Below are 59645 nucleotides of genomic sequence, written 5' to 3'. Positions count from 1 at the left end.
TTATTATTATTATTATTATTATTATTATTAGTACTACTACTACTATTATTATTAGTATTATTATTGCTTCTATTATTATTGTTGTTGTTTATAATTATTGTTTATAATTGTTGTTTATAATTTGTACAATTAACCTCCCTGTGGTTCGACCCCGGTCTTGCCGGGTTATTTATTACTTCGACACTCCTGCACTTGGGAGAAGACATCAATCTTTTAGTCGTGTCAAGTTTTTGGCGCCGTTGCCGGGGAGGTAAGTTCTTGTATAAATTATAGTATTTATTTTATTTTCTCTTTTCACTTTTCTTGTATATAACTTTGTTTCTTTTCTTTTGTTTCTTTTTATTTTGTTTTCTTCCTCCTTCTTTTGCTTTCTTGTTCTTCTTTTTATTTTATTCCTACACGTGCATGAGAGTGTGGTCACGTACATCAAGTGGTAGACTTTGTAGGGTATCCTCATCATTTTCAGAAAATATGGCCGAAGAAGATAATCAATCACTTCATAATGAGAATAATGAGAATAACCGTGCTAGAACACTTAGAGACCACATGAATCCCACAAGAACAAGTGCACCATCATGCATAGTTTTTCCTCCCGATGCATCTCATTTTAATTTTAAACCAGGTATTATTCAACTTTTACCTTCTTTTCATGGTTTGGAATTGGAAAATCCATACTTGCATTTAAGGGAATTTGAGGAGGTCTGCAACACATATAATAATTTAAATTGTAGCATGAACACCATCAGATTAAAGCTTTTTCCTTTTTCATTAAAAGATAAAGCTAAAACATGGCTACAAAATTTAAGACCAGGATCCATTCGTGCTTGGGATGAAATGCAACAACAGTTTTTAAAGAAGTTTTTTCCATCTCATAGAACAAACTCTTTCAAAAGACAAATCACTACTTTCACTCAAAAACCAGGAGAAACATTTTACCAATGTTGGGATAGGTATCGAGACTTGCTTAGTACTTGCCCTCATCATGGTTTTGAAACATGGAGATTGGTTTCACATTTCTATGAAGGGTTAACACCTAAAGATAGGCAAATGGTTGAATTGATGTGCAATGGAACTTTTGAAGATAAAGACCCTGATGAAGCAATGGAGTACTTAGACTTGTTAGCTGAAAATGCTCAAAATTGGGACACCGCGGGTACTTATGAGGCACCGAGTAAAACTCAACCTCATACATCTAATGGAGGTATGTACAACTTTAGGGAAGATCATGACCTTCAAGCCAAGTTTGCATCTTTAGCTAGAAAAGTCGAGGCACTAGAATTGAAAAAGAGTGGTCAATTAAAATCTGTTTAAAACATTGTGTGTCAAATCTGTGAAACAAATGAACACTCAACCAACGATTGTCCAACCTTGCCTTCTTTTAAGGAATGTCTCCATGAACAAGCCCATGCTTTAAACAATTTTCAAAGGGCCAACCATAACCCATACTCACAAACATACAACCTGGTTGGTGAAATCACACAAGGTTCAAGAATTGGTTTGTGAATAATGCTTGACCGCTTTTTATGATCGGCTTGTTTTAACTCGCAAGTGCACGAGTGTGCGATGTAGCAATTAACTCGGTAAGATCGAGGTCATATCCACAGAGAGCTAGATCTGGAAATTAAGCTAAGTAACAAAAAAAAAACTCAAGAGAAATTAAATTAACAATAACTTGGTTGAAAATAATTGATGGATTTGTTTTCAAAGATAAAAAAAATGTAAATAGATTTTAAATGACAAGAAAAGTAAGTCTTGGTCCAAATCAATTTTAATAGTGATGTATTGGTGATTTCTTCAACATATATAAAATAACTCAACCTAATCTCAACGATGGTGATATTAGATCAGAAGATATTACAATGAAGATTAGAAAGATGAAGATTGATTATTGCTTAAGAATGAACAAGTACTTTCATATTAAGTAAGACATTGAATCAAGCAATCTCTATACCAAAACTAAAGTTTGTGCATAAAAATTCAAGATTATAACATTACCTAAATGATTTCTAAAATTTCTTTACAATAATAAATCATTCATGAAGAAAATAAGAAGATAAACATTAAGATTCATTCATATCCTAAAGAACTCACCTCAATCACCATTATCCTTGATTTGGATCCAAGAAAGAGTTTAGCCAACCATGATTATATATAAGAACACTTCAATTAACATGAAAGAACTTGAATCCAACTGAAAAAATAAGTTTTACAAACTAAAGAACCGAAATCTATAAAGAAGAACACAATACAATTTCAGAAAAAATTCGGACACAAATCTGACTCTAACTTTGGACAGCAATTCGACCCTCTTAGAAGCTTTTTTTGGAGAAGTCTATTAGAGACATATTTATAGGCAATTATGTCACCTTTCCAGATCATTAAAGAACAGCTCATTTGGACACCTGAGTCAAAAGTTATGGGCAAAACACCGAAAGGTGTTCTGAAAAATCAAATCAAGACAGCTTTACAACTACTTTGGTGCACGTTTTTCTTCCTCATTTATGAGGTGTCTCCTTCTTCTTTTTGACCCAAAATAATGTTAAAATATCCCCTCCAGCTTTCCATCCATGTGCTTGCCTTCTTGGATCAATGGATTGCCCAAAATAAATCAATTGTTATTTGTTGTGTGGACATGTAAGATCATGGATTGTGTTTGGGTTGATTTGGGGTTGATTTAGGGCTGATTTGGGGCTGATTTTAGGCTGAATTTGAGCATCAAATAAGTATACAAATGTACTTATTATTTGGGCTAAGATTGACATTGAAACCTTGAGTGTTTAATGGTTGAAGTTTGCACACAACATAAGACAAGTTTGGGCTTGAAATAAATCATATGATATTCTTTTCTAGAATTGGAATAGAATTGATTTTTGGGACAAATTTGGAGCACTTATTTGAACCAAGATTTGCTTCAATCTTCAACTAAATGTCTCTTCAATTCTTTGTTCTGAATTCCGACGTTGAATTTTGTGAATTAATTCATTTAAGCTCCAAAAACCTATCGAAACATTAAAACAAACTTCATTACTAAAAAACACATCAATTATTATAAAAACAACCAACTAAAAACAATAAATACATATGTAAAATAAGAGACTTAATGACACTTTTGATGCACAATCAAATAACCTTACCATTACGAAGAGTGGTGACTGATTTGACTTGATCCATGTGTTGATTTCCAAGACTACTTGCATTTACATTGTATTGCCCCTTGGGATTTTGTTGTGGTTGAGATGGAAACTTACCTTTCTCTTGAAAACTAAGAGCAGATGTGAATTTTACAAGAGTATCTTTAAAATTTGTTATGCTTTGAGCAAGTTGAGTGTTGATTGTCTCTTGCTTTTCAATGAATGCATACAAAGTTTCCTCAAAATTTCTTGTAGGAGGTGGAGCATAAGGAGGTGCATATCCATGGGAATTTTGGAAATTATGGTGTGCTTGAAACTGTGGTGGTGAAGTTTATGCATTGTCACTCTTCCAACTGAAATTTAGGTGATTTCTCCAACCAAGATTGTATGTTTGCAAATATGGGTTATGATTGGGCCTTTCAAAACTGTTTAAAGCATGGGCTTGTTCATGGAGACATTCCTTAAAAGAAGGCAAGGTTGGACAGTTATTGGTTGAGTGTTCATTTGTTTCACATATTTGACACACAATGTTTTCAACAAATTTTAATTGACCACTCTTTTTCAATTCTAGTGCCTCGACTTTTCTAGCTAAAGATGTAAACTTGGCTTGGAGGTCATGATCTCTTCCTTAAGGTTGTATATACCTCCACTAGATGTATGAGGTTGAGTTTTACTCGGTGCCTCATAAGTACCCGCGGTGTCCTAATTTTGAGCATTTTCAGCTAACAAGTCTAAGTACTCCATTGCTTCATCAGGGTCTTTATCTTCAAAAGTTCCATTGCACATCAATTCAACCATTTATCTATCTCTAGGTGTTAACCCTTCATAGAAATGTGAAACCAATCTCCATGTTTCAAAACCATGATGAAGGCAAGTACTAAACAAGTCTTGATACCTATCCCAACATTGGTAAAATATTTCTCCTGGTTTTTGAGTGAAAGTGGTGATTTGTCTTTTGAAAGAGTTTGTTCTATGAGATGGGAAAAACTTCTTTAAAAACTATTGTTGCATTTCATCCCAAGCACGAATGGATCCTGGTCTCAAATTTTGTAGCCATGTTTTAGCTTTATCTTTTAATAAAAGAGGAAAAAGCTTTAATCTGATAGTGTTCATGCTACAATTTGAATCATTATATGTGTTACAAACCTCCTCAAATTCCCTTAAATGCAAGTATGGATTTTCCAATTCTAAGCCATGAAAAGAAGGTAAAAGTTGAATAACACCTGGTTTAAAATTAAAATGAGATGCATCAGGAGGAAAAACTATGCATGATGGTGCACTTGTTCTTGTGGGATTCATGTGGTCTCTAAGTGTTCTAGCACGGTTATTCTCATTATTCTCATTATGAAGTGATTGATTATCTTCTTCGGCTATATTTTCTGAAAATGATGAGGATACCCTACAAAGTCTACCACTTAATGTACGTGACCACACTCTCATGTATGTGTAGGAATAGAATAAAAAGAAAACGAAAACAAAAGAAGAAGAAACAAGAGAAAAGAAACAAAGTTATATACAAGAAAAGTGAAAAGAGAAAATAAAATAAATACTATAATTTATACAAAAACTTACCTCCCCGGCAACGACGCCAAAAACTTGACACGACTAAAAGATTAATGTCTTCTCCCAAGTGTAAGAATGTCGAAGTAATAAATAACCCGGCAAGACCGGGGTCAAACCACAGGGAGGTTAATTGTATAAATTATAGATGACAATAATAACAATAACAACAACAACAACAACAATAATAAAAATAACAATAACAATAACAATAAATTATAAATAACAACAATAGTAACAATAACAACAACAATAATAATAGTAACAATAATAATAATAATAATAACAACAATAATAAAGAAAAAGAAAAAGAAAAAGAAAAATTGATGAGAGCTTTGAAATGGAAAATTAATGTAAGGATTAAACAACAAACAATGTCAAGGTTAGAGGATCCACTAATAGTATGTCAAACAAATATAGTATAAACTCTTATTATTCAATTGGAAACCACACACAAAAGAGGTTCCAATCAGATTATAGATTGTTAACATGATTACATTAGTCATCTTATTCAATTAATGCTAATACTTGTAAATTTCGTCAAGCATTCATGATTATAACTTATGTTAACAACAAATCAAGTTCCTTTCATAGCTCAGGTGTCGGTTATACCATACATTATGGGCTATGAAAGTGCCAAGCATTTGTTGTACCAAGTGTTATACAACATAAATCAAGATTAATCATTTAACAAGCAAAGTATTAAAGAGTAAACAAGATAACAAATATAAAACATGTTAGTATCAAAAATTAAAGTCCATATTAAGTTTACATTATACTTATTCTTACACCATTAGTGTAACCTTTTCACCTTGACATAACTAACTTAGCTAGACATAATGAAAGAAAGCAAAATAGATAAACAAAATAAGAACATAAAAGTTAACTAAGTAAAGGAAAGGAAATGAAAGGCATAAACTTAATATTAATGAAAACAAAGCATAAAAAATACAAAGAGAGAAAGGAAGAGCATGATCTTGATCTGAACACCAAGATGCCTAAATGCATGGCAAATGCCTCCTTTTATAGGCCAAAATTGGGAACTATTAATTTGATGACTAATTGATAAGTGGGTGGCCAACTTTTGACTTGGTGACAATCCTTATCTTCTCTTGTCTGCCCAAAACGTCATTGATAACGTCAAAACTGGAGCCAGTTGCAAACATGAAAGTTGTAGGCAATTGTCTCAGCTTTCTTGTGTAAAAAATTCAGCTCATTTGGACTTCTAGAACTCCAGATATGGCCAAAATACCGAACAGTGCTCGGGCTGGAAGACAGATTCGGGCTTCTTTGTTGTTTCTACAATTTGGACTTGATAATGGCCTTTTTAGATCTTGGGCTCCATATGAAAGTTGTAGGCCTATGTCTTACCTTTCCATCCATATAAATTGGACCTAAATCTGAGATATATAGCTCTAGATATGACCCAATTACCGAACAGTGTTCCGGTTTGGATTGCACCGACATCTCTTCTCTAAGTTTGACCATCTCTTTATCCATGCAATTTAAGTTCTTCAAGTCATCAATCAATCCTTTCATTTATGTGATAGACCTGCATTAAAAATAGACATTTACCACAAATTAAAGGTATCTTATATTATTAGATACATTATTATAAAACATATTTTAGTTAAGGAGTTATTGATACTTCAAGTGCAAAATGATGATATAAAACCATGATAAAAATGCACTTTTAAGTACTAATCACACCCCCCAACCAGCTTATTACTAGTCCCTAGTAATCAAAGCGTAAAATAGAAAAACAATTTGCAAATTCCACAAAGCAAGGTATTCATCATTTAACTTCCATTAATCTATCCAGATAAACAAACTCTCATTAAATTTATATATCTGCTCAATACCTCTTAACAAGATATTTCTAACCTTGACATTTGTTGTTATCATTATTTAATCCTTACATTAATCTTTCATCTCAAAACTCTCATTAACTTCTTCTTGTTCTTCTTCTTTACTATTACTATTATTATTATTATTATTACTACTACTACTTGTTCCTATTATTGTTGTTATTGTTGTTGTTATATTATTATTATCTATAATTTATACAATTAACCTCCCCGTAGTTCAACCCCGGTCTTGCCGGGTTATCTATTACTTCAACGCTCCTGCACTTGGGAGAAGATATTAATTTTTTAGTCGTGTCACCTAAAATCTCTAAAGATTAGTTAAGATTCCTAGTAACCATAATATAAGGTGGCACTTCCTTATCCAACCAAACACCTCTTAACCTATCCAAGAAGGGTCGTCAAGATGCAATACTCTCGCAAAGGGTACAACACTCTTTTTGACCAAAAAAATTTTAAAAACAAGTCAATGGATTTTTTCCCCCTTGTTTTATATCATGTTAACTAAGTCACAGTTCAACCCAGATTTTTGACTAGGTTAGGTCAAATCAATCTTTTTTCTATTTTTTAAAACTGAAACTCTTTTAGGTATGGATCAACCAAGTTCTGTCTATTATCTACTGAATATAAAATAAAATAAAATAAATTGTCATGTTCAATCCAAAATACACCAAATACAAGATAAGATTGTTATTTGTCCAATCATTTTTATATTTAGTTGTATTTAATCCCAAACATTAACAAAATCCCATATCCACTGTCCAGCATACCAAACATTAACAAAATCCCATATCCATTGTCCAGCATACCACTAATTTCCTCGTTTTTGTCTACTTTCCGACACATAGATGGCCTGAGATGGCCCACTATACCGATAGTGAACAACACTGGCCATCCGATTCGGGTAACATGTGAAAAAGTTCTCAGGAGTAGTTGGGCATCAAAAGAAAATGATCATTGCCAACTATTAAGCATCCAAGGTCGACCACCTAACCACGCACTTTTTTGAACCACACACCCACTATAAACACAAGTGTGTTTGTGATAGTCTATGCACTTACACATATCCAAAACTCAAATGCGATCCATGCGGCTCAATTTGTTTTTGGTGGGGAGCTTGCTAACTCAACATAACCCTTTTGGTTAGCATTTTGTCGTGCACATTTGAACTTCCAAGGAGTGGATTTTCTATTATGAACTTGCTGATGGTGAATCCAGTAGAACACACAAATGATTGGAATAGCAATTAAAACTACTAATCATATTAATAGCTATACTAATAATTTCCCTTCGTAAGTAATGGAAATGTTTCCCTTCGTAATAATTTAGGGATCGGTCCTCTCCCCTCCCTGGTTTTACAAGCTAACCGCAGTTGTCATCTTTATTCATTCATTCCTTCATTTTCTTTTCTTTTTCCCTTTTTCACGGAACCCATGGCCATCAAAGTCACTCTCACAATTTGCTAGTAGTTGGTGAATGCGAAATGATTGCTTCAAGCACTTGGAAATGTCTCACAGTTTCAGCTTTCATCAAGAGAACCAATATACAATGTGATACAGTTACGAACCGCTGTAACGAACATGAAGTCCCACCACTTGACACAGAGGTCCTCTCCATCATGCAAGGATCAGCTCTTGTAATTGTTTTCAGTAGCTAATGTCAAGAGCTTCTTTAGTGTTCAATCAAAACAAAAATCTACAGAAAAAACCTATCCAGGTAAACTTTAACCAACTTGAACATCATATGTTTGACAGCAATTTTATGGTGCCTACACTGATGGAGAATGCAAAAGCAGTGTTTGCTCAACCTTCTTCCCAGTCTATATCATCATCGTCATCCTCTCCAGAAGCAGGAGCTTCAGCATTTAAGTCATTAACCTTAAAACCTTCACTTGTGTTGCCTGCAGTATTGTAGACAACAAGTAATGAACTGGGAGAAGAGTTCAAACAGAAGAAGAAAAACTTCAACAACCTACGAGGTTAAAAGTTTTCTGCACTCCCAAGCCACCAAATTTGGTTTGGCTCAGTCTCTGCAATTTTAGTTTTAGTCCAGGTGATGTATAAAAACACAAGAGAACCCTGAATTAATTTGATTAATCAATATTCAAAGTGTGACTTGAATGTCTTTAATGTTATCGGGAAACTAATTAAACCTAAATATATTCCTAAAACAAGTGCCTCCAAAATCTTTCACTGGCTGCCCCACCTCACCCGTTACAACATTTACAAAGCCAAGCCAGAATGGTTTCATAATAAATGAAACAAGGTTATACCCTAAATATGGAAGTACATATCTTCTTAGAAGGATACAAAATGGGAAGCTCCTAATCTATCTCCATATGTGCCTAATGCATCTTAAACATATGCATGCATCATGTGTTTTAATGCCAATTAAACAGGGAATCATATTTCCTACTGCAGCTCAATAGCATAAAGTTGGAAATAGGTTATGTGAATTTGCAGTAATCTGTCCCTATAGCCTGGAGTTGATACAATATACATTGGTCTTTGGAAATGAAAGGTCAGATGCTTTGGAGATGCAGGCTTTGGAAATGAAAGGTCAGATGCTTTGGAGATGCAGGGCTTCCACGATAATATGATTGGTATTGCTTTCACAGCTTTTTAAAGTGTGTTTAGGATCAAGTTTTGAGCCAAAAGGCAGGTCTGGAATCCCAAAATGGATATTTGATTCTCTTTTTAACTATGTTTTGAAATCCCAAAAACTCAAAACATATGGTCTTGGAGAAGCAACAATCTGCTGCCTTTTTTAAAACCATGGTTTTGAAAACTCAAATCCCAACATGCACACTTAATGTGCAGCGTTTTCAGTGAGCATGCAAAACAATTGGAGTTCACTTTTATATAAGCTGAGATTTGTTTTTCTTTTTCCTCGAGGAGGATGTCTTAACTTCCATCCGTACTCGTTCTTTTTAGTCTCTAAATAGTATTGTTCGTCTATTAACTAAAGAAAAACAAATAACAATTTTCACCAATGTAAAGCACAACAAATGCAGGGCAGGATGCCACTTTTTGCATAGGATGCACTGACATGCCTCCTAGTAGCTAGTAGGATTGGAGAGGATCCCATTCCATTGATAAATAAGACATACCTCCAATTGGAGCCTCTTCCCATTCAACATCATCATCTGGCTCATCATCCTCCTCGCGTTTGGATTTCATGCCCACTTGACGATCAGAAGATGATTTGGAAAAACCATTGGAGATGGATGTCTGTAACAATTCCTGTTGTTTCTTAGCAGATTCTTCTGCTTCTCGTTGTTTCTGAAGTAGAGCAGCATAATAAGCTTTAACATACTCATCCTGTCATTTGAAAAGAAGAAGTCAAGTCAAAAGATAAAAAAGTGAGGTTAAAAGAGGAAGCAAAGCCATGTATAACAAATCAGAACATGCAAATATAATATCACGCAGGAGACCTTTATCTTGTCATCATTCCCAATAGAAATCTTTTTGTCATCAGAGGACTCTGCTGCTGCAAAACTGTCATCCATCTTAGACCCCTGCTTGACCTCTCCACGTTGCTCTTTTGTAAGGTTCATTCCCTGCTTGATCATCCATGGTGGTAAAACTTTCAGACCAGTACTTGCAGTTTCAGATTTGAGATCCTCCTTGCCTTCAACACCAGAAAAGGAAACTTCAACCTGTCAAAGTTTAGCAATATATAGCTTGTGAATAATTTTGTTAAAGAACCATCTCAACTCAATAACTTAAGCTTTTAGATGAGACCCTAAGCTATGATGTATATTATTCTCTAGCACACCCCTCAAGTGAAAAAGCCGTTTAGCTTGAAACTTGCACAAGTTCACATTACCTTGTGCTTAATTTTTATCAAATAAATGGGGATGGTGAAATTCGAACTCGTTGCCGCTTGGTCATCAAGGCTCTAATACCATGTCAAATAACTATCTCAACCTAACAGTTTTAAGATTTTAGGTGAGGCCCTAAGATATGATTTATATTATTCTCTAATAAATTTAATCCAATATCAAAGCAAATGTTGATGTTAGAAACTTTTACATGTCCAGTGTTTGTAACAAAGACCCAACAAATTTCAATGATTAGCCATAGCATGGTAAATAGAAAAGTTTCTATGTAACCAGAAGACTGAAAAAAGAAAAAAAAAACTCCTAAAAAAAGGTAAGGTTAAAAAGAACTGAATCACCAAACAAGGAAAAAAAAGACCCTGTCATAAAGAAAATTCAAAGAATGTTCATTACATCTGACACAGCCATTGGATACAGTTTTGAGGTTTTTTTTTTTATGACTTAACCCTCCCTTTTGTAGAGCTGTCCTTTTCCTTTATCACACACAAAGACAAGCACACATGATATATAGAACATTGGTTCCATGATCCTTTTACTAACCATTTGAAATGGGCCATTAATGTCAATCCAAGCAATTATTTATGAAAGAGAAACATGCAACAGTTTGCCCTTGCCCTCAATGTTTCCTAGTATCATCAGCATTGATTTCCCACTGTAAAAAGAGAGTATGAAATGCTCTGAAAGAGTCATTTTGACCTAAATATATCTATTTGGTGGGATTAATTAATCAGTCAACTCAAAATAGCACTTTAAACAGCCACGCAGTTGGGACAGCAGTTTATAACACATTATGCGTCCCTGTACTAAGAAGGCATCATTCAAATAGAGCATCATCACTGGTGCTATCAACTTTGCCAATGACATGCCCATGATATAACTGAACAAAATGGGCACTACTGACAAAAATGGTTCCATTTTATCTCGCCAAATTTATAAAGTAAAACAGCCTGTCTGCAGTATGCCTTTCTCAAACCTGGTCATGTCGCATTTGGCATCTATTTGATGAATTAAATTCAATTCAGTGCTGCATGTCAAATGTGCTAGTCAAAATAACACCTGTAATTGATGTTTTAATGACTGATCATAGCCAAGTGTGGGTGAACTTCACCCAAAAAAAAAAGCACTACCAACCTTTCAATTGGGAAAGTTACCATTGAGATATTATACATGCCATTTCAACTAGCACATTTGATTTCAAAGTTCTAGATTGCCTTAAAGAATCACATCACAAGCCAGACAGTTCAAAGGAGTGATTTCATCATATCCATACCACTTTCAAAAGCTTCAACTCATTTCCCATATGTATGAAGGTTTAAGTGGTGGCAAAGTGAAGGTAGTTTTTACATTACACGCCTCTCATGGATTATATCAACAATACCAGACGTTACTGTACAAGGCACATATCTTTTTTTCTCAAAAACCACCTAAACTCATTAAATAAAGATCAACAAACCCAAAAATAATACTAAAAGTTCACACTCAATTATTGTCATGAACATCACACAATAGGTCAAAACACCTAATCTGGTTTGTTAGGTAACATCCAGGTGAGGATGATAAGGCCAAACACTTATCAAATAAATTTAGCGTGCAAGATTATGTTAGTTGCCTTAAGAACTTGCAGTAAAGTCGACAAGTTGGAAAAAATGATTCCTCCAATCTCACACTAGAGCCAAAGCTTGAACTAAACTACTGTTGATGGACTGAAGGTTTGACAAGTGAAGTTATGACTCACTAAAAGACAAAAAACACTGATCTCTTTTCTTGAAAGAGTGACTGAGAGAAACAGTAAGGTCTGCGTAGGTGGCAAAGTACCATCCACATTCAAGAGATCAGTGAATGATAGACAGAGTGCTTGAGAGAGTTATGATTTTGATCAACTCTTTCAAATATGACCCTAATTTCTAGCCTTAAAACTTGTCATGCTACCACCACCAAGGCTTGAACTAACCTATCTTAGATCAAATGTAGTTTTCACATGTAAAGCTATGGCTTAACAGAAGGAAGCACCCAACTCCGTCATGGCCTGGAAGGCAGTGAATTGGTTTAATTCAAAATGCTTATTGCCTAACACCCCATTCATCTTCTAGCCTAAATTTCATCTATTTGGCGAATTAAATTAAGTGATGGCTTACTAAAAGGCACAATGTTAAATCCAAAGTACAGAAGTACCTTCGCTTATGCTAAACCATTTGTGTCCATTAACTTCATGCAAAAAGCTAACCCTAGAAAATTACGGATGGCAATAATTTATGATCTCTGAAAGGTGTAGCGCTGCTTGGGTACACCAGAGGCATTAAAGCTCCCTGGTAGAAGTATCATCTCTATGAAAATAACTTCTACATAAATTTTAGTGTAGGAAACCATATAAAAAGTCCTTATAGTTTAGAAAAAATCACTGCATGAGTGACAGCAGATATTTTCTGCATCAAACTACAAACAGAAAGAGCGATTGTAGGAGGGACCGCAAAAGTGTTACCTTTGTCTCTCCCAGAAATGGCATTGGTGTTGCACCATACCCTTGAGAAGATCTGGAGGGATCATTGGAACTAGAATCACCATTTGCAGCACGCCCAGCAGCACCTGCATGAATTTGCCATTCTTGAAGACTCCCAAATTCAGGGACAGGTAAATCTTTCACCCTGCTAAGTTGAGCCATTAATGGCTTAAGTTGTACCTAGCCATTTCAATTTGTCCAGTCATTGAGAAAATGAACCTATAAATTATACAGAAGCCGTGATGAGAGCAAGAGTTCACATATCACATGACATTAAGAGTTGGAATGATGTAGCATCCAACAAAACATCCTTAAAATATGCAAATCAAAGATCTCAGAAGCTGTGCACAATTCCAGATTTAGAATCTACCAGCATTTTCTTATGTGCATATGAGAACAAAATAGTCAACTAGTTTTTCTCACAACAATGACACCACATCATGTCACAAGCATGATTAAGAATGTAGTAGAAGTCCATCCTTGTATTTGTTTTTTTTTTTTATTGCATGCAATAAGCACATCAAACATGTTATCAAGATGCAACCCAGTTAATCAACCAAGATGAGACATTGTGAATGTACCGAACATTAAATACCAATTTTGCTTATCTAAATGTAACACAAAAGGAATATAAAAGAGAAGACTACCTTCAGGAAAGAAAACCAAAAGGAAAAGGGGATGGTAAGTCTGAAAAGGAAGATTAGGTTTCAAAAATGCCCAGGTTTTATGATTCAAAAACATTCATAATGCCTAGGAAAAACATCAAAAGTCAAATCCTCATTGCTATGACATTATGAAATTTTTTTAGTTATAAGTAAAAGGATTTGGATCTCCATATGCTCTATATTCATGGAGAAATCCAGGAGTAAAAAAGATAATCAAAAACCAGAAAAGAGTAATAAAGGAACAAAGATATGGCCACTTGCTCAACTTCATAGCATAGAACCTGCATCACTAATACAGAAACAAAGATATGGCATAGCTAATAAAATAACTCCAACCATAACAAAGAGTAATAAAGGATATATTTTTGTTATTCAATGACAACCTTCTGCCAAGAACCTCTTCTATAACTCTATAACAAGCTTTCATTAATAATAAGTAGCATTTAAAAAGGAAAAGATTGCTAGCATCCTGAACAAACAAAGATAATAGAAATGAATAGCTACCTCCATTTTCTGAAGCATGTCTTTTAATTTTTCACGCCTCCGCCTCCTAGCATTGTCATCTCCATCTCCACCTTCTTGGGCAGCTAACTTGTCACTCTCAGCTACAAGTTCCCCATCACAGTTCTCACAGTGGAAGTACTCATCAACTAGAGACATCAAGCGCAGAGCATCCAAAGCATTGTATCTGGTTATATAACATCAAACGAAAAAAAAAAAACCTCATATGTACAGATAGAGACAAATCCTTTCTCAAAATAAAACAGATAGAAATGAGAACCAAAAAAAAAAACACCAATAAATACCTTCTTCCACAGTTGGGGCATATGTACTCTTGAACAGTGTTCTTGTCTTCCAACTCATCCTTCAGCTTTTTCCTCATGCGGTGCAGTCTGTACCTAACAACATCATATATCTGGAATCCAAAATTTGCAAAGACGTCAGCTCAACATTTGGTAAAATAATACAGTGAAAAAGCTGATCAAATGAAGGTTCCTATATTGAGTGTGCATGCACACACAGAAAGGGAGAGGGAGAGGGAGAGGGAGAGAACCTGTGCATAATCTAGACAGCAATAAGAGTGAGTGTGCATCTTGATCTTGTCATCTCCCTCCTTGGTTCTATGCCCATCAGTAGTGTTAGCTACCGCAGCATTATGCATCTTTGCAGCCTTAGCCGTCTGTGACAAACCAAAAGACTAACAATAATGCAGGAGGAAAGATATCCTTAATGAATCAAATGATGGCATCTTAGACTGTGAATAAGAAGCACAAATTTCCACCAAGATTGTTCACTGTTATTAAATGGCACAATAATCTGGACTGTGAGCAAAGGTCTAGATTATTGGAAGAGGAAACTAGGAAGTTCAACAATTGGAAACTCTAAACACAAAAAAAGCCTCTCATGCGAGAGATAACAAATGTATCCCTAGGCCCTACAAATCCTCTCTTCTCTTCTTTTTCCTTAGCTCAAGCACTGTGTATATGAGGATAACGACCACAAAGGGAAAATAAGGCTGAAATCTAAAACAATTAAATAAGAAAAAACAAGAAAAGAGCAAAGCTGTACTTCCTTATTAGCAAATATTACTTCAATAAACATGGTTCGGGAATGGATTCTGTGGCGAGAAAAAAGAAAGAGAAATAAAATGCTTCAGTGGCACATCAAAATACAAACTTTAATTCCAGATTTCCAACAATTAATGACTTTTTTTATCCTGCAGTCTATCTACCAAACTAAATCGATGCAAACAAAGTAAAACATCAACCTCTTTCCTATGATCCCGGGTCACGAGTTTTTCTTCCTCGAAAAACCGCAGAGTCCGACGAAGTTGCTTCGAGTGTAATTTCAACTCCTTGGCCAAATCTTCTTCCCTTACCCATTGTCGTCTGTGATCCAATATATATCACAATCACAACTAACCACATTAAAATACACTAAAACCTGAAGTCAATCCCCAAACTACTATCTACACAAATAACCTTATAAATCACATATTAATTAATTACAAAAAAAACGTTTACAAAAATTTAAGGAAAAAAAGTGTTACTTCTACTTCTAAAAGTTAAACTGGTTAGTAAAATGAAAATAAGTATGCTCAGAATCAATTACAAGAGAAAGCGAGAGAAGCTGCACCTAGTGAGAGCGTCAAGCACTACCACAGCGATGCCCCTATTATCACTCCGTCCCGTTTTGGGTTGATTATCTCCTTTTGTTGTTATATCATCATAAAATGCTCGAGCCGCAAGCTTCACAAGCCTGTTTTGATTTGTTTTGTTTTTTTGACAAACAAAATTGAAATTGGAAAGGAAAACAGTTAATAATTAAGTCTAGTTATGTACTAATTAAGTTTTATTGAATCAATGAGTTGGTTACCTATTGAAAGGCTCGATACTCATGTTGACGAATTTTAGGGTTTCATAAGTTCAATGATTTGATTTTCAAGTGCTACTGTTTTTGGAAGTGAAAGTTGCTTATAGACGAAGAGAGAAAGGCAGTAGTGGTGGCAATTTGAGAGGAATAGTAGAGATTGATCGTAGAAATGGGATGCAGGGCTGGAAAGGACTGATTTCTGTCCTGTTTTTACTCTTTTCACTTCTGTATGTGTTTCGTTTATTTCTATAAATGCGGTCGTACCTCGGGGGCTTTCTTCGAATTTATTAAGTAGTTTTGACCCGAGCTCTGCCATGGTTCGAATAAAAAAAATAATAAAAATAAATTATGTTTATTAAACGCAGCGAAAAAAGAAAGATATTAACTTGTGTTAAGCATTTAATTGAACCCGTGTTATTTAACCAAAAATAAAAAATTTAAAAATATTTTTAAATTTTAATTATGATAAAATTAAAATATATATAAAAATTAAAAAAATATTAATTATAAGACAAAAAATCTAAATTCTCTCATTTAACCTATTAAATCCACGAATTAAGTTATAAAATCAAAATAACTTAACATAAAAAACAAAGTAAAAAAAGTCATGAAACCCAATTAAAAAAACAATATCAAATTATGAGATAAAAAATAATATCAACCTCTGCTAGCATATAAAGCTCATGTCCCGATTCACTTGATCGGAAGCATTAAACATAAACAAATCACAAAAATCGATTCTCGATAAATTAAATATTAAAAATTAAAATTAAAAAAATTACACAAAAACATCCAAAAGAAAAAAATTAAAACCTAAAACAACAGTATCAATCAAGCCAGGTTGACTATCAAACCCGCAGACTAGATAATTAGTACTTAAAAGGGCATTTTTATCAATGTTGTGTATCATTATTTTGCACTTGAAATATTAATAACTCCTTAACTAAAACATATTTTATAATAACAAGTCTGATAATATAAGATATCTTAATTTATGGTAAATATTTAAAGCATGAGCTTGTCCATAAAGACATTCCTTAAAAGAAAGTAAGGTTGGATAGTCTTTGGTTGAGTATTCATTGGTTTCACAGATTTGACACACAATATTTTGAACAGATTTTTAATTGACCACTCCTTTTCAATTCTAAAGCCTCGACTTTTCTAGCTAAAGATGCAAACTTGGCTTGAAAGTCATGATCTTCTCTAAGGTTATACATACCTCTATTAGATATATAAGGTTGGGTTTTACTCGACGCCTCATAAGTACCTACGGTGTCACAATTTTAAGCATTTTCAGCTAACAAGTCTAAGTACTTCATTGTCTCATTAGGGTTTTTATCTTCAAAAGTTTCATAACGCATCAATTCAACCATTTGTCTATCTTTAGGTGTTATTAACCTTTCATAAAAATATGAAACCAATCTTCATGTTTCAAAACTATGATGAGGGCAAATATTAAGCAAGTCTCGATACCTATCCTAATATTGGTAAAATATTTCTCTTGGTTTTTGAGTGAAAGTGGTGATTTGTCTTTTGAAAGAGTTTATTCTATGAGAAGGGAAAAACTTCTTTAAAAAATGTTGTTGCACTCTTTAAAAACTGCTGTTGCATTTCATTCAAAAACTTCTTTAAAAACTGTTGTTGCATTTCATTCCAAGCACGAATGGATCCAGGTCTCGAATTTTATAGCCATATTGTAGCTTTATCTTTTAATAAAAAAGGAAAAAGCTTTAATTTGATGGTGTTCATGCTACAATTTGAGTCATTATAGGTGTTACAAACCTCCTCAAATTCCCTTAAATGCAAGTATGGATTTTCTAAATCTAAGCCATGAAAAGAACGTAAAAGTTGAATAATGTCTCGCTTAAAATTAAAATGAGATGTAGTAGGAGGAAAAATTATGCATGATGTTGCACTTGTTCTTGTGGGATTCATGTAGTCTCTAAGTGTTCTAATACGATTATTCTCATTATTATCATTATGAAATAATTGATTATCTTCTTCGGCTATATTTTTTAAAAATGATGAGGATACCCTATAAAGTCTACCATTTAATGTACGTGATCATACTCTCATTTATGTGTATGAGTAAAATAAAAAGAAAAAGAAAACAAAAGAAGGAGAAACCAAACAAAAGAAACAAAGTTATATACAAGAAAGATGAAAAGAAAAAATAAAATAAATTTTATAATTTGTGCCAGAACTTACCTCACTAACAACTACACCAAAAACTTGACATGACCAAAAGATTGATATTTTTTCTCAAGTATAAGAGTATCGAAGTAATAAATAACCCAACAAAACCGGGGTCGAACCACAAGGAGGTTAATTGTATAAATTATAAACAACAATAATACAAAAACAACAAATCCATAATAATAACAACAATAATACTAAATAATAATAATAATAATAATAATAATAATAATAATAAAGAAGAAGAAGAAGATAGGAGCTTTAAGATGGATAATCAATGTAAGGATTAAATAATGATAAGAATAAATGTCAAGGTTTCCATTTGACTTAAAAAAGAGATGTTGGTGCAGTCCAAATCAGAACACTATTCGGTAATTGGGTCATATCTGGAGCTGTAGATCTCATATTTAGGTCTACTTTATATAGATTGAAAGTTAAGACATAGGACTACAACTTTTATATGGAGCCTAAGATTTAAAAAGGTCATTTTCATACCCAAATTGAAACAACAACAAAGAAGTCCGAATATGTCCTACAACCCACGCACTATTCAGTGCTTGGCCTATATTTGGAGCTCTAGAAGTTCAAATGACCTCCATTTTTCTTTTCTTGAAAGCTGAGACAATTTCCTATAATTTTTTTTTTATTTGTTATCTTGTTCACTTTTTAATACTTTGCTTGTTAAATGACTAATTTTGATTTATGTTGTATAACACTTGGTACAACAAATGCTTGGCACTTTCATAGCCCATAATGTATGGTATAACCGACACCTGAGCTATGAAAGGAACTTGATTTGTTGTTAACATAAGTTATAATCATGAATGCCTAGCAAGATTTACAAGTATTAGCATTAATAAAAAAAGATGACTAATGTAATCATGTTAACAATTTATAATCTGATTGGAATCTCCTTTGTGTGTGGTTTTCAATTGAATAATAAGAGTTTATACTATACTTGTTTGATATACCATTAGTGGATCCTCTAACCTTGACATTTATTGTTATTATTGTTTAATCATTACCTTAATCTTTCATCTCAAAGTTCTCATCAACTTTTTCTTTTTTATTACTACTAGTATTATTATTATTGTTGTTGTTGTTGTGTTATTGTTATCTATAATTTATACAATTAACCTCCCTATGGTTTGACCCCGATTTTGCTGGGTTATTTATTACTTTGACGCTCCTGCAATTGAGAGAAGATATCAATTTTTTAGTCGTGTCACACCTCTAACATTGATATATGTTGTACCATCAAGAAAAGGCTTGTCTAAATGCGTATAGAGGGAAGATAATGTTCTGACACTGGAGGAAGCCGTATATGTCATTAAAGAGTGATGACTTCCACCACATATGCCAACTTATTTCTCTCTAATTATCTACCCCAGTCCTTATTTTGTTTTTTTTTTTCAAATTTGGTCCATCGGGCTTAATTATTTTAGCCTAATACAACTGCATGTTAAAGTTTTTCCTTAACACCATACCATCCCCATTTCTAAGCAACCATAAAACATTGTTAAGTTAAGTCCCAAATAAACTAAATTTAAAATGATTAAATTGAAAAAAAAATTAAACCAAAAGAAATTTAGGGCTAATCTTTTACTTGATCAAGTAATTCTATCCTTGATTATTTTAATGATAGCTGAATATTTGCCTATTGTTCAAACTTGGTCTTCATAGATCCAATTATTTAAAATCAACAAAATTTTTTTAATTAGTTGAAATCGAGTATCAATTAAGCATAATTGTTTTTACTTTTACCCTTAGATTATATAATCTAGGCATCCAAAACAAATAGCCAAGTCAAATTGCAAATAAATGCAACTACAAAGGAACAAATAGGAAAAAAATTAAGGGATCCAAATAAAGAAAATCAAAGGACTAAAGTGAAAAAAAATATTGTGGATTACTATTGTAATTCATAGTAATATGAGTGTGGGTGAACAAGACTCTCCTCATATTATCAGTTTTTTCTTAATATAACGGGATCTCTATTTTTAAATAGCCAAAAAACATTATTAAGTTTAATTCAAAACAAACTAAATTTAAAAGGATTAAACTAAAAAACAATTGAGTGATAAAAAAATTAGGACTAATCTTTAACCTAACTATGCAATTCAATCCATGATTATTTAAAGAAAAAATGGCTAAATATTTGCCTATTGTTCAAATTTGGTCCCTGAACCTCCTATTATTCCAAATCATTAAGATTTCATTTAATTTATTTACACCACACATAAACTAAGTAATTTCTTTTTCTTTTCTAACACCTAAGATCCCATAATTTATAATGTAGGCATCCAAAATGAATAGTCAAGTAAAATTTAAAATAAATACAACTTCAAAGAAATAAATTGAAAAGAAAATTATTGATTACTATTGCAATCCATAACAACATTGATTTGTAAATAAAACTTTTCCCACATCTTTCAGTTTTTTCTTAACTAGATAGGTGGCTCGCACAAAGCTGAAGGCTAGGGCTAATTTTCCTTGCTTAAAAAAATGATGTTCAAGTGAAACCAATATTTTTAAAGAAGTAAAAAAAATATGAGACTGTGTTATTAACTTGATTGGGTTCAACAAACTTGACTAATTTAATAATATGATTAAAAAACATTGAAAGCAAATAAATCAAACAATTTTTTGGTAATAATTAAATAAAAAAAAATGAGCTGCCAATATCATATTTGGAAGGAGAAGAAAGAAAAGTTCATTTAAGACTCATTGTCACTCTAGTATAAACACCGAATTATCAATAGAAAAAGCTCATTGAGATCATTCTAACTTCAATACAAAAGATTGCACACACCAAGAAAGGGCAAATGCATCGTCAAAGCTAAAAAAATGTCATGAAATGAAAATCTCATGATTATTTTTAATCAATTAATTTAATTTTCAAAAATATTTTTAAAAATCTAAATTTAACAAAGAACTACAAATAAAAAAACTTAAGATAGCTAGAGTTATTTCTAGAATCAATTATAAATTATATAAAAAACAAATAAAAAAAATTAAAGGAGCCTAATTTGGAATTGGATAATTACTAAAGGATGAAACTAAAAGAATTTGAGCTTAAAAAAGGTGGAAAAAATAAGAAAATAAATACTACACCCAAATTAAATGAAGAAGCTCAATTCCTAATCCATATATATATATATATATATATATATATGAATTTATGTATGTATGTATTAATTAAAAAAAACTCAAAGTTAAAAAAAAGCAATCAAAATATTAATGATCAAATCTAATAAAAAACTAAAAGGGGTGAAATCATGAAAAAAAATAATTTATAAAATTATCTAAAATAAAATAAATAGTAATCAAGATAATAAAAACCAAATCTAACATATAAAGAAATTGAATAAAGAAGAAATTGAATTCAGTTTTATAAATTATTTTAAATAAAATAAATAATACTCAAAACATCAATAGCCAAATATGAAGGAAAAAAATTGAAGTGCTGTTTTGAAAATCTAGAGGGTCAAGCATAAAAATCAAGAAGGATAGAGAAACTAAAAGGGAAAAAAGACTGTAAGCAGTAAATAAAAAGTTTGTTGGCTACACATTTTGCCTAACAATAGAGGAGTCGCCAAGGTGATTTAAACACCACTGTAGAAAGCAACATTTGGGCTTCAAACAAAGCCTTACACATCAATTGTATTTTATTTAATAATATTTTATATTTATTAAAATACTAAATTTTTCCTTAAACAACTTGATTATAACAAAAAAAAATAAAAAAAAAAGTATATAAAAAAGTAGATGGTTACTTGTTAAAGAAATTTTTATTTTAAAGATCATTGAGTCATTTCATTATTTTAATAAAAGTGAAAACCCAAAAAAGCCATTCTTGTTTTAAGGGTAATTTAGTTATTTTTTAAAAATATGAAAAAAATAAAATGCCCTTAATTAATATGATATTGACAAATAGACCTTAACTAATAGACCATAATACTCATAATAGCAAGTCTAATAATTTTGTTTGAGAATGACAAAATAACTATTTCATTGTTTCAATCCATACTATTTTGTATCTTGGTCTATAATTAAAGATTGAGCCTAATAAATTTTTATTGATTATCTCATGAATGGTGGTTATCTAAATGCTCAATTTTTAGCTCCTTCTATCGTGAAACAATATCATTTAAATGACTTTCGTGTAGGAGAATAAAAAAACAGAAACATTAATCATTGTTGCATTATATAATATAAAGAGCTTTTAGGATGCTAAACTAGATATTTGATTCAAGATTTGTCATGGGGTGGATAAATTTTTTACATGAAAAAAAATATACAAGCTTTTTAAATGTGTTTTTTAACTAAAAATTTAATAATCATAAATCAAAAGGCCTTATACATATATTTAAATAAATAAATTGAGAACTATATTTTTTAATAAATGTAAAAGAAAAATATTAACACATTTATTCAATTTGTCTTGTTGCGAGTCAAATATACTTTTTCTAATATAAAAGAATGAATTAGTACATGTAATTAATGCATTTTTTGACATCAAGCAAGAAATATAAATGTGAATAAAAATATCAATGTTTACATATAATAAATAAAACAAGAATTATATGTATAAATAAAGACATATAGAATGTCAAGTTAATTTTTAATATAATTGAAAGAAAATGTTGCTAGTGCATTTTACTATATCACGATTGTCTTGATCGAGAAATGTAAATGTAAATAGCAGCATTGGGCCTAGATGGATACCCAATTATTGGGTTCTTTTGCCAAGCAGGTCTTGCTATCTAGTAGTGTTGAGCTTATATAGATATATAGCTGTTGGATTTTTCTGCCAAGACCCTAATTTATTAGGTCTAACAATATTACTAAATCCAATGATAGCGGGTCTAGTGACCAACAGACCCTAGCAACGGTGGGCCTAACTAAAGCACGACCCACTAAAGGTAGGCCCTACTTCTTATAATAACCATGGTTGTCATGAAAATATATTTATTGACTTGTTATATTTTTCATACTATCAAAATACATTAAAAAAATCTACATAAATATTTTTTATAAAAAAATAAAAATATTTAATTCGCGGCATTGTGATGATCACATAGCTAGTAACTAGATAAATCTCTTTGGTTTAACAAGAATGGCTAGAAAACAAAAACACATAAAGAAAACTAACCTAAAGAGAAATGAGATTGCTTATGTATATAGTTTGGTTTTAAAATTGTTGTTGTTGTTGTTCATGTTTCTCTTTTATATCTCTCGATTGTTCACCTCCTTTCAATTTTCATCAAATAAATTATGTTAAAACAACATTAATGAAAAGGAAAAAAAAAAGAACAACGTAAAGAAAGAAATGCATATAAGACAAGCAAAGCCATATAAAATTAAAAACAAAGGAGAGCAATTAACCAAGCACACAAAATCAATTTATGCAATAATAGATGTATCCTGAATCGAATTTATATGTTTATGATCATACAAAGTCAAGATAATTAAGATACCAAAATATTATCTTTATTTACTAATTATTCTTTTTCTTTTTTTTTTTATCCGAGCGAGACAATATAGAATATAACAACATGGGTTATGGATTTACCTACAGGAAAATTCCTTAAAGAGGGACCAATTAAATTTAAAAGAAATTAAGAAAAAGGCATGCTTACTTGGAGACAATGGAAGAATCAGGGGAATCAATAGCCAACAATAAAGGCTTAGAATAAGAAACAAACGTTTGAACTTATGGGGAGTGGTTACTACTTTTAGGTAGGTTATAACTTTATATTTGATTTTTTTTTAATTAGTATGTGTATTCAGGTCGGTTTGTATGTACCTTGATGAATTTCATAGGCCCTGAAGTTAATAACCATATTAATTAGTACTTAAAAGTGTATTTTTATCAAGGTCTTGTATCATCATTTTGCGCTTGAAGTATCAATAACTTCCTAACTAAAACATGTTTTATAATAACAAGTCTGATATCATAAGATACCTTTAATTAATGATAAATGTTCATCCTAAATGCAGGTCTATCACATAAATAAAAGGATTGATTGATGAGTTGAAGTACTGAAATTGAAGGGATAAAGAGAGGGTGAAGCTTAAAAAAGATATGTTAATTTAGTTCAAAGTGGTACACTATTCGATAATTGAATTATAACTGGAGCTGTAAAACTTGGATATAGGTCTGCTTTATATGAATGGAAAGCTAAGATATAGGCCTAAAACTTTCATGCGGAAGGCAAGACTCAATTCTATAGTTTGAAAGTCCAAATCTTAGCAACAACATATAAGTTTAAATTTATCCTACAGCCCAAACACTATTCAATATTTAGCTCATATCTTAAGTTCTAGAAGTCCTCCATTTTTTTTAAAAAAAGAGCTGAGACAATTTCCTAGAACTTTTATGAGTAGGGTTAATTCAGATTCTGAAGTTATGAATGATGTTTTATTTAGACAAAAAGATAAGGATTGTCACCAAGTCAAGATATAGTCACCCACTCAATAATTAGTCATCAAATCAATAGCTCCCCATTTTAGCTTATAAAAAGAGACATTTGCCATGCATTTATGCATCTTGATTTCCAAATCAAGATCATACTCTTGTTTTCTCTTTTTCTCTTTTTGTAATATTTAAGTTTTGCTTTCATTAATATCTTATTTATGCCTTTTAGTTTTTATTTAGTTAATTTTATCTTATTTATGTTCTTATCTTATTTATTTATATTTCTCTCTTTCATTATATTTAGCTAAATTTATTATATCAAGGTGAAAAAGTTACATTAATGGTGTAACAATAAGTATAATATAAACTTAACATGGACTTTAATGTTTGATACTAACATGATTTGTGTTTTTCATCTCGTTCGCTCTTAATACTTTATTTGTTAAATGGTTAATCTAGATTTATGTTGTATAATATTTGGTATAATAAATATTTAGCATTTTCATAATCCAACCGTATGGTGCAACCAACACTTATGCTATGGAATGAACTTGATTTGTTGTTAACATAAGTTATAATCATGAATGCTTGATGATATTTACAAATATTAGCATTATATAAATAAGATAATTAATATAATCAAGTTAACCATTATAATCCGATTAGGACCTTCTTTGTGTGTGGTTTCTAGTTAAGTAATAAAAAGAGTTTATATTGTACATATTTGAAATATCATTAGTAGATCCTCTAATTTTGAAATTTGTTTTTATCATTGTTAAATCTTCACGTTAAATTTACCATCTCAAAGTTTTCATTAACTTCTTCTTCTTTATTATTATTGTTGTTATTGTTTATAATTTATATAATTAACCTTCTTGTGGTTCGACCTTCGTTTTACTAGGTTATTTATTATTTCAACACTCCTGCACATGAGAGAAAATACCAATCTTTTGATAGTGTCACATGTAAGTCTTTAATGATCTTAAAATTAGTAAAACTTAAACTGATAATTTTTAGATAACAAATCTAAAACCTGACCAGCTGAACTACACCTTTTATGGTCAAGCTCTGATTTTATTTTTAAAAAATCAAGAGATAAAATGATTGAGAGAAAAATTGTGGGGGATATGAGTTTAATTTATCCTTTGGGGTGAGAAGAAAGTTTACTATTTATATCTTTTTTTCAACTCGATTTAATCTTGTTTAAATTGGTATGATCAGATTTTTAAAAATTGAAACTAAACTTGATTTTTTTGTTTTAAATTGATTAATTTAATTTTTTATTTGATTTTTAAAATTGTTTTATTTAATTGTTTCGAAATATAATACAAAAAAGATATTTTCACGTAGAACTAATATAATTATAAAATATTGTCAATTGTTTTTACTATAATAGTGGCAAAATTATAATTTTTTATTTTTTTATAAAACAAGTTTTTCTTATTTTTTTATTAAATTTGACATTTTTATTATTTTACATTAGATTTATTTATTATTATTTATTTTTTCTTATCTTTATTTTTTGTAATTTTTTCTTTTCTTTCTTTGCATTTTTAGTCAAAAAAATTAATTTATATTTTTTACACTTTGAATATTTATCACTTTTCACTTAGCATATTTATATTTTTTTTGTTTTTATATTTATTCTTTTGTAATTTATTTTTTTCCTTTACATTTTTGTTTTGGAAAATCATTATACAATAAAAAAATAATGTTTTATTATAGTAATTGTAAAATTATTTTATTTTTTTACTATGTTAAAAATTAATTTGAAATTTTACATATTTTTATTAATATATATAATTTTTATTATATTTTATTATATATAAGCATTAATATTAATATTAATGATTTTTTTTTACTTGATGTTAAAAAATATTCTAATAACATTTACACATTAATTTTTTTAGTTAAACAAAAATTATTTGACTTATAATAAAGTAAGTGGAATAAATATTTTAATATCTTGTTTTTTATATTTAATAATATTAATGATTTTTGATATATTTAATTAAATGTATCTATAGAACTTATGATTATAATTAAAGTTAAAAGAATTAAATTTAAAAGGCTTGTATATTTGTTTTTCAAAAAATAATTATCCAATATAAATTAAATAACTAGTTAATAACGAACCTAATAAAAATATTTAATTGATAGATTTTCACAAACACAGGTGCAAACCATAAAGTAAAAAATTAATACAATGAATAATGAATAAAAAAGAAAAAGAAAAGGTAAAGGCATATCAAAATGCTACTACACCTTGCTGGAAATATTATTTTATAAAAATTTAATTTAATTTAATTGTAAAATTTTAAATTATTTTAACATATTAAATATTATTTTAATATATTTTCAAATAATTATTTATTTTAAAAAACTTATTAACATAGCAAATGCTACGAAAAAACTACATGCACCGTTAAATAATCCTTTCCTCACATGTACGATCCAGATCGAACAGTCAAACATAGGGCCTATCGTCTCCAACGCTGACTGCAATACCAGAGATTTACCCCCATACCTCCTCCTGTATAAATAAAGCCAAGCCACCTCCTCTGTCTTAGAAATCCAGCGGGCTAGCTCACGTAAGCCATGGCTAAGCCTCGTAAGCCGAAAAACGAAGACGCAAAGCCTGAGAACTCCGGTGCCGTAGTTCGTCACCAGAAACTCTGCCTCTCTATCGACATCGACAAGCACCAAATCTACGGGTCCGTTTCCTTTTTCCTTTTTGTTTTATTAATAAATGATTCTGTTTTGGTATTTTTTATTCTTTTTCAGTTCCTGATTATTTAAAATTTATAGAAAATTTCAATTTTAGGGTTTATACTAGATTAACTTTTTTTTTTAAATGAGCTAATGATTTCCTGCAAACATTTTTTTGTGTGTAGTTACACTGAGTTGGAAATTGCGGTGCCGGATATAGGAATTGTAGGGTTACATGCGGAGAATTTAGGAATAGAGAGTGTATTTGTTGATGGTGAAGCTACTGAGTATGAATATTATCCACATCAACAACAAAATGTGGATGGTGAAAAGAGATGGAACTCAGTTACGAGCCCTAGCTCGGCTGCCGATGCTGCTGGCGCTGTGTATTTATCGGCTTTGGAGAGAGAACGTGTTCCTAATTTGCTAATTAATTGTTGTAAAGCTTTTAGGGTTTCAAATGAAGTGCAAGAGATTGTGAATTTGGAGAATGGAGTGCCATTTTCTGGTGAACCTAAGCAGGTTCCTGTGGTTAATCTATTCAAATCAAATGCATCTTGTTTGAATATTTTGATTTTTTTCTATTTTTTTTGGAAATTTAGATTGGATATTTTGATTTTTTTTTTCTGGTTTTTTTAGGAAATTTAGATTGGATTTTAGCTTAATTATAAGTAGATGCTGTTGCATGGAGTGGCAGAGTGCTTTTGTATGTGTGTGTGTTTTTTGATTTGAGAAATTTACTAACTATGACTACACAAGAAGAGTAATGTTGTTGGAATTGAATTTTAATGTCAAATTTTGTGCAGAAAAAAATGGAATTAAAATGTGGGGAATTTTGGGAACTTCTTTGCTGTGAATTATTATGGCTGGTTGGTGATTAGAGAACAAATGTCCTTGTGCTTGCAATTGTTTTAGTGTTGATGATGATTCCTTAGCAAATATGTAGAGAGAGTGGATAGTTCTTTTATTCTAGCTTCCTTTTGTTTGTTTCTTCCCGATGTTGATGTTTGCTCTTACTTTAAGAACATTTTGCCGGTTACTTAATGAGATGTCTTTTTTATAAAAAAAGATAAAATGATGGCATGTGACTACTTTTGATTGATTGTTAAATAATGTAAGTGAAGCTAAATATCAAGCCTTTTGCATAAGTTTCACATGTATGCATCAGTTTGAATTCTTAGGAATACAAAGAGCTATGAAGGAGCATAAGTTGAAAATCTCTATACCCATGATATATATAATATAAAAATTCTTCAAAAGGAGGATTAAGGATTTTTCCTTTAAGTAAATAGAGCATTAGCACATAAAAGAATTCATTATCTTCTACTTTGGCTATAAAAATGCTTTAATTCTTTTTCTTCATTTTTTTTAAATTATACTCATTGGTTCTCCAATCTACATTATAAGTTGTTTTCATTGTAAGCTTCTTTTCTGTCAAATGTCAAAGAAATAGGAATACATAAATGAACATGTCCTGTAATGGGCAGTTAATAATTTATGAAAATTAAGAATATAGGTTAGACTTTCAAACTTTTAATATATCTTGTAAATGCAATTAGCATAAGTTTTTTTTTTTTAACTTTAATTTATTCCTTAACTAGATCTCACATTATGAAATATAATAGCATAGACAAAATGGTTGCGTGTGTCCCGATATTTAGCTTATCTACGAGTGTAACTAAATTTGATTGGATATTGTTGAAGGCTCAAAGCTCTATGTTATATGGTAATATTTCAGCATGAGCTGTCATAATGTGGTTTACTCCTTTGTGGCTTCTCATGTAGGTTCATGTTGGATGCAGAATGTAAAATTGGTGCGCATTAATTATTGGGTAGAGAAAGCAGAGACGGGCATTCATTTTGACAATGAAGTGTTACATACTGATAACCAAATAAGGCGTGCACGTTGCTGGTTCCCTTGTATGGATGAAGGATTTCAGCGTTGCTGGTATAACTTACTTAATTCTTGACATTCTTTTCTAAAGTTCTATAAATTTAGCAATTTATAGGTCCATCTACTAATTTATTTGGCTACTTTTGCAGTTATGATCTGGAGTTTACAGTTGCCCATAATCTTGTTGCTGTTAGTACTGGAAGCTTATTGTATCAGGTGAGATAAATATTATCCCTGTATTAGGACTGCTAATATTGTCTCAAACCCTATACTTTCTGAGTGCTTTTACTGAACTGTATTCATATTCATAATTGATTGAGCTGACTTTTGGCCAAAAAGATGTAGAATTTTAAATTCTTAAAAACTCTCCGATACTTCTAATAAATTGCAATCAACATCCCATATTAAAAAAAATGTGGCTATTCGGTGACCAAATATTATTGAGATGTAGTTTTATGGCACAACAATGCTTCATTGAAAAATCCTTAATTTGAAATGGCAAAAGCAATTGCATATAAGATTCTTGATTGCATCACAAATAGACATGAAGGTGTGGAGGGACATGAGCTCAAAAATAATCTATGAGCTCAATTGTCATGTTAAATGATATTGGTTGAAGGGCATTCCCTAAGTTTTTTTTTTTGACATTTACTTAGGGCACCTAATTAAAGGTGCTTAGTTACAGTGTTTGAACTCCTAATCTATCAGTTTTTAAATCTCACTTTGGCACTTGGAGATAAAGAACCCAACCAGTGATTACGTTGCTAACCAATGATTACTTGGCATAACTCTAGCAAAATCTTGTTTCTAGTTTCAGGAATTGCATTAGTTGTAAAGGTGCTTAGTTAGAGTGTTTGAACTCCTAATCTATCAGTTTTTAAATCTCACTTTGGCACTTGGAGATAAAGAACCCAACCAATGATTACATTGCTAACCAATGATTACTTGGCATAACCCTAGCAAAATCTTGTTTCTAGTTTCACTGCGTTTGGGAATTGCATTAGTTGTTAGTCTTCCAATTCATGGGATACCATCCATGTTACAAACCGGTTTGATTTCATGTTGGTGCATCATTTGCAGGGATAGGTTCAATTCACACTCATTGCATGCATCCTTGGGGTTGAGGCTTTGTTTGGTTTATATTTAACTTGAGAGGTTGGTTGATTAGCCTTGGTAAGGACAAAAAAATTGATCGTTATGGCTTAACAATATATCCTGAAAACTCAATTAATAGCCAAATGTAAGGTAATTTTTGCAAGTTAAAGATTGCCTATCCCCCTTCTTGAACTATAGTAAAATCTCAAAAGGACTTGTGACTTTTTTCTTTTGCCTTTTACCTTTTTTATTCGACATTGATTTACCTGAAAAGAAAAAGATGAAAGATGAAGTAAAGGAGTTATTGCCTATCACCTAACATTTACAGGTCCTTTGATAGGTGTTATTGCATGGTGATCATGGCTTGTTGGTTACAACCTGATAACAAAGTGCAAGCTAACTTGCTACTAGAGAAAGTAGCTTGTGATAAAGTGCATTTCACCAATTTGGCCCATATTTACCCAATAGGCGTTATCATTGTCAAAAAGAAAGGTTTGATGTGTAGTAGTTAACTCGCTTTTTTGCTTGACACCATAACCAATTTTGTGTAACATTTAGGTTATGCAATCGCTGTGTTCTTTTTTTCTTCAAAATATTTATCATAATGAACTAGTGGGTGCTCACACACACATGTACTGATGTATATATGATATTTGGGTGCAATGCACACATTTTTCTGGGACTTGTTAGTGTAGACATTGCAAATTGTTATTTGTCCAATAGAGTCAGGTTGCTTGATCTTTTGTTGGAGTGTTTTCTATGTCCTCTCACAAGCAAGGACCTTTAACTCTTGAGAGCAGAAGATTGGGGGAATTGCAAGCTGCAAGCTAAATATGACACTAACTTGGAGTTCCAATAGTTTAAATACCTGGACCGAATAAAGTGTGTAATTGATGAATGTGTCCATGTCTTTGAAAAGAAAAATTAATGGTGTAGTTCGTGTTCAGGATACACATGATTATTGAATGCAACCAGGTCATTGAGAGAGAAAACTAGTTAATGTGAAATGAATTGTGGATGTAGTTCTCATAAATTCAACATATCAATCAAAGTACTAGAGTATTATCTATTTCACCTATTTTGTTCTTTTAGAAAAAAAGCAACATGATGGAATGGTGCCTTGTCGACATTTTTCTACCTGTTGACTTTAACAAATTACCTAGTGTCATTTCAGTACTACTAAGAATGTTTTTTGGTTGAGTATATTGAGAATTTGATATATGCATTTGTCTTCAAAGACAGGAAGTCATATGACATGAAAGTAGGGATCTATGAGAGTGAAGTTGGTGGAGATCAATTCTGTAGTCTTAAAAGATATGAAGTCTTGTAGAATGAAAGTGGGAAATATGAAGTCATGTAGAATGAAAGTGGGAATGATTGTTGAAAGTGAAGTTTGTTGAGATAAATGCTTTAATCTTAAAAGATATGAACTCATGTGGAATGAAAGTTGAAATGACATTTGAGGACTATAATCTTAATGTTGCTAGGGTCAAATTTTATTCTAGGTAGCCTTTTTGGACGAGTGGGAAAAATGCAATAATTTTCATTGAAGAGGAAAGGTTATTAACTACTTTAGATGAGACAAAAGTTAGGAATTGTTAATTACATGGTTAAGAATGTGATAATTTTCAGTTTGAGATGCATGGTAAGATGTTCTACCAGATGCTTGCTTACATGTGGATAGTATGAAAGCAATGAAAAAACTTATGATTTCCGAGATGGGTAGCAAAGCATCAAGAAAGTTATTAATTTACTCAACTATGATGACTAAGCATATCGATTCTCTTCAATTTGGATTCCTTTGAATTATTGTAAATTTGTTTGGAAGGAATGTTATGTAGCCTTTTGCGACTTTTCTTTGTTTTGGCTGTGAGTAAAATTGTTTGATATAAGTTGCTAACAATCCTAGATCACGAGTTTTCTTTTTATTTTTTGTCATAATCTTAGTTGAAGACTTAATTTAGGTGTATGAGATTTGACTCTGAATCACTCCTTTTGGAATTTGGGATTTGGAATGTACATTGATGATTATTGCCACTTTATCCATATACATATTATTAACAATTTTGGTGTAATTAAATGCTTTTTGAATTTATAGTATTTTTTTACTCTTGGTTTAGTGCTCCCTCACTCACATAAAGTGAGATCTATAGGTAGTGTGTGAGTGTGGGAGTGCTGTATTGGGAGTGCCTAATAATAAAATGAGCATCATGCTTGTGGATGTTGTGAGCAAAGATGTTGTTGTCGACCATGTATTAGGCTTTTAGTTTTTATTAATTTTAACTTTCCATGTTTCATTATTAACATATTGCAGGTTCTAAGCAAGGATGATCCTCCTCACAAAACATTTGTCTACAGATTAGATGTTCCTGTGACTGCTCAATGGATATCTTTGGTGGTTGCACCATTTGAAATACTTCCTGATCCTCATGTTGCTCTCATATCACACATGTGCTTGCCATCTAATTTGTCAAAGCTCCGGAATACCATCAAAATTTTTCATAATGCATTCAAGTTTGTAATCTTGGCCATCTAACTCTTGTTTTCAAATGGTTTTGACAGTTGAAATAGATATTCTGAACATTAGCTTGTATTGTTTACTGATTTGCTATATACTTTCAACAGCCATTATGAAGAATACCTTGATGCAAAATTTCCATTTGGATCATACACACAAGTTTTTTTAGCTCCTGAGATGATTGTATCCTCGACAAATCTAGGAGCTTCAATGGGTGTCTTTAGCTCTCAAGTTTTATATGATGAGACGGTTATTGATCAGGTGTGCTCACTTACTAAATTTATAGATCTTGCACACTTTAGATATCCCATGCAAATAGAGTCTCATGAGTACTTTTTGTGTAATTTATGTTTAAATATATTGTCAGAAGTGTTATTTTCCTGTTTAAATATGGGAGCCTATTTGAAACATAAAACATGTATCATGCATTTAATAATGTTAAGGCCAACAAGGGTTATTTACAACCATGTAAACTAATTATTACTTGCCTGGGCATAATTCATTTTGATCTTTATCCTATCATGCTAATGTTGAACTATTTATGTCTTTTTTTTTTAACATGATATTGTACTTTTTAGTGTCTATGGCTTGTTAGACTTTTTTTGTTTTTCTAGTCCTTTGAAAATGATAATGGGATGTTTATTAGAAAAAAAGAAAAGGTATTGGTACTTAACTTGCGAACTAAAGAAGTTTTACAAGAGTGCTACTAGTTAGTTGTTCAAAACCAAGGTAAAAAGATCCAAAGGAGTTTGTTTTACTTTTGATTTGAGGAAGAAGTTCCATAGGTTGGTCAACTTTTGTTATTCATTGAAAACAACTCATTGATATTGCCCTTGTGAATAGATCCCTTTAACTTCTCTTGTCTTAGGTCATGATAGGTCATGATTGGCAAGTTGTGATGAAATGGTTGAATTAATTTTGAGGAAGTCAAAATCTAGGTGAGACACATTGTGTTTTATAATCTCACTAGGCTATGCAACCTTCGTGTTAGCGTATCTCAAGTAGGTATGCTATTGTATAAAAGAGGAATGCCATGGATTGAATCGACTGATCGACACAACTAATGAAGGCTGAAAAATCATAGTGTGCTAGAGCAAGCCTCTTTATAAAATCATAAGCATCCTCTAATGCTTCAAGATTAGGGACACTTCAAGCTCTTATCTTTGCATCTTGCCTTTATGTTTTATCGACCCCAACAAAACTAAACTTGAGCAATTTCTGTTCGTTTGTATACCATTGATCCCTTTGGGAAGGTTAAAGTTGAATCATACCTAATCGAAGAATTTGATCATGGACAGCTCTGATTGGACTTCTTCATAAGCTAGCCTAAGGCCATAAACCAGCTAATGGTCTTTCAAAGCCTTCCCATTCTTAAGCTAGTCAATATAAATAAAGGTAGGAAACTAGACTGGCCCTCTTGCCTCGTTTCATCCACCAAGTTCTTAGTTCAAAGAAGAAGCCTCCAACTACCTAGAGGAACCTACTCTTCTTTGGTTTCAGAATTGGTTGATGAACAAGATTTATCTATTGCCTTTCATTGACCTCATAGCCTATATTTGACAAGGACAATCATTGCCAAGGTTGAAGCATGGTTTACTGGATTTCTTGTTGCCGAAACTATGAATTTGCCTATAGACCTATCTGAGTAGAGGCTGTAGTTTGGTAGTGCTAAATTGATGAAGGTCTTTCCCTTGATGAAAGGGATTGGTCTGTGACATGGGTTGACTCTGATAGGAGGCTTTGAGATTGTGGGTAAGTCTGAATTCTAGGTGCAAGCTAATTAGGTTGATAAAGGGGTCTCATGTGAGACATCTTTGAAGCATTGCATCTTTCCAGTTGAAAAGCTAGTAATGCGGGAAGGTTTCCCAAGCTTGGGACTTTGATCAATGGGCACTGGAGGGAGGCATTAACATGCAAAAAAGCCTTATTTTGGGTTTTTTTCAGGAAGAGCCCACCAAGCACAAGGAAGGCCGCTCTTTGTCTTGTGTGAGAGCTTACATTACACTAGCCTATCTATCAATAAAATCTCTTAAGAGAAGAAAGAATAGACAAGTCTATTTAATTAGTCAGAAATCAATATCTAGAAAGTTGCGCCCAATAGAGCGTCAACCTTGAATAGATCCATAAGTGGTCTCATGAAGTTGATCACTGTACACCTACGATCCTATTTTATTGCTTAACACATGTGAGTAGAATGTTGTTTTGTCTTTTAGAAAGGGAAGAAGCGGGGTAGAGTAAGGGTCAACTTGTTAGGCTTGTGCCTTGAAGTTATAGGTTTGAAAGTTTCTCCATTTTCATTCTCTGTTGGCCAGACAACAAGACTAAGATGAAGAAGAAAATGGTTTGGTAGTGAGGGCAAGCCTCTTTCATCATCATTTCATCATCAGGGTCCCTTTTTGAATACATCCTTCCTCTGACTGTAATACCCCTCTGGCAGGCTCTTGGAGTAGTTCACAAGAGCTTAGATTGCTTCCTACTACCCCTCTGGCAGGCTCCTGGAGTAGTTCACAAGAGCTTAGATTGCTTCCTACTCTTACTTGGAAGAGTGATTTCTTATCTCTCCGAGTATTTTGAAGCTAGGATGAAAGATGTCTAGTAGTTGAAAGGACCTTGGTATTTAAGTGATCTTTTTATAAACATGTTACAAGGGCCAGACCTTTGAAGGGTTGATTTTTCCTTTCCAACATTTGAAGAGTCTTGCCATCCCTGCATCTTGAGTGATTTCCCACTTGAATGTTGATAATTTCACTATAGAAACTTTCTCCTTTCATACGGTGGGTGTTAGTTGGATTGAGCAATCATGCAAGGTCTGGTTGATGTCTACATTTTGTTGATATATGAGAGAATCTTTCGACTTTACCTTTCTTTTCTCCTTTTTTTCAAACTTTCACTGTCTGGAAGATTCTTAGGAACCCTTATTAGATGTTTATGGGTTTACCTTTTTTTAAATGAAATCGTGTATGCTAAGGACTATGCTCTCAAATCTAAAAGATTAAGGATCTGGGTTATGGTACTCTTTCTCTACAGAGCACATCTTGGCTGGATTGGTAGTTTAAGGATGAGGAAGCAACATGGATAGTTATGGGGTTGACAAAGGAGCCACTCTTTATCTAGAGAGCACATCTTGGTTGGATTGGTAGTTTAAGGATGAGGATGCCACTTAGATAGTTATGGGGTTGACAAAGGAGCTCTTAGCCTGGATGGTTTCTTTGTTTTTATTTTTTATTAAAACTATCAAAATCATTGAAGATGATCTTGTGATTTTTTTTCATGAATTTTTCTCTAGTAGTTGATAAGTGTTACTCCTACTTCGTTACTATGTTCCCCCAAAAGATTGTTCTACTGGATTATTTTGGTTATATGACTGCTTAAAGATCTTGGATGGGTCTTGGCTAGTTGACCATGTGTAGTGCTTGGTGAGTTATGTGTCATTTATACAATGGCTTTATTGTTGGTTGATGGATTTTATATGTAGCTGGTGGGGAACATAGTGATGGCAGGATGGAGATATAGAAAGAGTTGATGTTTAAGCTGGATTAGAAAAGTCATGCAATTGAGTCACTACAATTTTCTTGCTAGACTAATGTCTTGGTTTACTTGATCTAGAGGTATGTGTAAAGAGATCCTTTTTCCTTTTTTGCTTACAATAATGGTGGTTCATATGCTTTTACAAGATTATATAGGGGAGAGAGGTTTAGTTAAAGGGAAGCTGGTCCTTTTACAGAATATTTCTTTCTCACTAGAAAATCTATTGACATCTTTTTTATTTTCTATATAATGTTAGCCATAGTATTATTATTAGTATTTGCTAGTATTGGTATGATTTACCATCATATTTTGCTTCCTTATCTGCATGCAATGTGCATGAATGACAATGGCTCATCTTTGTAGTAGTAATATATGTATTGATATTTAAATCACCCTTCCTAACCACAAGGGGGATGGATCGGTCTTAATTCATGCTTAAGAGTCCAACATTTTATCCCTGTTTAAGAATCTATATGTGGTCGCAAATTTGACTTAGACTTAGAAGGTGACACTTAACAACCGACACTTTATAGCATAAGGTCATTTCAACGAGTATGAAACTTAAACCAATGAATGGATGTCTATGTTAGACTTGCTATCATTCTTGTTAGAGCCCATGGAAATTCATTCATCTACAGGTTTCTTGCTCTCATTCATTTCTTGGAGGACCCGTTGATAACTAGGTTTTCTATTTCTGTTGTCTTTATCATTTTTATTACCATGCAAAAAAGTTGATAGAATGCTTTGTTTCACCTTTTAATGGAGTCTAGTAAAGGGCTTTTGAATAAGCAATAGTGGGGCTGAAATGTTGCCCAGACTTTCATTTTGAGAATATTTTGATATCGTGGAGGATTTTTTCCTGATTAAACACTTCAATAACTCACTCTTGCATACAAACATGATAATAACCTCTTCTATGTTAAAAAAACCTTTCACCTAAAAGAAAACCTACTTGAGTTGCTCCATGTTTGCTGATTTTTCAGCAAGGTGTTTGATTAGAGGTTGTAAAAATGTTCTGTAAGGAATAATGTGTTCTATGTTAGTGACTTGATACATCTTTGTAAAATAAATCTGTTAATATCCATAAAGAATGTTGCAATCTTCTCCCAATTTTGTTTACATAAATTGGGAACACTATATGAGATTGTGAGTTTAATGTGAATGATGTTATTCAGATATTGAAGAAAATATTGCAATATTGGCATGAAGGTGAAAGATAATTTAGAATAGGAAACTGTAAACTTGAACTTTAATGCATGAGCTTCGTCATCCCCCCTGCCCCTCTTTTTTATTAAGTTTTTAATGCTTGGGTAAGAAATTAATTATTTAAAACTTCACTTCTATGCAAAGTTTAATGCATAAAATGTAAATTGGGAGCATTATTTGTTGTCTCTTGTCAATGACTGTCTTGCATGCTAATTTCGTTGTAGACGTGTTGCATTCTCAATTTTCACCATTGTTTTTGTGATAGGCCATAGACACTAGCATTAAACTAGCTTTTGCACTCGCAAAACAATGGTTTGGCGTATATGTCACTCCCGAGGAACCTAATGATGGTAAGTCTAGTAAAACATGGCACCTTATACTTGACTAAAATTTAAACAATTTGTATGAATTTTGAAAAATGCCAATTATTTTATTGAGACACGTTTGTTTGGTGCTTATTGTCAGAATGGCTTCTGGATGGGCTTGCTGGCTTTTTGACAGAGTTATTTATAAAGAAGTTTTTAGGAAATAATGAAGCTCGCTATCGCAGATACAAGGTTAGAACATTTAAAGTGTTTAATTTGGTGGATAGGCTAATTGCTTATCCAATAGTGGTCAATGCCATGGAGAGCAGTTTTATATTTTGATTTACCATCATTGTTTATAATGTTTTTCATTTTTATGTTGAGGTGCATCTCATTGGTGTTCTTGACTTTGAATTCTTGCTATTGGCTTGGCTTGCATGGATGCATGCATGCAAGCTTTTGATTTCTTCCTTATGAAGCTCATACATGTATTGTTTGCATGGACTCAGGCAATTCTTATATGGTGTGATGTGTCATGAGTGAGCATGTATTCTTTGTGTCTGGGTATTATCATTTATCAAAACAACAAATTCTTTAAGCACAATATGTGTAATGGTCTAGAGAGGCTTTTCCATATCTCATGGTTTGATGCTTTAATATTTCCTAGTTAGCTTAATTGAATTAGTGTTTTACTTTTTAGAAATCCTAATACTTTTAATGTTGTATCTCCCCTTTGGTGTTTTCATTTTTCAGCTCTTTATTAACTAAAAATCCTATCTCAGCCTTCCATATTCCATAAATATCAAAATTATCCGCATAACTGAGGCCTTCCATATTCCATAGATATTAAAAATAACCGCATAACTAAGGTAGAAGAATTTTCTCATTCCCTCATGATATTTGATCTAGAATGAGACTCTTGGAAGATCTCTTTTGATAGGCATGTTCTTCACTTCTCTCATGCTTTAGAACTTGTTTTGTTTTCTGTTTATTCTAAGTTCTTCTTTCATCTTAATTACAACCTGTCTTCTCCTAATGATATAAACTGCAAATTGTTGATTGTCAATGTTTATGTTTCATTTTTAAAGATGCAAGTGAACATTATATTCTGGATGTGCAGGCTAATTGTGCTGTTTGCAAGGTAGATGATAGTGGTGCGACAGCTTTGAGCTTCTCTGCTTCTTGCAAGGAACTGCATGGAACCCATAAAATTGGTCTTTATGGGAAAATAAGATCTTGGAAGTCTGTAAGTTTGTTTCCATATTTTGTTTAAATAAAGAACTTCCATATGCATTCCTTAAGGCTGACTGGTTGATTTTCAATAGGTGGCCATATTGCAGATGTTGGAAAAGCAAATGGGTCCAGAGTTTTTCCGCAAGGTAAAGATCTAGCTGCTTGCACTTTAGGTTGATGCATGAATGTTTTGTGGCATATCACACGACTTTTATTGTTTATAGATGGATGACTTGAACTCAAAAGTGATGCTTTGTGTTTTCATTGATATCAATTTTTGTAGAGATTTCTTGAAAAATGTATGGCATTGGTTATTTATGGAGTGTGAAATTTTTTTTTTTTTAACTTCTGATTCCATTATCCATATTTTTGTTTATTTTGAAATGCAGATTTTGCAAAAAGTTGTTTCCCGGGCTCAAGATACAATCCCTGTCAGATCACTCAGTACAAAGGAGGTGATTATGTTTTGCCATAGTTATTCTATTCCATATTTTCCGTTTTGTCGATTTACTCTGTATTTTAGTAATTACTACTACGGTAGTGCGCATTGCATATGTTCAACCTTTTTCTTTAAATGATGATAGATTAGAAAGCTGAAGTATACTGGAGTAAACAATAGATGCCTCCAGATAGCGAAGGAATTTAGCTTTAAAAATTCAGGCTTTCTGTAAAATTTCAATAGGATAAGAATCAATGTATTGAAGAAGCCAATTCATTAATGATGTGAAAATTGTTTTTCCAACCTTCGGATATGAAGATTTAAACCTTTTAGAAAGCCTTTCATCTGCCTCAAACCAGATAGTTAATATACAAGACAGCATAATAGTTTTTTGTGTGGCACATCTCTTTGCTTATCGAACATTCCTTATCCTTAACAGCATGACACAATTTTGAGTCAGCCTGAGTATAATCCAATTGACAGAGAGTAAGAAACCAAACAACACTCTTTACTAGCAACTGTACAATGCAGAAGCGAGTGATTCACTGTCTTGAATTGCATCAACAAAAACAACATTTGTCAACTGCCAGCTTCATTTTATCACATTATCCTTGGTTCACCTAACGCTGAAGTCCAACTGAAAAGGTCATTTGTTAGATGGTATCCACGCATATACTTTGCCTCAAAAGTTTTTGATTGAATTATAGAATAATTGTGCTTGTTTACTAGAAAGATGTATTTGATTTTAGTTTCAGGATCTGTACATTGCTCCTCATCTTATTACAAGTAATACTTCTTTTAACTGTAAAGCTAACACATTAGTGAAGAGAAGAAAAGAAGGATTATAGTGTAGGTTCACAATTTGCCTAACTACATATTTTGGAACTTTTTTTTTGCCTAAGGTAAATCATCTATTAATTTTTGCTGCATGATGTATTTACATTTTATATGTTACTCTTGTGAATTTTGCAGATTTTTGATACCATATTGTTCATTCTATTTTAATTTCATTTATTGTGAGATGCAGTTCCGGCACTTCGCTACTAAGGTTGGAAATCTTGAGCGTCCATTTGTGAAAGAATTTTTCCTGCGATGGGTCTGCTCTTGTGGATGTCCAGTGCTAAGGTATATGGTTTGTGATCTACATATTGCTTGTCTATTGGCAAACCAAGATTCAACTCATGAATTGGAAAGCTCATTTATAGAATTATAATTTGTTTCACATCGTGAATTGAAATATTGAGAGACAATTGAAAAATACATTAGAAATGATAGATGACATGCTAAACTTGTAAAATGAAGAAAACATGTATCACTTCCTCTATAATCACTTGGTTGATAAAATTCTGCAAATACTTTAACAACTTCAGACATTGTTCTTTGATACTTTAGCGCATAATGCATCCAAAAGCCAATTTCTAAGTTGTTGAAATATTAAGCCTTTCGGTTATAATACAAAAATATTGTTAGCATCTGTTCTGTTTACCCCCCACTGTTAACGACCTCTTTTTGTCTCCCGCACAACATTCATCTTCCTTTTCTACTGAATGATAACAAGTTCTCTCAAGCAGGGTTGGGTTCATGTTTCTTTAATGCAATCTGCTTCCCCTCTATACTCTAACTCTGCTCTATTTCTTCTGATGACTTGGAACCGCCATTCAGAAACTCATGATTTTTTTCCTGGTTATCTCTTCCCATTATTGTGATCAATTAACTTTCATTTCCTGCCTGCATTGCCTCATCTATGTCTGATTTGGTGATTTGATTCAATTGTACAATACACTTAAAGTGCAAACTGTCTTGAATTATATGGTTTGTCTTGCGAATAGTGCATTTCCAAATACCTATCTGCATGTAAGATGTATTATTTTTTTTACTTAAATGTGCCTCTTTTTTTGGATTTGTTTTTAAAGGATGGGGTTCTCTTATAACAAAAGGAAAAATATGGTTGAATTGGCGGTGCTTCGAGAGTTTACAGCTGCACCTGATGCAAATGCATCTTTCCTTAACCTTGATTCTGAAAACCGGGAGGGTGATATTGGATGGCCAGGGATGATGAGTATCAGAGTTTATGAACTTGATGGCATGTATGACCATCCAGTTCTACCTTTGGCTGGAGAAATGTGGCAGCTATTGGAAATACAGTGCCATTCAAAGCTTGCAGCCAGACGTTTCCAAAAGCCTAAAAAGAGTTCAAAACCTGATGGCTTTGATGAAAATGGTGACTTACCTGCTTCAGATATGCGCTCCAGGTATATCATTACGTGATGGACATTCTTCTTGATGGACGTAGTTCATATATTTTTAACTGTGTTCATTTCTTCTCCTTTCAGTTTGGAATCCCCATTGTCATGGATTAGGGCAGACCCAGAAATGGAATATCTTGCTGAAATTCATTTTAATCAGCCTATACAGATGTGGGTAAGATGTTCTGGCTCTTTTAAGTATAAATCTCGCATGTATTTGCATATTATAAGTATAGCTAATTGATGGTGGTCAATGTGAGGTGATAGATTTAAGCAAATGAATTTCATTTTGCTATTGTAGAATTATTAGGGTATGAAAATGATATTTCTCTTATCCTTAATGCATGGGTACAATATGTATGTATACAGGTCTAGGATTAATATAAATCCCTAGAATCAAGCTATAATTGAATGCATATAAATCAGCCCTATAACTGATAGCTCTATAGTTGACTTAGTCTATTTAGAACAATAATCAATCCTATAATTGATTTACTATATTTACAACAGTCCCCCTCAAGTTGGAGCATATATGTTAATCATGCCCAGCTTGTTACAAATATATTCAATCCTAGGACCGCTCAAAGTTTTAGTGAAGATATCACCCAATTGCCTGGTAGTTTTGACACGACTAGTAGAGATCAAATTGTGCTGAATTTTCTCATGGATGAAGTGATCAATTTCAATATGCTTGGTCCTTTCATGAAAAACTGGATTTGATGCAATGGAAAGAGCAGGTTGATTGTCACACCATAACTTGATAGGTAGTGAACTACCAAGACCAATCTCATTAAGCAACTGCTGTATCCATATAAGTTCACACGTGGATTGTGCCATGACTCTATATTCTAATTCATCATTGGAACGAGAGGCTACATTTTGCCTCTTACTTCTCCATGACACCAAGTTTCCCCAAGCAAAAACACAATAAGCCGTAGTAGATCTTCTATCAATTTTAGAACCTGCCCAATCTGCATCTGAGAAGCATTCAATATGAGTATGGTCATGATTTCAAATATAATAACCTAGTATTTACAGACCCTTGTGTTGCTTCTGGCCACAAAAATCGTAGTTCTCTTTCTCTCCCTGCACCCTCCTTTTGCTTTTCTCAATTAAATTTATGTTTCTTAATAGTAGGCAAAAGAGATTGTTTGGTATATAATCATGCAGATATAGTTTAATAGGAAAAAAAATGTTCAGTATATAAAATAAAAATGTTGTAGAGAAATAATGTTAGGCTATTATCATGCATTAAATTAATACTAATTAATGTGAGTAGTTTATATTGAATTCTGTTATGCAAAACACATACAACTAATTTATGAAACCAGGAGTTATAATCCTAAAACTATCAATTACAATCAGTTGTCTCTAAAATATTATCAAATTAAGAACATACCTAATTGTCTAATACGAAACTTGGTTAGATATCGAAGTCTATTTTTTATAAATTATTTGTCTTTTCAGAAAAAAAGATATCTTTCATAAGGTATTATGAAGTCCAACGGTTTATAAGAATTTAAAAGAAAATAGAATTCTACTAGATATCATCGAAGTAACTGGTTTAAGAAGCTAGTGTTCTCATAAAACATCCTTAAAAAGGAGTATCCTTTTGGTTTCCAAATCATTGTGGTTACATACAATTATATCTAATACTAATATTGCTTAAAAAATTCAAGTAATTTTATTGTAATATTTTAAAATATACCCTGAAAAAATGTATTAATACTGTAATACTGTAATTTTTTTAATTACTTTTGAATGTTATTTTTTTTTAATATTATTTGAATATTTGAAAAACATTTTTAGAATTTAGACATTGTTCATGAAATCTTCATACAATAAGTCAACTCATTCTCATATGACATTTGAAATTTGCATCTCAAAATTAAGACATTATCCCACCTTGAAAAGATTGTTTTATAAAACACCTACTATAAGGTTTATTACAAGAGCATACAATAAAATTGTTCTTAAAAGTCTCATAAATAACCAGTATGCTATTGATCCATCACAAATTCAAACTTTCATGTGTCATATAAAGGAAGCAGCCACAAATCTAAACTCTCACGTCATAATGTCACTTGTCAATCATATAGCCACACTCAACAACATTCATAAATATAGATTGGATCCTTTTTCAGTTGAGTAATAGATGTGGTGAGAAGTCTTGATACTTTATCACATGATTGATGCTTATGCATATGTGAGGAACTATATATACCCGTTTTATCTGTAAATAGTAATATGTAAAATTTATTTTTGTAGGATACAAGATGATTGCCCTAAGCATGAAGTCATTTATATGAGTTACTTTCATGCTTGTATTAATTTGTTTTGAACCTTTCTACTTGATTCTGTTGCTTTTCTTGTTGCTCCATAGAATTCTCTTGTAGTAGGTGCTTTGTATATCAATTGGTAATTAACCTTGTAAAAGTTGGTAATGTAAATCAGATCAATCAATTAGAGAGGGATGAAGATGTTGTTGCACAGGCGCAAGCAATTGCAGCATTAAAAACTTTACCACAACTTTCCTTTTCTGTTACAAATGCTATGAATAATTTCCTCAACGACACCAAGGTTTTACTCTCTCATGCTTGATTTTGATTCATGTTTTGAACGGAATGTGAAAAGTTCAATGCTGTTTTGTTCTGACAAGGCCTTCTGGAGAGTTCGAATTGAGACCGCATTTGCATTGGCTAATACTGCTTCTGAGGTACTGTAGCCACTTTCCACGCTCCTTATATACATATCAAGAACTTTTTATCATTAATGGAACATATTCCAAGCTTATTTGCAAAGGTGTGTTTTTTCTCTCTCCCTAGTTTGGTGTTTGCTTCTGTTCATAAATTCAAACACACTTTATTTATTGTTCTAAATTTAAATCCCATAATCAGAAAAACTTTTTAGCAGCAACCTAAATATGTTTCTTGTAAAGATGCATTTAGTTTCACCATGTGAACTTTCTTGAACTTAGGGATCATAAAGACATATTTTGCATGATTGTTTTAAGGTAGTTGGGTGAAGTTTTTTTTTTTTATATATATATATATATATATATATATATATTAACAGGAAAATGATTGGGCTGGCTTACTCCATTTGGTGAAATTTTACAAAAGTCGAAGGTTTGATGCAGCTATTGGACTCCCCAAGTGAGATTCTTAACTCTTGTGGTCTGACTTTTGGCAAGCATGCTGGAATAACACCTTCTTAACTATTTGTCTCCTGCCTTGCCAGGCCAAATGACTTTCATGATTTTCCCGAGTACTTTGTTCTTGAGGTAATGCAATGAGGTAGGATATGTATTGAGTTTGTGTCAGATTTGATGTGTGTGTGTGTGTGATGCAGGAATCGGTAGGATTTTGTCTTGGTGATTTGGAAGCTTGGGAATTTTTATAGGTTAGGCAGTTAGGCTAGGTTATGTTCTGGGAAGTAAACAAAATCAAGAACTACTTAAAAGAAATGCCTAGCACCACAACAAGGTTCTTAGAAATCACTCCCAGGAATTCTAAAGCATCACAAATAAGAGAAGCTGCAATCCTCGTATATGACTCCGTCATATACAAAATATGGGATCATAACCTATAATCCAATATATCCCAATAAAGGAGGCGCCTTAAAGATGCGCACCTAGGAGAGTACCCTGAGTGTTGCTAGCTAGAGTACTGTAATGGTGAAGTGGCCAATTCTTTTAAGACCACAGAAATACCTTACTGAAAATGAAATTACATAATGACTTCTGAAGATCTTAAAATTACAGAATTGACCCCAACTTAGAAAATCAAATAGAAAACACTGCTTTTTATATTGGCATCATCAGTTTAAGATGTCTATATTGAATTTTCTTTTTTTTCTTTTTTTGAGGCAAGCTTGCACAAGTTAGCACTATGGCAACAAATGTGATTTCGAACAATTACCCCAAGATTTTATAGACCTGAAAAGAAATCTGCAAAGAAACCTAGAAGTATCTCATGTGAAGCTTGAAGTTATTGTTTGCATGTTTTAATTATTAGTTTTCAATTTAACTCATGATTTTTAATTTAATTAGTATTTCAGTATTTAGGAATTCTAATACTAGATGAATTTTATTAATTATGTAAGTTTTAATTTGGAATCCTTTCCTATAGATGATTTTAGGACTAATACAAATAGAGATGTCTAGTTTATTTTATAAAGATTAAGACTCTTATTTAGATTTAATTTCTCTATAGTTAGGTCTATAACCTTGGGGCTTGAGAACTCTAGTTATATCTTTGCCATACATTGTGTCAAGTGGTATCAGAGCAGATCAACATTTAGATCAATGGCGAACCGTGAAGAGAATCATTGGAGGCAACCATCTCCATAACAATTGATTAAGGGATGCAAGCCTTTTAGGATTAGTTAGATTGCCATTCGGTAACAATATCAGAGGTGCAAGTGCAAACTGAATTTGGTGACATCGATGCCATATTTGATGACCTTACAACCATGCTCAAGGTATTAGGACTGTGTGTAAACATGAACTAGTGAAGAAGAGAGGCACACTCCAAGGATGATGATCGTGACCAACCTGTACCTGAAGTATTTCGTGCAAATCCTCGTGGTCAATATGAATTTTGGAATTCATTTGATGAAGAAGATCGAGATAAGGTTGCTAGAAACAATATGTATGATCAAGACTACTGTATAAAAGTTGAGATTTCTTCTTTTGGTGGTGATTTAGAAGTAGAGTTTGTTGATTGGTTAGCTGCACGTGATCAATTTTATGAATATAAGGGAATTTTAGATTTGAGAATGATAAAAATTGCAGGGTTTAAATTGAAGCATGGGACATTAGTTTGGCGGGATAACCTATTGGAGGTGAGAGGGTAGAAGACTTGTTGAGACTTGGGAGCGGATGAAGCAATTGTTGAGAGGTAGATTTTAATATGTATGATTAACTTTTGATCTATAAGTATTAGAAGTGTTCCTAAGGTTACCGAATCGTGTAAGAATATACAATGTAATTTTTGCACTTAGTTAAGCGAAATAATCTGCGTGAAACAGATAGGCAAGATGTTGCTAGATAGGTATAGGGGCTGAAACCTGCCATTGGAAATAGAATCGAGCTTCAAATGCTGTTGAATGTTACTGATGCATGAAATATGGATTTAATGGAAAAGATGTTGATGCAGGGTGAAACTGATATGAGATTTGATTATCAAAAGAGGGTTCCTATTGTAGAGCCTTGATTTAATGGTGTTGTGAAGGGTAAGTTGCCATAGACAAATAGTCAATCCAAGCAAGCTACTGTTGGCTCGGGCTATGATAAAAATAGGGCCGATGCAATTCCTAACATGGATAACCAAAAGAGAGATAATCCCCATGCTAAGCCACTTCCAATAAAGTGTCATAGATGCAATCACGAAGAGCATATATCTGATGCATGTTCTCTCAAGAGGCCTATGAACATGGTTGAATGCGAGGACTGAAATGGTATAGAAGGTATAAAATTATATTCGAAAGAGTGACGTGAACCCGATGGTGAGGGTGAGTAGGAGGATGATGATGGTTAAGCCTATGTGGTGAGACGATTGCTGCTGACACCAAAAGTTGATGAGACATGACACAAGCCTTTTTGGTACTAAGTGCACAATACATAAACTTTTTGACCTTATTATTGATAACATTAGCTATGAGAATATTATTGGTAAGGAAACTGCATTTAAAATTGAAAGATGTAAAGTGTTTTTTTCATTTAAAAATGAGTTTGAATATTGAAAAACATCCTAAACCGTGCACCGTGGGTTGGATTAAAGAGTTACCAAAGGTAAAAGTAACTGAAAGATGTAATTTTTTTTTTTTTTCATAAGCAAGTTTAGGGATGAAGTTTATTGTTATGTAGTTGACATGAATGCTTGTAACTTGTTGTTTGGTAGGCCATGACATTATGATGTAAATGCATGGCATGAGGGATGAGAAAACATCTATTGTTTTGTTAAGGATGATATTAATTATACTTTGATGCATTTGAATGGAAATTCCCAAGTGCAAGTTCGAAAGGCTGGAGGACAAACAATTCTAACTATTACCCAATCTTTGTAAAAAATTGAGACAGATATAAAGGAGATGAAGAAAGTACATGCTTTAATTGTGAAGTACTTGTTGTCTGAAGAAGCTGACAAGGCAACAAGGCAATAGAGGTCCCTGAAGCTATTAAGCCTCAATTTGAGGAAGTTATTCCAGATGAGCTACCAGATAAGATACCTTTCATGCGTGATATCTAACACTAAATTCACTTACAACCAAGGGCTAGTCTTTTGAATTTGCTGCATTATGGAATGAGCCCATACGAGAGTGAAATCTTAAGGGTGAAAATAGAAGAATTGTTGAAGAAAGAGCTGATTGAAAAGAGTTTTAAGTCCATGTGTTGCTCCTTGACTGACATGAAAGGATGATAGATGATGTATGTGTGTTGATATTCGTGCCTATAACAAAATCACTATGGAATACAGGTTTTTAATTCCATGATTGGATGACATGCTAGAATAGTTGTGTGGTGCAATAGTCTTTTTGAAGATTGACTTGAGATTTGAGAATTGCATGGTGGTGTATTATAAGGTCATAGAGGAAGAGACAAGACAATGCCGACTTTGGAGGATGAGTATCACTAGCCTTAGCTCAAGTGTAATGCAAACAAATTTTTTCAACACTGTTTTACTTGTCAAACAGCTAAGGGGTAATCACGAAACCCTAGTTTATACATGCCTTTACCTATACCTAATTATATACAAGGAGATATTTTCATGGATTTTGTGTTGGGTATTCCTCGAACTTAGCGATGAATGGATTTTTCTTTTGTTGTTATGGATTTATATTTAAAGATGACACATTTTATACGTTGTGAGAAGACTACGAATGCGATCTATATGGCTAGACTATTTTTCAGGGAGATAATTGAGGTAGCATGATATTCCAAAATCCATCATGTCTGAAGGTTTCTTAGTCATTTTTTGCTAACTTTGTGGAAGAAGTTTAATTCCCCTTTGAAGTTTAATAGTACTACTCGTCCATAAACTAATGATCAAATAGAGTTTCTAAACAGAACTTGGAGCAATCTAATTCATAGCATTTGGGAGATAAGCCTAAATAGTGGGATGTTGCATTGGTCGAGGCAAAATTTGGTTACAACAATTCCAATCATAGTGCTACTGGTAAGACACCATTTGAGATTGTGTAAATAAAGCCTCCCAATCATGTACTCGATCTACATTCTTTGCTCAAAGCTGTTGGGTTTAGCAAGTTAGCAAAGAATTTGGTTGAACTGCTGCAAGCTATCATCAAGAGGTTAGGAGGAAACTAGAATACTTAGTTGCTAGAAATAAGCACACAACAAACAAGCAGAGGCGAGTTCAATTGTTTCAAGGAGACATGGTGATGATTTTCTTATGCAAGGAGAGGTTTACAGTAGGCATCTATGATAAGCTGAAGATGAAGAAGTATGGTCTATACAAGGTGGTGAAGAAAATCAATGATAATGCTTATGTTATTGATCTTTTAGATAGTATGGGCATATCAAAGACCTTCAATCTTGCTGACCTTTACAAGTACTTTCTAGTTATTAAACTCAACTCAATGATGAGTTTTTCTCAAGTGGGGGAGATTCATGTAAAACAATTATCCTAAGGGTTTGTTTACATGATTGACAAGGCCAAGCTTAAAAAGAAACTCACAAAGAAACCCGGAAGCATCTCATATGAAACCTTGTTCTTGTTTTAATTATTTTCCTAGTTAATTTTGGATTTTAATTATTTATTTTCTACTTAGTTTAGAAGTTTTAATTTAATTAATATTTTATTATTTAGATATCCTAATGGTAGATGAATTTTATTAATTAGTTGAAGTTTTAATTAGAAATCCTTTCATAGAAAGGAGTATAAGACTAATATAATTAGGAATGACTAGTTTATTTTATAGAGATTAAGACTATTTTTCAGATTTAACAAAAAATCTGAGACAGAAAATCTGAGAAGTTTCTTTAGATTTTTCTATTGTTAGGTCTGTAACCTTAGGGTTTGAGAACCATAGTCTTATCTTCGCTATATGCTGTGTCACAATGTTATTTGGGAGAGGTTGAGGTGCATTATTATTTTAATGTTCTGTTGTTGAGAATGCCTTATTATTTTCCAAACTTAACTTCTGTGTTCTTTTTTTTTTTTTAAAAAATCTGATGATTGATTGACGTGTTCTTTTTATTATTCTTCAAAACTTAACTTCTATGTGGTGCATTATTATTTTAATGCTTGGTTGTTGAAAAATGACTTGTTATTCTCCAAACTTAATTTCTGTGTTCTTTTTATTTTTAATTTCTGATGATTGATTGATGAGTTCATTTATTTTTCTTGATAATGGCTTCTTTTTATATCTAATATTTGTTTTATCGAAGAAACAAATTTCAATTCAATTTTTTCTTTCAATAGCATTTCCTTTTTCCCCATAAATAAAGTAAGGTTATTTTCTTGCAGACTTTTCCTCACCGTGTGAAGACTTATAGCATCCATTTGTTTTTGTTGTATTCAGGCAATTCCTCATGCTGTTGCTAAGGTCAGGGCTGCAGATAAGAAAAGCCCAAGAGAAGCTGTTGAGTTTATTTTGCAACTTCTGAAGGTAGAGTCTTCCTTAGCATCAATTTGAATCCTGTTTGCTTTTTTTTTTCACCCTCTATCATTTGCAATGGGAGAAACTGTTAAAAAATAGGTATCCTTGCTTGTCTTACGGTGGAGGTTCTTTGATTTAAGCCAAGGAATGGATAGTCTAACCAGATCACAATTTGAATTGTCAATGGAAATAACATAATACTGCACAGTAATCTTCTCTAGCCAATGCTAACCTTGGCATTCTTATATTTGAATCATACCATAGCAAGGATTGTAAGGGGAGGGAAATGTGGAGTGCAACAATGCCACTAGCTAATCCTGGGGGTTTTTATAGCCCATTCTTTGGTCAGTATGCAGTCAATGATTGCCTGAACTTAGAGCCTTCTCTTCCTTCATCATTATTTAAAGTTCAGGCATGCAAAATGCCCTATCCAATGTCATGTTCTTGTTTGCATTGATTTGTTGCATCTTGCCACCAAAATTCTCTAGATATCAGCATATTGCATGCCATTTTTCTTCTAAAGCCCATGTATAATCCATGCATATTAGTTGCTCTTTCTGGGGTCTTGAGTTCCCTGTTATTTAGTTCTTCTCTTGTTTCTTCTCTTTACCTGTTGGATATGCGGTTCAACCAGATTTGATTTGGTTCTGTTGTATCTGGCAGTATAATGATAACACTGGAAATCCTTACTCTGATGTGTTCTGGTTAGCTGCACTGGTCCAGTCAGTAGGTGAACTTGAATTTGGGCAACAGGTTTTTCAACATCATTTTCTCACATGCTATAATTTGTTGACTCTTGACAATACATAATTTCTGGTGTTACTTTTCAGTCTTGTATAAATTTTAAATTACCTGTTATTTTAATCCCTAGGTGTTCTGTGTTTTTTGTTTGAGCGCGTTCAACACAACGCTTTGTCTCTCTTTGGGCTCCCACTATATTTTAGTCACAAATGTATGAAGTTCTTAGGAAAAGAAAAGTTATGGAAGGATGAGATTGGAATTCTTGGTCATGGACTTGGGGAGCTTATGAGAAGCAGCTATGTTATATTTCTCCATGCCTCCACTATTGCAGAAAAAATAAATTATTATATTAATGAAAATGTGTAAGAATTCCAAGTCAAAATGGAGAATAAGTTATCCACCATTGAAAGAAAGCTGCAAAACAGAAAGCATATAGGGCACTCCATGCATGCTGAGTATCAGCCAAGCATACTCCCCTAAAGCAGCCCCCAAAAGTGTGTCCTCACATATCAAATTTCTAGGAGTATATTGATTCGCAAAAACTCTTGCATTTCTCTTCAGCCAAATATGCCAAAAATTTGCAGACTGTATTGCCATAAAACGTGACAATCCTTCTCCCTGATTTGACAATCCTTCTCCCTGATTTCACATAAAATGTCGGCATAGATTCTGCTACCACATGAGCAAACACCAAAGATGTATCACCATAGCCAAAAAATCTATGCTGCATGTCCATTTCAAATGCATTAATAATGAATGACTGAGAATACCATTTATGCTTCCATTTGATGCTTTATGTCAGATAACATCAATATTTGCATTTCTTTGTCTTTCTACCGTCTTTAAAAGTTAACAGTTGGGTTTTCCTAAGTTTGGAAGTTCAATACATAAGTTGATCTGGCATGGAAGTTGTGTTTGATGTCTGGGTAGAGAGATATTTGATGCCTAGTTGTGAAGTTCTGCATTCTGCCTTCATATACAATTCTGAGGGCTTTAACTCTTGTTGCTTCTTTAACCCCTGGCAGACTGTTCTCTTTCTGTCCTCCCTTCTCAAGCGAATTGACTGTCTTTTGCAATTTGACAGGTGCATTGGCTTCTAATTTGTGGGATATATTTGTCTTTTCTGATAGGTAGTTTATTGGAAAATACTTGGTGATTGAATGTTTCTTAATGTGTTATTTGCTAGGCTGATGCTGAGTTATAATGGGATCTTAACAATCAGCTGTATTCGAACATTGACACAAATTGCATTAAAACTCTCAGGATCCATTCATCATGTAAGTTTTCTACTCATTCAATTGAATCATGGATTGCTTTCTAAACATTTCTTCATTCATACATGCCATTCATTACTTGCTGCAGGATCATGTCTTCGAACTTATTAAACCTTTTCGGGATTTGAAGACAACATGGCAAATTCGAATTGAAGCCAGCAGAGCACTCCTTGATCTGGAATTCCACTGCAAAGGCATGGATGCAGCATTGTCATTGTTTATCACATATTTGGAGGAAGAACCGTCATTAAGAGGTTCTGCATTATTTTTTATGGAAAAAAAGAAAAGAAAAGAAAAGTTTAGTTTTTTTTGGTTCTTTTGCATGTTTTATTTATCTCCATGGTGTCCTTGTGCTTTATTTGTTGCTTTTTATATGAGATCTTCTTTACTTGGATGCAGGGCAGGCAAAACTTGGTGCACATGCCATGCGGTTATGTCTGATACAAGATGAATCTGATTCTGAAGATGCTATCAAGTGTACAACTCTCTTGGCTTTGATTCGTCTACTTGAAGGTCATATCGGATTCAACAATACCATTCTTCGGCATCACTTGTTCTGCATTTTACAAATCCTTGCAGGAAGGTGAGTACTAATTTCTTCCTTTCCAAGTTATGGTTTGTCATCATAGAAGTCAATACAGGTTGGGTTGTCCAGCCCAGCCTAACTTCATTTTAGTAGGCTTGTAAAGATTCATCATTGTTGCCAGCCAGGATCCAAACCCAATCAAATCATCAGGGTCAGCTAGGCACCCTAATGCTTCCCTTGTATTCTTGATCTCAAAGTCAGTAAAGTGAGGGTATATCTACTCTGAACCCATGAATAGTGAACCACAAAATAAATTTAACTCCCTCAATGACTCGTTTGTGTGATAAATATAGTGTGCTGCTTACTCCACATTTTAATTAACACCATGAAGTCTCAAATCATTGGGTAAATGACTAGGGATGCACACTGTTTGTTTTTGTGTTTAGAACCATGTTTAGTCGTGTTCCAAAAGTGCATTTGACTTCGAAAAACATCAATTTTTTTTTAAATGTTTTTTGATGGTTTTGATGTGTTGATATCATAAATGAAAAATAATTCTGAAAAAAAAATCATTTTAATGCATCTGCAAGTGAAAAACACTTTTAAAAAACATCATTGACCATAATACTAAACACGGGCAAGTTTTTCAACCAGGTTGTAGTTGTCGTTCATGATAGCTCAAAATCCTCATTATTATGTTCTCAAGACTCCATTTTGGTCAAGGGAAATTTTTTAGTTGAGCTTTTCTTATTTTGATTGTTAGAATTCATGTGTGCGCACGTGTTGGGTGCATTTACTTCAGAAATAAAATTTTGATATATTAACGTTAATTGTTCCTTTTCAGGGCCCCAACACTTTATGGAATTCCCAGGGATAGAACATTATGTATTGGCGACTCAGAAACTTGCAGTGATCCAAGGAATATTTTTGCAGGTCTTGTGACAGAAACAAAGCCCCTGGAACCTCCTATGGAGATTCCAAATCTTGCACAAGATAATTTTGCCTTTCCAGAGGCTATAAAGGAAGCGGATATAATTTCCAACAAAGATCAACATAAGATGGATATGGCCATTCCAGAAGGTCCCAATGATCCAGATACAATTTCCAACAATCATGGACAGAAGATGGATCTGGCCATTCAAGAAGCTTCAGAAGAAGTAGCCGTGCCTGAAGCTTCGAAGGAAACAGCCATCCCAGTAGCTTCAAAGGAAGAAGATAACATCTCCAACAGCCATGAGCGCAGACGGCCAGTTGTTAAGATCAGAGTCAAACATTCTGCTGCTTCCAGTAGGGCTGAGGAGACTGATATTCAAAATGTTGAGAGATCCCAAGGTGGTCACCATGAAACTGATCGTGGGGCCAGCAGCTCTGTTTCTGTGGATGCACCCCAGAGGATTTCAACTGAAGCTGTGAGTTTTAGCTACCAAAATCTCGAGGAAGTCAACTCGTGTCTTGACCATGGTTCTCGGATGAGTGCTAGCATTGGCAGTGCAAAATTAGCAAGTGATGGTGACAATTTTGGAAAGGAACTCCAGTGCACTGCTGAATCAAGTAAAGTTTCTATGCACCCTCAGCCTGATGATCCATCATCACCTAGAGCCAAGCAAGATAACCTAGTAGACACTGATGCACAAAGGTTTGCTAGTCTACAAACCCTCTCAGTTGAAAGAGTTAATCCTGATGGTGGTTCATTGGGTATCATGGCATCTTCATCTCGAGGGAAAGGAAAGGAGAAGAAGAAGGACAAGGAAAAAAAGCGGAAGCGGGAAGATAACAAGGAGCACCGTCATGATCCTGAATATTTGGAGAGGAAACTGTTGAAGAAAGAGAAGAGAAGGAAAGAAAAGGAGATGACAAAGTTGCTGGGTGGTGGGGCAAAGGCTACATCAGTGGAGCTGCCAGGTAAGAATGAGAAGCCTACTATTAAGTTGGCAACAGTGCCATTGAAACCAAATCAACCCAGTGAATCCAAAGCAGTGGCCACAAACATGGAAACGAAGCCTGAGCCATCAGAAGGTACTTCTTCTGTTCCCAAATTTCGAATTAAAATTAAGAATAGGACACTTAACAGTTAGTGCACAGTTAGTGCTGTATGAAGTTATTAGCCATTTCCTCGTGGAAATTGCTCAGATGGAATCCCTCTGAATTTTTGGATCTAGTCTGTCCATGTCAGGAACTGGGTATAAATGTAATCGAAACCCATCTCTGTTGAACAATTTGTGTTTGATTTTTATTTTTTGAAGCTTTCAAGCATTGACTGAGATCCTGTTCTGCTTCCTTTTTAGTTTCAGTGACTTAAAATTTATTAGGAGCTAGCTTAGTTGAGGTAATGCATTAATTATCTGTATCCATGATAGCAGGAAGGGATTGGAACGTGTTGGTTGTGAAAGTTATTTTTATTGGATTCTACTGCCGTAGCCTGACACCGTCAAATTTCTCTTATCTCACTCGCGGTCTTTTTAGTTGGTGTATTTATGATTTAGACACTGTTTATTTGTAGTTTTTTTTTTTTAAATAAATTATTTTTTTAATGTGCTAATAAAAAATAAATTAAAAATTATTTTTAAGTGTTTAATTATATCATGAAAAATAAGTTAGAAAATAATTTATTAATATTTTTTTTTTAAATTTATTAAAATAATAAGAAATAAATTTTATAAATTAAAAAGTTAAATGAAAATAAAATAAAAAATAATTTCATAAATTATCTTAAATAAAATAAATAATAATTAAAATAATAAAGTTTAAATCTAAAAAATAAAAAATAAAAAAATTAAAATAATAATAATAATTAATATTTTATAAATTATTTTAAATAAAATAAGTAACAATAAAAAAATAAAGATTAAATTTGATAAATAAAATTTTTAAATAAAAAATAAAAAAAAAGTAAATAACAATTATAAAAATAAAAATTAAATTTTAAGAGATAAAATTAAAAAATATATTCAAAATAAAATATATATAATAATTAAAAGTTTAAAGATTAAATTTGATATAACTAGTAAATAATATAATATTTTTAAATTTTTTATAACAATAGTGTTTCCGTCAAAAATTTTTAGGAAAATATTTTTAAAAAAATTAAATTAATTTTTTTAACTAAACAATATTTTTTGTTAAATAATTTTTTTAATGATAAATAAATACAAAAAAATTTTGAAAATAATTTTTTAAAAATTAATTTTTGAAAAACAAACATAATTTTAGATAATGAATTTAATTGAATATCGTAATTTATTTGTGAAAGTTAAAGCTATAAGGGTTTGTCCTAGTTTTTGTTGGTGCGCTAGAACTTTTTTTTTTTATTATTTATTTATGTGGGTGTCCGGATCAGCTTGCGCGCATCACGATTAATCCCACGGCCTACTGAATACCCCGCAAACCCAGTAGGTATGTAAGACACCGCAGGGGTGACAAGTATGCATATGAGGACTCAAACTCAAAAACAAAAAAAAACAAGTTTCTTTTACCGCTAGGCCAAGATTTTCGGTACAGTGCGCTGGAACTTTGATAACTCGGGAAGTGAATGGATTGACGTGCCATACCCTGAATAAAATGGATTTTGCGGGGAAGAAGGTCCATATGTGATGAACACCACCTCCTAGATGCTTCCTGTGATGTGCTTGCGCTTCCCATTCCAGCAAAGGGGAAAATACCCTCAAGATTTTCTATTCTCCTTATTTCATCCTTTTCCACCTATCCATACCTGCTTTCATCATTTAGAAGGATGTAAATGTTATAACCGCCCTGATTTTTCAATGAAGCACGACTGACATTTTGTCCCTTCAATGTTATTACACTACTGGTGATTCATGTATATGATTAGCGCAAATGCTATCAGAAACATACTTATTTCTCATTAAGCTGGCTTCCCTTTTGTAGAGCTTAACAATTTTTGGCAATAAACCGGTGCTAGTGGTCAAAACTTACACTACCGGTGATTCATATATATGATTAGCGCAAATGCTATCAGAAACATACTTATTTCTCATGTACTTGTTTACATGTTAGACACGGTGTTTCGTCAAGGCTTCATTTCTTTCCCGTTTGAAGTGTAGCGATAGCGAAGAACACAACCGGATCAGTCTGCTTGACATTTTGGAGGTTGGGGGAATTGGAATCCAGTCTTTTGCTTGCTAAGGTGATCAACTCACGTTATTTACTTAATAAGGGTTCGGTAACCAAAAGTTGAAGTGCGTTCGTATGGCCTCCATCGAAAAGCCGAGAAGCTTTTTTTTTTTTTTTTTTTCAAGCTTTTCTGGTCTGTGCTTATTGTAACATTTGCAATCTCGATTTCAACCGTGTTTTTAGCCATCACTGTAGGAGCTATAGCCACAGCCTAAAAATTGACAAGTGAAAGAATAGGGTCTCCAGAGCAGAGAAAAAAACCCCTAGAAAGAATAGGGTCTCTAGAGCAGAGAAAAAAACCCCTAGCTGCAGATCAAAGATTATGTTTGTGGATCTTGGTCTTCGATTTGGATTTGGTTTTAGTAACAAAACAGTCGGTCAAAAGAGAGCTGCTACTTCTGTCATGGCCCCTACCACCAAAGCTTTCTCGCTCGTCATAGAAAGATCGAGCTCATTGAACACCTAGTCTTTTCAGAATTTAATCTCCTGAGTCTTGAGAATTGAGATAACTTGCAGGATTTGAGGAATATACAGGTCATAGGCTAATGAACTACAATCAACAGTGTTGTTACCCGTACATGTAAAATAAATTGTCAGAAAAAATAAAAAATAATAATCATTGAGTTAGAAAAATTAAAATTTAACCGTATATTTTTTACTGGTAAAAATTTTATTATTAAAAAAAATCAAATTTGAGAAAAAAAATTCAAAATTAGATATTTATGGATTTCATTAAATTTTATTAGAGGTTTAATTGAATTTATAGAGGGTTTGATTACAAAAAAAATTTAATTTTAAGTCAATTTGAGCTTTAATTTGAAGAAATTAAAGTTTAGGAGTCAAATTATATTTTTTAAGAGTTGATTTGATCAAATAAGAGGTTTAATTGTATAAATATTGAAGTTTCATTGGCAATTAGGAACTTGATTTAAAAAAATCCAAAATTAAGGACTAAACTGGAAAAGACATGTAAATAGAAATATTGAAATTGACCGAATTGGGGCCAAATTAAAAAAATTAAAAGTTTGTTAATGAATTGATGGTCAAAATATAGAAATTCAAAACCAAGGACTAAAGTGAGAAAAACATCCAATTTCATGGTTGACGATTAAATTTTTTAGAGATGCAATTGAATTGATTCTTAAAATCAAAATTGCAATTGAGGACTTAATTAAACAAATAAAAAATTAAGCACTAATTTGGAGTTTAACACGTTTTTTGTGCCATTTGCTTTTAAATGAAACAATATATTTTGCGTAAAATGATGTTGTTTCATGCACTATTCACTGGATAAAAAAAAGGAGCAAACATTGTTGTTTTAATGATACTATTTGCAATCTTTTTCCCATAGACGCATAAAGACAGGGGAAGAAGAAGTTTGTTTCCCTGCATTTGTCTCTCTCCCTTTACTAAAAACCAAAAAATTGACAAGACCCGCACCTATAGCTTACCACTAGGGAGAGAGAGGAGCTGAGGAGGTGAAATTTTGAGGGGATTTGAGAGGTGAAAAAAAGAGAAAAAATAGACAAAGAATAAGGGACGAGATAACTAAGAAAAAACAGAAAGAAGGAGAGGGAAGGAAAAGAAAGAAACAAAAAACAAGAGAGAGAAAAAAAAAAAAGACTAACAACAGAAGAGAATGAGATAATAACAGGGAAGAAGAAGAAAAAACTAGAGGGGAGAAGAACAAACAAAAAGAGAAGAAAAAACAGGGACTTATGCTTCTGCACAGGGAAGAAGAAAAAAGGTAGCAACCACTACTTGTCGCCACACAATGCCACTGTGAGCCGTCGTTAATGTCAATAATGATACGACCCTCACTGCTAGGTCAACCTTCTTCTTCTTCTTCTTCTTCTTCCTCCACTATTCTTGTAAGTTGATTAATACTCAAAATTATATTTTTATTAAGGTTTTATATCATCATCTGACACTGTAAGTATCAATAACTCCTTAACTAGAGCATGTTTTATAATAACATGTCTAATAATATAAGATACCCTTAATTTATAGTAAATATTCATGTTAAATTTAGGCCTATCACATAAATCAAAGTATTGATTGATGAGTTTAACTAATGAAATTAAGAAGACAGAGAGAGGGCTAAACTTAGAAAAGAGATGCTGGTTCAGTCCAAACTGGAATACCATTTAGTTATTGGACCATAACTAAAGCTGTAAAACTTGAATTTAGGTCTGATTTATATGTATGGAAAGCTAAGACATAGGCCTCAAATTTTCATGAAGAGTTTAAGATTTAAAAATATCATTTTCAAGTTTAAATGGTAGCAACAACGGAGAAGTTGGAATCTGTCCTGTAGCCTAGATGATTAGTACTTAAAAAATGCATTTTTATCAAGATTTTATGTCATCATTTTGCACTTAAAGTATCAATAACTCCTTAACTAACGCATGTTTTATAATAATATATCTAATAATATAAGATACCTTTAATTTGTAGTAAATGTTGCTTTTAAATACAGGCCTATCATATAAATGAAAGGATTGATTGATGAATTTAAGAACTGAAATTGAAAGGACAAAGAGATGGCCAAACTTAGAAAAAGATCTTGGTGAAGTCCAAACCGAAATACTGTTCGATAATTGGGTCATATCTGGAGCTGTAGATCTCA

At 32.7% G+C, this 59645-nt stretch overlaps 2 protein-coding genes across 3 annotated transcripts; one reads left to right on the top strand and one right to left on the bottom strand.

The window, feature by feature from the left end:
* Positions 1 to 8024: 8024 nt before the first annotated feature.
* LOC105116180 (general transcription factor IIE subunit 1-like) lies at positions 8025 to 16195 on the bottom strand. The gene is made up of 10 exons (XM_011013394.1): positions 15936 to 16195; positions 15696 to 15818; positions 15328 to 15448; positions 14614 to 14739; positions 14366 to 14475; positions 14064 to 14247; positions 12877 to 13074; positions 9990 to 10214; positions 9666 to 9876; positions 8025 to 8456 (listed from the first exon to the last, which is right to left on the bottom strand). Exons 1-10 carry the CDS (start codon positions 15956 to 15958, stop codon positions 8359 to 8361), a joined length of 1419 nt encoding a protein of 472 aa, XP_011011696.1. The 5' UTR covers positions 15959 to 16195; the 3' UTR covers positions 8025 to 8358.
* Positions 16196 to 27034: 10839 nt separating this feature from the next.
* TAF2 (TBP-associated factor 2) lies at positions 27035 to 55144 on the top strand. 2 transcript variants are annotated; one of them, XM_011013392.1, is made up of 25 exons: positions 27035 to 27263; positions 27444 to 27780; positions 29061 to 29206; positions 29302 to 29368; positions 32562 to 32761; positions 32873 to 33026; positions 37765 to 37849; positions 37965 to 38056; positions 38925 to 39050; positions 39130 to 39183; positions 39427 to 39492; positions 40504 to 40601; positions 41390 to 41728; positions 41810 to 41897; positions 44177 to 44302; positions 44382 to 44438; positions 44798 to 44877; positions 44963 to 45005; positions 50267 to 50353; positions 51008 to 51097; positions 52111 to 52169; positions 52272 to 52362; positions 52448 to 52613; positions 52759 to 52942; positions 53730 to 55144. In XM_011013392.1, exons 1-25 carry the CDS (start codon positions 27148 to 27150, stop codon positions 54958 to 54960), a joined length of 4182 nt encoding a protein of 1393 aa, XP_011011694.1. In that variant the 5' UTR covers positions 27035 to 27147; the 3' UTR covers positions 54961 to 55144. The 2 variants fall into 2 exon arrangements, with proteins under 2 accessions (XP_011011694.1, XP_011011695.1); XM_011013393.1 differs by lacking the exon at positions 27035 to 27263 and having other exon boundaries at positions 27697 to 27780; positions 29044 to 29206.
* The last annotated feature ends 4501 nt before the right edge of the window (positions 55145 to 59645 follow it).

This window comes from Populus euphratica, unplaced genomic scaffold (genome assembly GCF_000495115.2).
Source record: "Populus euphratica unplaced genomic scaffold, PopEup_1.0 scaffold866.1, whole genome shotgun sequence".
NCBI classification, from domain to species: Eukaryota; Viridiplantae; Streptophyta; class Magnoliopsida; order Malpighiales; family Salicaceae; genus Populus; species Populus euphratica.
This window is presented reverse-complemented; position numbering and strand designations above follow the sequence as displayed.

Excerpts from the sequence above, each read along its gene's own strand:
- LOC105116180 (XM_011013394.1), bottom strand. The coding sequence starts at position 15,958 with ATGAGTATCGAGCCTTTCAATAG. Across the intron at positions 14,476-14,613 it reads GCTGTCTAGATTATGCACAG|ATATATGATGTTGTTAGGTA; the intron begins GTTCTCTCCCTC and ends TTTGGATTCCAG. Across the intron at positions 10,215-12,876 it reads CATTTCTGGGAGAGACAAAG|GTTGAAGTTTCCTTTTCTGG; the intron begins GTAACACTTTTG and ends AAACTTTGACAG.
- TAF2 (XM_011013392.1), top strand. The coding sequence starts at position 27,148 with ATGGCTAAGCCTCGTAAGCCGAAAAACGAAGACGCAAAGCCTGAGAAC. Across the intron at positions 29,207-29,301 it reads GAAGGATTTCAGCGTTGCTG|TTATGATCTGGAGTTTACAG; the intron begins GTATAACTTACT and ends CTACTTTTGCAG. Across the intron at positions 52,170-52,271 it reads TGTCTTTTGCAATTTGACAG|GCTGATGCTGAGTTATAATG; the intron begins GTGCATTGGCTT and ends GTTATTTGCTAG.